At 44.1% G+C, this 72,089-nt stretch overlaps 1 protein-coding gene across 1 annotated transcript; it reads left to right on the top strand.

The window, feature by feature from the left end:
• Window positions 1-14,668: 14,668 nt before the first annotated feature.
• LOC147679999 (uncharacterized) lies at window positions 14,669-67,070 on the top strand. Its single transcript, XM_086942491.1, has 4 exons — window positions 14,669-14,672; window positions 63,948-64,037; window positions 65,567-65,710; window positions 66,663-67,070. Exons 1-4 carry the CDS (start codon window positions 14,669-14,671, stop codon window positions 67,025-67,027), a joined length of 603 nt encoding a protein of 200 aa, XP_086798617.1. The 3' UTR covers window positions 67,028-67,070.
• Window positions 67,071-72,089: the final 5,019 nt, after the last annotated feature.

Below are 72,089 nucleotides of genomic sequence, written 5' to 3'. Positions count from 1 at the left end.
TTGGGGAAGGGATGGTTTTAGTTTTGAGCTTTTTAGGGCTGAGTGGGTCTGCTGTGGGTAATATGGGTGGTGAGTGTTTTTATTTTAAAATAAATATTTTAATTTTATGCATATCAGACTTTAGAGAAGGTCCACTTTAGACAGAGGCCTAGCCCCAAACCTGGTAAATCACAGATAATTAATAAGTCCCATCATTCTCTCTCTAACTTTAACTTGGCATCTCAAAGCCCAGTCTAATCTTACCTGTTTGAGGAAACAAGTTTAAGCTTTGCTTTTCATGTCCATGATGTCCTATTAGTGTCACAGCTGAACATCTAGCAGATTTAGTGTCAAGATGCCCTTGGGCATTAGCGTGCTCTACAAACAATATCAATATCAATATTAACTCTTTCTGCATAAAACCCCTTGCCAAACCACACTTAGGCACCCATTAGGATGGCGGGCGGATCGCCCCACCAGGCTGGCGGTAGCCACCGCCGGCCTGGCAGGGGCGATCCACCCGCCATCCTTTCTCTAAAGACCCAGGGCCGTTTTAGGAAGGCGGGGGGGACTGCGGTGGACGATAAGACCGTCCACCGCTTTCCACCCCGGTCGCAAGGCGACCGGGGCGGAAAAGGTAAATTATAGTGGTGGTGTCTATCAGACACCGTCAGCCATATTATGATGGGCAAATTTCAATGCCTTACCATGGCCACCCCCCCTAGCACTGCTTCACCACGAATTCTTTCAACCCCTACATTGATCAAATACACTTCCTCTCAACTCCGAAATCTTAATCCTCCGGCGAACCTTTCACATTATGTACCACATCTGTTATATATGGACCCCATGGTAGGTCCTCACAAATGCCCTACATGCACCACTCATACCCCCCCCGCTTACCCCCCCTCACAGGTCTTAGCAGCACTCATCGATGTACGTTCCCTCCCTAAACATAAAACTGAAATCTTAGAATTCATTGTGTCACATAATCTCGATCTCTTATTTATTACCGAGACTTGGGGTGACGACTCCTCCGGCCCGGATTTCAAGGCAGCCATCCCCGAAGACTATTGCGTGCACAGACTAGACAGAATTAAAAGAAAAGGGTGGCGGTCTAGCCATCATTTATAGGAATCGCTACATAGTCAAAATTATCGATCTTAAATACAAAGATTGTGAAGCCTTTTCCTTTTCAATCAGCCTCTCTGGCAACCAGTCATTCGCAGGCATGCTACTCTACCGCCCGCCTGGGTCCAGATCTAAATTCCTCAATAACCTTAACAACTTAATCGAGATCACAGCTGGAGCTCCACAATACACCATATTAGGAGACTTCAATTTCCACCTTGAATCCCCATGCGACACTGATACCATCGCTCTAATTAACGATCTATCAGCAGCCGGATTTCAGCAAACTGTCAATCAGCCCACACACGAGGTAGGCCATACCCTAGATGGGATATTCACCAATAACCCTTACATCTTGATTTTGATGTGATCCCTCTTATCTGGACTGACCACTCAGCAGTCTGCTTCTCCATAAAAATCAAATCCCCTCTATCTCCAATCGGATTATCTCCTCCTATCTCCTTTGGAGATTGGAAAAACATCAATACCTCTCATCTTGCCTCTATGCTGATCGAGAGCATCATCCCCACTGAACCTAATCCGTCACTAGCCTCCAGTAACTACCTCAACAGCTTAGACATGGCTTGTTCTAAACTAGCACCTTTAAAAACTTCCCAACGTAATATAAAGTCTCCTTCTGCCCCTTGGTTATCGGAATACCTATGTCTTCAGAGACAACACTGCAGAAATTTGGAAAGACACTGGCGCCGTTATTGCAACCCCACTGACAAAATCTCATATAAAAGTGCCCTCTCCAAATATAAAGACCTCATCACTTCTGAAAAAAACACGTATTACACCTCCCAAATTAATCAGGCAAAAAATTCAGCAAGAAAATTGTTTCAAGTGGTTAATCAACTCTCAAACCCCCCTGCCCCCCGCTCTGATCTATATCTCAATCCCTCTAAACTCCCTTGCTAATTTCTTTAAGGACAAAGTCACCTTTATCCTTTCAGCCTTCACCCATAAATCTCCCTCTACTACTACAACTAATCAACCACCACCCACCAACGCTCCTTCCTTCTCTGTCTTTAAAGCAGTCACCGAGGAACAAGTCCTCCGCTTAATTTCCAGCACTAAATCAGGATCCCCCCTAGATCCATGCCCTTCGGCTATTCTCAACCTTATCCCAGAAGCCATTTCCCCCGCTTTGACAAACATTTGCAACGCTATGTTCACTACTGGCTCATATCCCTCAGTGTGGATAGAGGCTATCATCAAGCCACTTCTGAAAAAACCTACCCTTGATCCCTTTCTCCCATCTAGTTACAGACCCACCGCATGTCTCCCCTTCCCCGCAAAAGTATTTGAAAAAGCTATGGATATATAACTTTCTAAATTCATAGATGAAAACAATCTATTGGACGAAACCCAATTTGGGTTTAGGCAGGGACACGGAACCGAAACTGCTTTAATAAAAGCGGCATATTAAATAAGAATGACATTGGACAAAGAAGGAGCGGCAGTATTAATACTGCTAGATCTTTCTGCAGCCTTCGACACGGTCGATCATGCCACCCTGATCGACCGTGTCTCAGCAATAGGCATTTAGAACAAGGCCAAAGAACTCCTCGCCTCCTTCTTGGCCAACTGCTCACAGGCAGTAAAAATGGGCCCTTTCACCTCCCGTACCTTCTCCCTTCCTTGCGGAGTACCACAGGGGTCCTCGCTAAGTCCGACCCTGTTCAATATATATATCTCGGACTTAGCGAGGGTGATTAAGTCCTACGGCATTGCCCTCATGACCTATGCCGACGATACCCAATTGGTCCTATCCGTACACAATGACGGAGCGACAGTCGCTGCAAACTCTCAAAAAGGAATGCTTGCAATCAGTTCCTGGATGTCATCAAACTGTCTCAAATTAAACTCTGACAAGACAGAGGTGATGACATTCGGGAAATTGGAACCTACCTGCTCCCCTCGATGGTGGCCAACTGAGATGGGACCTCCACCAGAACCTGTCACCAAGGTTCGTAACCTTGGAGTTATTTTTGACAATAGACTGACCTTCCACCATCATGTCAACTCTGTAGTTTCCACTTCCTTCTTCACCCTGAAAAAAATCTGAAAACTTCTTCCCTACCTTTCCATTTCATCTGGTAAAACCCTAATCAGCACTTTGGTTTTCTCCAAAACAGACTACTGTAACACCCTCCTTCTTAATGCCCAGGAAAAAGTTCTTAACAGGCTTCAGTTAGTGCAGAATGCCTCAGCCAGAATACTACTGGGCATTCCTAAGTTCACCTCCAGCTCCCCGTATATTCAACAGCTTCATTGGCTCCCCGTTAGGAGCCGGACAAAATTCAAGGCATTGTGTATTGCCTATAAAGCCATCAACAACTTAGGCCCACAGTTTCTCAAAGACGCCCTCTGCCCACTGGAAAATCTAAGGATGCTTCGTTCCTCCTCAGCTCATCTGCTTAAAGTCCAACGAACTAAAAAGGCCAACTGGGGTGACAGATGCTTCGTGATTTCCACAGCCAAACTTTGGAACGCACTCCCCCTCTCCTTTAAAAGGGCCCCAACGCTCATTAGCTTCAGGAAGACATTGAAAACCTGGCTTTTCCCACATTAAATTCTGCCATAGACATCGTTCTGTTCACTGAGCACCGAGACACCCCAGGGTATTTGTGCGCTATAAAAATTGCCAAAAACATAAACATGGAAAGGCATGCAGAGAATCCCTGCTGGGGCCCGTTGCGGGCCCCCAGGGACTCCAGGGGGGTGGGTGGTGCACATGGGGGGTACCTATGGTACCCCCTGTGTTTCAAAGTGCAACATGGCAGGCACCGCACGTTGCCTGTCATGTTGTGCTTTGAAATGCACAACGTGCATTTTTACCATTGCGGCGGGCGTCGCTTTCAGCACCGCCTGCCGCAATGGTAAAAATACAGGATGCACCCGCCAGTGTGGCGGGTGCATCCTAATGGCCAAGGCGGGACAGCCGCTCCTATGGCGGGCGGTCCGGTTTCGCACAGGGATGGCGGGCGGGCAAAGTCCACCTGCCATCCTAATGGGGGCCTTAATGTCGGCCTCCACCCTCATACTTTATGTGCCAGAAACTGACCATGCCCAACCCATTGCCCTCTTCATGATTTGTCACATAAGGTCCTTTTCATCAGTAATAGCAATGTATTGCCCTACCTTCTGCAGTCACCATAATATAGATTTCTCATTATGCCACCACAAGCCGAGACCAAACCAAGCCATCCTCTTCACCTGAACAGGAATGTCCACTATCTCCCCCTATACTCAGGAGTAGCTCTTGTTGATTCCAGGGTTTTGCCAATGGGACTAACTGATGCTACCTTCAAGAGGATCAAACAAGGAACACTTCACAGCACAGGAGGTTCCTTATTTTGAGTGGCGCGGGCAAACCAGCAAAAGGATTCTGCAACATGAAAGAAGACAAAGTGGAAAATACAAGACAGAGACAAAAATGTGTGTATGCTGCCCAGTGTTAGCAAACCAGTGAAATTTATTTTCAGCAACAGGATGTCCTGAAGACAAGGCAGCATGGATGTTGTGGGTGACTTCTATATTATTTCAACTCAACTGTTTTGCGCTGCTAGGTGGGCAAGGGCATGCACAGATGTGAGTCCCCTGCTTATTGTGCCACATGATCAAAGTTATACCTCACTGCTGAGACTGCTTGTGATCCCTTCTGGAGGGGATGTTCCCTGTCAGTTTGCGATGGACTGTGCCCAAGAGTTGTAGGTTCAGTATTGATATGCGTATGACAGACCTAGAAAGTCTAGATTGACAGAGTGGGTCAAGAAATATGGTTTGAAATTCTACCCTGAGTGATTGACATTGGTTAGACTGTTTGCAAATATTCCTCCCATCACCTTTTGTGTGTATTATTATAATGCCCTAGGTGGACAAGTATGCCCAGAAGTGGGTTCCTTGATGATTGTGCTACATGATCAAAGCTAGATCTTACTGACAAGGCCTAAGTAGGTTGAAACTCATTTGGGGTTGTTTGTGTTCTCTTCTGGAGGGAGCTTCACCTGAAAGTTTAGGTAGTGCTCTTCCCACAAGGAGCAGGGGAAGTACTGATTTGCCTAAGGCTGACCATTATCTAGAGTGGCACAGTTGGTGAAAACAATTTATGGGGATGCTTATTATACCCGTGCGATTGCTATTGGTTAGACGTTTTGCAAGCCATCCTCCCATCACCTTTTTTGTGCATTATGTAACACCCTAAGTGGCCAAGGACATCCCCAGAATGTTGGTCTCTTCCTCACTATGCCACAGTATCCAAGCTAGACCGCACTAACTAAGGGCCATATTATCAAGGACCATTTTAAAACCAAAAAAGCGGCGAAAATTACATTGCCCTATTAACAAGGCAGCGCTAACATGCATTAGCGCATGTTAGCAGACGATTTTCAAACTCCACGCTTTGCCTTGCTAATGAGATGCAAAGTAGGCGTTCCTTTCAGGAAACAACAGGAAAATGATCGCTAACTGTACATTGACGTATTTACAAGCCGTCCCAGAAAAAGCTTAGCGGTGAAAAACTCCACGCTAACCGCTGATATCGCCTTAAGCTAACGTCTGCTAAATTCTCAACTTAGCCATGTACATAATGGGAGGTGGATTGTTTGGTTACATCCACTTCTCCCTATTTACAAAATTTTCTTCAGCGCTGTTCTAACATCGCTGTTTTTCATGCGATATTGATGTCAATCGCTGTATATCGGCAGATTTCACATAGCCTGTGAGCAAATCGTTGCAAATACGCCGCTAACATATCGGTGTGATCCGGATATATACGGCGATAATGTAAAACGTACTAGATGCGTTTAGCGATATTTATCGCTCGTTGTTGATGATATGCACCCAAGTAAGCCGAAACTGGTCTGGGGTTGCTTGTGGTCCATTCTGTAGAGGGTGTGTCTGGCAGTTCGGGAAGGGCTGGTCTCATGAAAGTAGGGTCAGTACTGATTTGCTTGAGGTGGGCATTTGACTAGAGTGGCACAGTGGGTGAAAAATGACGAGTTGGAATGATACCTCAAAGCAATTGCTAGTGGTTTGTCTTTTTGTAAGCATTCCTTTCGTAACAGTTTGTGCATAATTTGTCAAAAGAAAATGGCTAAAGAAAATGGCTATTGTAAGCTCGTGGTTAAAGGAAGTTGTATATGTTGCACTTTTAATTAAAAAAATGAATGTATCTGTCACCCTGGAGAAATTCATTATTTCTTCTTCTTATTGTCAGCTTTGAAAGAAACACCTTCTAAAGAACAATGCTTTGAAATGCCCCCATCAGTAGAACGGCAACCTGATCCAGCACTCGCATACCAAAGGCAGCAGGCAGGAAACCACTAAACAAGCGACAGAGTCACTTAGGAATTTATTCAGTTCTCTCGCTTACAAACAGTCCAATTTAGTGACGTAAATTCGTTTGGAAAAAAAATGCGCATTTCAGACTTGCAAGGTAAAAAAAAGCAGGCCTTTTTGTACATCTGCAATATAAAACGTTTGACCTCCATACATTTGTCAGTAAACTATCTATTCATGCCTTCCTGCTGACAGTGTTTGCTTGAGCGGTTTGTCAATCCCTCCTCCTCGGTCTTCACCTGAGCTCTCAGAACGAATCTTTACTAAATTTCACTTCGGGATTATGGGTAATGTAACAAAAAAAACCTGGACCTTATAGTGGTTCTCGTGCCAAAATATTAACTCTCTATTCCAGATGGAATCTATTGGAGAAAAACTGCTTGGGATGATGGGAAAACCTATGGAAATCACATTGCAGTGACCACTCTCTGAAAGGATAGTTCAAGGGCACGTAGAAGCTCATTGTGACTGATTCACATAGGGATTTGCACAAACAGGAACTTAATTTGCTGATTCATTTTTATTCAGGTAAGTAAGGTACTATTTTTGCTAAATGACAACTATACACTAGGCATGGGAGAAATGTTAATTACGCCGGAATAATCGGCGTAATTTATGCAATTTCGTGTTACTCTTGTGACATCAAAATAGAGAAAATTATAGGACATATTACCAACAACTAGCGATGATTATCGCTATATTAGTTTAGCGGCAATATTAATATCGCCGAGCTCCGCCGATTTTTATCGCTTAGGAGCCTTGCTATTATCAAGGTTTATCTCCTAAGCGATAAAAATCGTCCGAAATGCATGAATATCGCTGTAAAGTCAGCGATATTCATGCATTACCGAGCAAATGCTCTTAGCCGTGTTATCCACCTACCATTGGATAACATGGCTAAGAACAGCTCTGGGCAGGCGTTAACTTTTGGAGATAATCGCGCTTAGTTGGTAATAGGAGATAGAGATGTTAGCGACTGTTTCCAGTCGCTAACATCTTGGCACGCCCACTTTGCATGTCATTAGCGATAATTATCGCTGACATGCAAAGTGGGCACCTAAATGCCCGCTATCTCCTACTAGCTGTCGCTAACTGGTGTTAGCGACAGCTAGGTAATAGGGCGATACAATTATCGCCGCTTTAGCGGGAAACATTTCCGCTAAAGCGGCGATAATGCCCTTGATAATATGCCCCTATGTGATTATGCCAATTCGCGTAATTTGGAGCTACCCAAGAGCACAGGAACAGAAAGTAAAAGGCTGCTGCTGTTCCTCTTCTGTTGTATTCAGAGCTATTTGCTTAGCACAAAATACTTCCTCGAGTTTATTTTAGAGTTGAGTTTTGTGCTAAGAAAATAGTGCTAAATGCCGGGTTAAGTTCCTCACATAATTCAAGATAATATCATGTAATTTTGCTCTAATTATTTTGTGTAATGATGCTACAGCAAATTACGTGAATTTCGCCCACCTCTACATGATCTTACACCTGGGAGTCATACCTTTCAAATGATAAGGTTATAACAAGGTAGAAGGGCAGTTTTCCATAGCTCTGCAGATCTGAGAACAAATGAGGGTTAGGATTCTTTTATTCTTAAAATGTGTTTTATTTTGAATCTACTTTTATTTCCGTCTCCTGTTTTTTTTTTTTTAATTAGTGTCATGTCTAGTTTCGTCGATTCAATCTATAATAGTTTAGGCTATAACAGCTCTCCTTTATCATAACTGGTTACTGTGGGGCATATTCTTAAGGACCTATCGCAGAGTTAGCAGCACTTTATCGCAGCCACAGTCGCGATAAATTTTTCACCCCATTCACAAGCTGGTGCTAACATCCGGTATCATCAGTTTCCCTGCGATTGCAGCCGCAAAAAACATCGCCACAGATGCCACCGGCAAGTATTGCTAATGATATGCAGAGAAGGCGTTCCCGTGCAAAAACCTGCAACAACATCACTACACAACATTCTCAATTACCAGCCAGATCGGTGATAAGATCAAAAAACAGGCGATAAGGTGCGTTTGCAGCAGGGATTTAACACCTGCCCCTACCTGGTGTGAGTCGGACGACAACCTGCACCAGAAAAGGAAGCCAAGCCCAGAGCAATACCTGAAGAACAACAGATGCGATGGAGCCACTGATCATGCAGCTCGGACACCCAAGAGGGCCACAACAACCACTGTCACCACCCCCAGGACCCTCCCCAGGGGCCCTACCCCGGGCATCCATCCCCCACCGCCCCCAGACAAAGATTGTTACATCAACTTTACGAAATCAGGAACAAAACAATTCGCCTGATGTCGCACAATTACAAAACTTAACATGCATGTGTGGTCAGAAAAAGGAGAATCACTCCTTCATCTTTGAATTACCAAACAAAATATTGTATTCAAATAAACTCAAAACAACTATTTTGAAGAGCCATGAAGGGTCTTCTCGGGAAAATCTGTAAGTCACAGCCTGCAAGAAAAAATCTAGATGAGAAGGTGTGTCATGCGGTCATCAAAGGACAGAGAGAGAGAGTGAAAGTGATAGAGAGAGAGCTAGAGAGAGAGACAGACAGAGAGAGAGAGAAAGAGAGGGAGAGAAAGAGAGAGAGAGAGAGAGAGAGAGAGAGAGAGAGAGAGAGAGAGAGAGAAAGAGAGGGAGAGAGAGAGAGAAAGAAGAGGGAGCGAGAGAGAGAAAGAGGGAAAGAGAGGGAGAGAGAAAGAGAGGGAGAGAGAGAAAGAAAGAGGGAAAGAAAGGGAGAGAGAGGGAGAGAGAAAGATAGAGAGATTTAGAGGGAAAGAGAGGGAGAGAGAGAGAGAGAGAAAGAGAGGGTGAGAGAGAGAGAAAGGGAGAGAGAAAAAGAGGGAACGAGAGAGAGAGAGAAAGAGAGAGAGAGATAGAGAGAGAGAAAGAGAAAGAGGGAGAGAAATAGAGGGAGAGAGAGAGAGAGAGAGAGAAAATCAGGAAAAGAGAGGGAAAAAGAGAGGGAGGGAGAGAGCGAGAAAGAGGGAAAGAGAAGGAGAGAGAGCGGGAGAGAGGGAGAGAGAGAGAGAGAAAGAGAGGGCAATAGAGAGAGAAAGAGAAAGAGAAAGTGGGAAAGAGGGAAAGAGAGAATGTGAGAGAGAGAGATAAAGAGGGAGTGAGGGTGAAATAGAGAGAAAGAAAGAGAGGGAGAGATAGAGACAGTGAAAAGAAGAGAGGGAAAGGGGGAGAGAGTGCCGACACTGCGGACCCAGGCCTCACTGCTCACCTACTGCCACCTGTGTGTCTACAACCATGTGCCGTTACACACTGCAATCCACCAGGTCCCTTATCTGAAACAGAAGTCCAGAGTCATGAATGGCAGAGTCCATACAGTTGCTTACGCCATCATCGCTTGTCCTCCCCTGCGCACACAGGCTGCTGCACCTCAGCCCCTACAGGTGCCCAGCAGTGATTTCCCACCCCTGCGCACCCAGGCCTTACTGCTCACCTTCCGCCACCGGCATGTCTACAAGAGGGCCCATCACGTGCTGGTGCAAGCTCTAAGCCCGAGGCTGGCGACCTGGCAGCCTCCACATCATGCAGCCCTGCACCGTGGGCCACCAGGTCACACACTTGATTCTAGGTCTCGATTTATTAATGGCAGAGATCATATCAGTGCACACAGCATCAACGCAGACTGCACACTCGATCAGCTCTTTAGGTGCCACAAACTCTGTGACCCACAAGGCAATGCCATGTGGCGGTAGGCCCGCACTGCCCGCTGGCTCAGGCCTACACTGGGGTCTAGCAGGGTTCACACAAATCCTTACCAGTCCGGACTGCCTGGACGGGGCATCATCACAGGTGCCCCTACCTCAGTTAACCGAAAGACATCGTCCAGTGGCGGTAGGCCCGTGCTGTCCACAGTGTATCCGGGGCCACCAACTCTGTGCAATGCAAGTCATGATTGAGATTTGGGGTCAGACGCCATCATGTCACCTCCAGCAGTAGGGAATGTGATGTGGCAGGGCCCTAGGCCATCATGCATAAATAATAAGCACATGGATACACCCAGATAGAGAGTGGAAATGGATGGGAGTGGTGTGGGTGTAAACCAGCCATGAGGGAGTGGCTGTGGCATGCTGACAACAAGACCTATCATCAGCAGATCACTACAGGGAAGACCTTGGACATGTAGCATTGTCATCCCCCCCTGTGAGCGTAAGCGGAGTGGGCTGGCCTGGCATATGTCAGTCCAGCGTAAGGGTGTGAACAATGACCCCGGGGCTCTGGGCATGGTTCCATCCTGGGCTGGACAAGGAAGTTACTAATCCGTGTGTCTCTGGTGTAGTGTCTGCACCACCCGGACCGCAATTGGAAATGTGTCACCCTGTGACCCAAGTCCCACAACATGAGAAAAATGGACATAAGGGCCCTACATTCATCCATACTTCACCCATACTTCACACTTGAAAGATCATAGACATGACACATCTGTGTGAATATGAATGTTTAATGCACATTCAGTGGAGTGATGTAGCTGGAGCAGTACAGGGCCATGCAAACCCCACTTTACATTGTTGGCCCGTGGAGGGCCAGCCAAAGTCCTTTAGGGAATGACAAGTTCATCAGAAAAGGAAGACTGCAGTCCGCAGTCTGAGTGCTGTGTCATTGGTGACCAAACATAATATGGCAGTCCATGTCGGGGTCCAAGGTGAGTGTCGCAGAGTGTATTGGGGGACAGTGGAAGGTGATGATGCAGAGGGCAGAACTAAGCAAAAACCAGCCATATGGCAGAGATGAATGCTATTGCATCCTTTTTACCATGAAGGCAGATTCATCCGCATCTTTGTCCTCTGCTATTTCATGGGCGTCACATGTGGGTGGTGGGTTTCTGTCTCCACCACTGTGTGGCAGTGGTACCTCAGGGGCTGCAGGTGGAATGTCTGCTGCATTGTGTGGCACTGACACTTCAGGGGCGGAGATGTGGATAGAGTGGTAGCAGTAGCATGCATCAGCACCAGTCCTTGTGGCAGAAATGCCATGGGGAGGGACTTTAGGGTATTGGGGAACCCAGCTACCTCTCGCTGGTGTGCAGCTGTGGCAGCCGCTCTTTCCACCTGTGTCTGCTCCATGTTTTCCATGATCTTCTGCATGTGTCCCAACTCCCAGCTGACATCACTGGAGCCACTCTGACTAGACAGTTGTTCTTGTCTCTGAGTCAGGACTCCGGAAATGTCAGCCATGGATTGCAGAGAGCATGGACCGGACTGTGGGTATCTTTTGGGACTGTAATTGCTCCCTGATGGGATTTAGACACCCACGTGTGGCATCTAGTTTGGCTGCCATGCAGACAAACCCCGCCCGCACCTGTTTAGCCAGCTTCTCCTGGCACCCCAACTAAGCATGGGCGAATTTTGCGGATCTCGCGTTCGCGAATTTTGCGGATTTGCGGATTCGCAATCCGCAAAATCCGCGAATTCCCGCGAATTTGCGGCTTTTTTTTTTTTTGTGTTCGCCCGTGTTTCTGCCAGTTCGCGAGGGTTTTTACAATTTTGCAATTTGCGAACTTACCTGTCGGGTCGCAAGTTTTGCGAACTTGTTGTTTCTACGTGTCCAGCCTGTTTGGGACACTCTTCTTCATCACTGCCACTCTCTGACTACTCATGCCACCCTCTGGCCCACCCATGCCACCCTCTGTTTCATCACCACACCCTCTGGTTGTCCAGTGTACATTATTTTCGGCAAAGCAAAGCACACCTTCCCTGCCTCAAGTGACCTGAATTAATTTGGGGCTGATTAATGTGTCACAGAATATTTTTTTAGCTGGCACCTGCTTCCTTAGTGCGCCCTGATTAGTGATCTTTTGCACTTGCTAAGTGCTTTCATTGTTGCAAAATTAGTTACAACACCTGCCCTGCCCCAACTGACAATAATGAATTAGGGGCTGATTAATGGATTTTAACTTCCAGCCTGGCTCCTGCTTGTCTCCCTTAGCTGTAATTCAGGACCTTTGTGGCATATGTGTAACTATTCTGAGGTTCAGAGCAGGGTCACATAATAGTTTCAACTGGCAACTGAACTCTGGAGGGGCCCCTCAGGAAGCACTACAGGAAATGGCTACTAATGATGAGCCTGAACTTTTGAACCTGGTAAGTAGTTACTTTCAGTTTTGCTAAGATCGTATTTCTGCAATTTTGCACTTATTCGCGGGGCGCGAACTCACGCGAACAGTGCGAGCAGTGCGAGCAAAATCCGCTGCTCGCGGATTTGCGGATTTTGCGGGAGATTCGCAAATCTCGCGGATTGCGAATTTCCCGAAAATCCGCAAAATCCGCGAGCGGAACGGATTTTCCGCCCATGCTTAACCCCAACACATGGCGTTGGAAGGCCATGTGTTCTTCGTGGGGGTCCTGGGAGGCAGCCATGGTGGTGGGTGCTGCCTGTTGTGTGGTCTGTGCAGGGGGTGGGGTCTCATCGATGCAGCTGGGATGCCGTGCTCCTGGAGGTGGCTTGACGTAGCTGTCAATGAACTCTTGGAGGGCATCGGTGTCGTAGGTGTGGTGGGCCTCTTCGTCATCAGAGAAGAGAGGTTCGGTCTGCTGTGCAGGATGATTTGGTTTTCCCTCTGCAATGAGAATGGGAGATGCAGTTTATCATTGTGCTCACATTGTATGTTGACGCATTGTACATGTTAACATACAGACTGCATGACATGGTGCATTGTGACTGTTTGGGAGGAGCTGCTTATTTGATGGGGGACAGTGGACATTTCGACAACATCACGGATGTGTGTTTGTACTTGTACATTGTCAACTCACATTTCCCTGGAATGCCAAATATGATTGGCCAGTTTCTACAAACATGCGGCACCAGTTGTGTCCTCTGTTCTGTTGTGGACGTTTTGCGTTTTGTGCCACATTGTTGTCAATTTTGATGTGCTCTGCATGTTATGTGTGTGTGCTTCATATTGGGAGAATCGCCCCTGCAGCTCTGATTTTGCTGCACCTTATCCCTTTAATGCAGTGTGCCTTTGACTTCTGTGCTTATACAGGGCTGAAATGTTGCATACTTTGGTACATTGGTCTCTTGGTGGGAGTTGGGGGTCTGGGGCATGGTTTGTCCGCAGATATGCTCTATTTAATTGTACATGTGCCATTGTGCCCATTTCCCCCATCCCGCCAGACCCTGGTCGTCCCTCACCCTGGTGCTGTTGTGTCAGGTTATGTTAAGCAGTGTCCGGTCCCCAGACTTCTGCCACCATCTCCCCACTGATGACTGTGGACACCATTTCCTCCATCTCATCCAGCTCCTCCTGTGGCACTGGACTCCCACCTCCAGTATGCATTGCTGCCTTCCGGTTGTTGGCGAGTTTCTGCTTGGTTTTGAGCTTCACATCATTCCAGTGTCTCTTAACCTCTTCCATTGCCCTCTTCAGCACTCCGACTGCATTCACCTTGTCCACGATGGACTGCCATATTCCATTTTTTGTTGCCAATGACACAGTGGTGGTGACGAACAGTAGTTGATGGTGTTCTACCACCTCCGTTATCAGGATCCTGTTTTCCTGCAGACTGAAACACGTCTTCCTCTTCTTCTTGTCCTTGTCCTTCCCTTACACCGAGGTCCCAGGCTGGTCTTCCCGGGGGCTTGTGGGATTCTGGTTGTTCTCAATACTTGCTCCAGCTACCTCCATTGTCCTTCGCTGTTGTTTTGCTTTTGTTTGTTTTTTTCCCCCAATTTTTATAGTGTTTTTTCCCGCCTGACGTGAGTGAATTGCAGGCCTGGTGCAGCTTAGTGTAGGTTTTTTTATCGCGGTTGGGCCCATTGCAACTTTTTTCAAATTGGGGTTTGGATTTTTATTGCCGTCCGGGTAACTTTTTCGCAGACATTTGACGCATTATCGCAAACATATTGCATGTTATCGCCGTTTTGTGAATAGGACGTTAAGACAGAGTTATTTTCCTGCAATATACAGCGATATGAAACATTGCGATAAGCAATTTTGGCGATGATTATCACACGTTCTTGAGGAAATCCCCTTGAGTGTGTAATGATTTACCTCACGTTCCTGGTGAGTTCTCTCGCAGGTATGTTCATCTACAAATATCGAGCCTTCAAATGTACAAAGCACACAGGGAGGGATTGGAGGGATCTGACGGTGTTCTGCTCTCCCACCAAGATAACAGCTACACACACACATCTCTGATGGCTTGAAGAATCTGAATGGACATTCCCCCATAAAGTCTGAGGGTATGCAACAATGGGTAAGTGTAAGAAATTGGGTAATTGTTTAGAGGGGTGGAAGCCCCACTCAAATAGTAAACACACTGCTTATCAGGGTGAACCACAAAAGCCATTAAATTAGCCTGTGCTTAACAGTCTGATAGCTTGGCACTAATTCAGCCAAGCTTAAATTAGAGGCATGGTACAGTTCCTCCCTAGCAATCCTGTCTGTTAGGAAGACTGTCTCCCCTCACACCTAGGCTTCCTTTGTCACTCTGTTTAGAAGCATTACTTGACCAACAACACAAGATCCATTTACAGCCATGTGACCCTGGACACTAGCAGAAAGGCACAGTTGGTTTGAGCAAGAAAATGTCAAATTTAAAAAAGGGGTATTTTTCAAATTGCCTCTGACTTTACCAGTAGAAAGTTTTTCAAGTTACAAATTAATTGAATGTGAACAGCATACCTCTCTCCGCTCACTGAAGTTAGCACATGTTAAATGTAAAAAGGTAACCTAGTGTTAGTCTGTGGGAGAGATAAGCCCTTTAAGAAGTTGTAACTGTTAGGACATTTAAAATGTAAGCACCATATCCTACGTTTTAAAATACCAGGTACCCTGCCATAGGGGCGACTAGGGCCTAACTTAGACGTGGCTTATAAGTATTAAAAAGGCAGGTTTAGGTATGACAAAAGGTTTATTTTGCCAGGTCAACTGCAGTGGAAGGCCTAAGACATGCTTTGCAGTGCTACGTAAGTGGGTGGCACAGTGAGCACCGAGAAATGCAAAAATAACAGTTGATGGACAGAATGCAGAACAATGTCAGACATTCACCCCAGTACAGAGATCTGGGCCTAAATCCATCATTTTTTTGCACTCCACACCAACTCAGTTCAGACATGGCCATATGCAAATCAGCCTTGGCCCTGTGCCTCATGGGAACAGTCCAGCCCGAACTGCCAAGCCATGTCTTTCCTGGACCGGAATCAAGCATCCTAGGCCCGGTTTCTGTCTATCAGCCGTCTTCAGCCAGGATAGCTTGACTCCAGTGATGTGGAGAGCATGGGACTCACGTCTAAGCATACCCATCCCACTTGGGCTGACAAATGCAAAAATAACAGTTGATGGACAGAATGCAGAACAATGTCATACATTCACCCCAGTACAGAGATCTGGGCCTAAATCCATCGTTTTTTTGCACTCCACACCACCCCAGTTCAGACATGGCCATATGCAAATCAGCATTGACCCTGTGCCTCATGGGAACAGTCCAGCCCGAACTGCAAAGCCATGTCTTTCCTGGACTGGAATCAAGCATCCTAGGACGGGTTTCTGGCTATCAGCCGTCTTCAGCCAGGAGAGCTTGACTCCAGTGGTGTGGAGAGCATGGGACTCATGTCTGAGCATACCTATCCCACTCGGGCTGACAAATGCAAAAATAACAGTTGATGGACAGAATGCAGAACTATGTCATACATTCACCCCAGTACAGAGATCTGGGCCTAAATCCATCGTTTTTTTGCACTCCACACCACCCCAGATCAGACATGGCCATATGCAAATCAGCCTTCACCCTGTGCCTCGTGGGAGCAGTCCAGCCCGAACTGCCAAACCATGTCTTTCCTGGACCGGAATCAAGCATCCTAGGACCGGTTTCTGGCTATCGCCGTCTTCAGCCAGGGTAGCTTGACTCCAGTGGTGTGGAGAGCGGATGTATGTCGTGGAGAGCATGGGACGTCTGAGCATACCCATCCCACTCGGGGAAGGGGCCGTGTCTTCACCATGAGGGAGTGATGACGTGAACATTCTAAAGGACCCCAGGTGGAACTGCGTTATTTTAAAACTGGCACTGAGGAAAGCGGAAACGCTGAAACGCGTCTGCCGATAGTTTCACATTTTAAGGACATTGCGCTACAGATTGGTGAAGATTAAAGCAGTGTGGATTTACCTTGGCTGTTTCAGACCCTTTTCTAAGAAGGAAGGGGTATTGGTTCGATGTACCGAACGGCAAGCTGACGCCGTTCTACTGACACCCCCTCCCGGTCTGGTGCCCAGCGTTTGTTCAGCAAAGTTTGGGTGGAGCATGAAAGTGCAAATGTGGAGCCCCCCCTAGCTGCTAAACACCACTGTGTAAATACTGCCTGTGAAGGGGAGGGAGTGTTAAGTATCTCCCAGTAACTCACCGTGTGGATGCCATCAACTTAACCCTGTTTTTTTGTTCAATGTGCTGTGAGCCGGTTTAACCTGTGTTGGGACATCACTGTGTGTCGGGCTTCCCATTCACTGTATTGGCATCCTTGCCGGCACCAGTGCGTTGTCGAGGGGCAGATGCAAGCAGCTCACAAAACAGATGCAATATACCCTTAAGAGGAGTTAAGGGGCCGTGTCTTCACCATGAGGGAGTGATGACGTGAACATTCTAAAGGACCCTAGGTGGAACTGCCTTATTATGAAACTGGCACTGAGGAAAGCGGAAACGCTGAAACGCGTCTGCCAATAGTTTCACATTTTAAGGACATTGCGCTACGGATTGGTGAAGATTAAAGCAGTGTGGATTTACCTTGGCTGTGTCAGACCTTTTTCTAAGAAGGAAGGGGTATTGGTTCGATGTAACGAACGGCAAGCTGACGCCTCCTAGATCACATGTCCATAGACATAGTAGATAAACTCTCTGTTGTATCTACGGTGCCAAGTAAGCTCTTTTTTTAAAAATAAAGTGCATAAATGCAATTTTACTGAAAAAGAAGGAGTGGAAAAACCAACTACTAGGTGCTACAGATTACAGCATATATACCTAATGCTGTCCTTGTAGGAAAAGCAATCTAGCTGCACAAATATCTGTCAGGATAAATCCTTGCTTGCTCACACCATTGTTGTTGAACATTGTACACCACATTCCTCACTCCTTCAAAAGGCAAAAAATAACTTATCAGGGGAATTTATAAATAGTCTAAAGTGCATAAAAACATTTTTTTGTGTATATATGAATATATCAGAAAAATCAATTTTGTATATAAAATTTGAAGTAACTCCTTTACCAACTGTGCAAAAATGGCTGTGCAAATATGAAAGTGATTAAAGTGCCACATGTATGATGCTGAGACATAGCAACTGTGTTAAAATATGGATAACAATATAAAATCTAGGTCCTTGCCTAAATTCATTTTTAAAATCACATAAAAATCACATTCCTTAAAACACCCTAATACATCATAAATTATTTAAAGTGTAAACACCCTATGAAAATAGAAAAAGAGAGCAGGATTTCATAATATTTACAAGGAAATGAAGCTATTCATTAAGGCAACAGGGAGCCTGACTACCTCAAGAGATACTACAAGATACTAGATAAAACATGCCGACGGATGGAACTTTTCCTGTTAATTCCATACTAGGGGACAGGGAACCTGACGACCTGTACTGTTCCGCCTGAATATGACTCAAAGCACGGGGCTAGCCGCGCACAGACAGTTTATACGGCACCGAAACCTAAAGAGTGGAGACAACCAACGATACAGTCCTAGAGGAAGGTGTACATATCCTCTGAGTTGTTCAGACCATTCGGCCATATGCTGTCAAATTCTAAAATCATGGTTGTCTCCAGCTGCCTTAATTTCTGTTCTCTATTCCCGCCCCTGCGCAGTTTCGGAATAGACCCCACTACAAAATAAGACAGGCAAGCTACGTCATTGTTGTGTTTGTTCTTAAAATGACGTGCTACCGGATAGGTGGGGTCACTATGCAGGATGGCTCTAAGGTGCTGTAAAATCCTGATGTGCACCTACAACTTAGTAGTGGCTATATAATTAAGGCCGCAGGTGCACATCAGGACATACACTGCAAATTCAGTTTTGCAGTTAAAACTGCCAGCGATAGGAATCTCTCTCTGTTGAAAAGTCGTTTGGTAGTGTGTTTTATTACTTCCAAATGTACACGCCCTGCAAGTTGAACACTTGCGAAACACTGTGGCAGGTTTTAACCACATACTTTTTCGTCTGGTTTCTGGGCTGCTTTTATCTAACAGAGACCCCATATTTCTTGCCCTTCGAAAGGTGACCAACGGCTTATCAGGTAACTGGAAACCTAATATAGAGTCAGTTAACAGAATTGGCCAGTTCTTTTTAACAATTGTTCTGATCTTATTTTCCTCATTGCTAAAGGACGTTATCAATCTGGGACAGTCATTAGTAACAGCAGTAGGCATTACTTCATCATCTGCCACTACACTGCTTACTGGGATTGACTGAAAAAGACTTTCCATAGGGCGTGTCTCTGCTTTAATTAATGCTTGCTGCAGTATTTTGTCTGAATAGTCCCGTGCCCTGAGTCTGGCATTAATTTCTAGTAAAACACAAACAATTGAAGAAGGGTCTGAGGGAAATTTAAAGACCTGCCCAGTTCGTATCCCCCTGCTGCAAAACTCCTACATAAGTGAGTTAGGCGCTAATAGAGCTATATAAGTCTCTATATCAGAATGTGTGCCAGGACAAACCTGTCAAAGGACCTACTGAGATTGTTGGTAAGACCCGTACAGAGATGTGTTGGATTCCCATCAAATAGGTATGTAGATCAAGTGTTCTCATTTGGTCATACAAAAATGGGGTGGTATGTCTCTTGATCAATGAGACCCATCCATCGCCCTTACTCAATTGGGTCGCACCATCAATCGCTAAGGTACCCATGAACAAATGATAAAGATGGGATCGAGTGCAGTGCAAAAATCAAAAGATGTGCGAGTTAAATGCAAGGGGTAAAAGGATCAATAGGCGAAAAACTCTAATGTAATTTGTCCTTTCCCTCAAACAAACAAGAACAATGCAGAGGAAGCAGTCTAAACATATAACTGCATTTACAAGGCCAACATGTTTCAGCCGGTAGGGACAAGATCCCATGGCTTTCTTCAGGGCCAGAGTTCTAAGCATTTGCTACTGCATACATAAAGTGAACGTAACGACAATCTGTAAAGGATATACATAAATAGTCCAAAATGGTGTTCCTCTGTACCAAACAGTTTCTCTTACATCTGTTAACAAGAAACAAGAAATAAATTCTAGTAAGTCCTATCAAAACAAGAAAGACCTGGCACTGGCTTCTCTAATTAAGCCAATTTATTTTACTAATGTTACTCACCTGAATAGTACAGGGAGTGTACCTCACCTCTCCTGGAACCCAGCTCAGGAAAAAGGAGGCCCCGCTCTGTGAAGGCAAGGAAGGGGTAATGAATGGAAGGGTGGACAGTACTACTCTATCTCTCCCTCCAATACATAATATAGCCCCTATAAAAGTCAAGCTTCACAGAGCCACAAAAAATCCTAAGGGTGGAATAAGTCACAAAGCCCATAAAAGTCCCAGGTTCCCAAGATCCATCACTTAATGTAAAAAGCTTTCCTCTAAATATGAGTGTCCTCAATAGGATGGAGCTAAACTGTAGCAGGTTTAAATCTGGGCTAGCAAAAGTTTGACAGACCAAGCCTGGTCTCATATCCCAGAAACATAGGTGAACCAGTCTATGCCACCCCAAAAGAAAAAAGGCCAAAAATAAATCCTAATGAGCCACTAACCTGTCCGGCGTTGTCTCATTGCAGGACCCGTGCTTCGTGGGAGGCAAAAATGGCTGCCCACAGGAAGCTTATAAAGGTGATAGGGGCGGAGTATCACGTACTCTCGCGGGATTCGATTGAACTAGAGAGTGATGTCACAATCCACTGTGTTGTAGTTCACCCAAGAACAACAAGATGGCATCATTACGGCCATCTTTGTAGTTTGAACTAGTTAAAAAATAAAGGTGCTTTATTTAGCCATAGCGCAAGTGTTTGCAAGCGCGAAACAGTCGACCGAGCTGAAGTCTATTTATAAAGATCCATCAAAGTGGTCTCTGATAATGATCCCCAAATGAACCCAAAAAAAAGGTAGCCAATGGTGGGAAGGGGGGAGGAGGAGGGGGGCTTAATCATCCGCCCCTCACTTCAAAAACTGAAGTGGTAGAGGGCTGTCAAAACAGTACAAGATCGTGCTGTGCCTGCCATATCAGAATAATGATGTTGCTTGTTAGTTCAAACTCACATATAGGCAAACAGTGTGCCAAGGGTACATCTGTAGAGAGCCCTAAAGGACCAAAGTGAAGGTGGGTGACCCTAGACTCAAAGGAAACTGAACCTAATACCTCCCCAGAAGATTCAGTAGTGCAGACTAGAGCAAACAGTGTCCCTAGCGAAAGAACTACCTCCATAAAGTGTAGTCTAAGAGAAAGACCCGCAGCTGGCAGCTGCTCTAAACAGTAAAACACAAACAATTGAAGAAGGGTCTGAGGGAAATTTAAAGACCTGCCCAGTTTGTATCCCCCTAACTGTAATCCTAACAACAAAAGAACCAGGGGTCTATAACGGAGCTTCAAGTACTCCAAACTGCTGCAAAACTCCTACATAAGTGAGTTAGGCGCTAATAGAGCTATATAAGTCTCTATATCAGAATGTGTGCCAGGACAAACCTGTCGAAGAACCTACTGAGATTGTTGTAAGACCCCTACAGAGATGCGTTGGATTCCCATCAAATAGCTATGTAGATCAAGTGTTCTCATTTGGTCATCCAAAAATGGGGTGGTATGTCTCTTGATCAATGAGACCCATCCATCGCCCTAACTCAATTGGGTCGCACCATCAATCGCTAAGGTACCCATGAACAAATGATAAAGATGGGATCGAGTGCAGTGCAAAAATCAAAAGATATGCGAGTTAAAAGCAAGGGGTAAAAGGATCAATAGGCGAAAAACTCTAATGTAATTTGTCCTTTCCCTCAAACAAACAAGAACAATGCAGAGGAAGCAGTCTAAACATATAACTGCATTTACAAGGCCAACATGTTTCATCCGGTAGGAACAAGATCCCATGGCTTTCTTCAGGGCCAGAGTTCTAAGCATTAGCTACTGCATACATAAAGTGAACGTAACGACAATCTGTAAAGGATATACATAAATAGTCCAAAATGGTGTTCCTCTGTACCAAACGGTGTCTCTTACATCTGTTAACAAGAAACAAGAAATAAATTGTAGTAAGTCCTATCAAAACAGGAAAGACCTGGTACTGGCTTCTACTAATTAAGCCAATTTATTTTACTAATGTTACTCACCTGAATAGTACAGGGAGTGTACCTCACCTCTCCTGGAACCCAGCTCAGGAAAAAGGAGGCCCCGCTATGTGAAGTCAAGGAAGGGGTAATGAACGGAAGGGTGGACAGTACTACTCTATCTCTCCCTCCAATACATAATATAGCCCCTATAACAGTCAAGCTTCACAGAGCCATAAAAAATCCTAAGGGTGGAATAAGTCACAGAGCCCATAAAAGTCCAAGGTTCCCAAGATCCATCACTTAATGTAAAAAACTTTCCTCTAAATATGAGTGTCCTCAATAGGATGGAGCTAAACTGTAGCAGGTTTAGATCTGGGCTAGCAAAAGTTTGACAGACCAAGCCTGGTCTCATATCCCAGAAACATAGGTGAACCAGTCTATGCCACCCCAAAAGAAAAAAGGCCAAAAATAAATCCTGATGAGCCACTAACCTGTCCGGTGTTGTCTCATTGCAGGACCCGAGCTTCGTGGGAGGCAAAAATGGCTGCCCACAGGAAGCTTATAAAGGAGATTGGGGCGGAGTATCACGTACTCTTGTGGGATTCGATTGAACTACAGAGTGATGTCACAATCCACTGTGTTGTAGTTCACCCAAGAACTACAAGATGACATCATTACGGCCATCTTTGTAGTTTGAACTTAATTTCTAGTACACATTTGTCAAAATCAGCTGGGGAACTACAAATTTGTTTCAACTGTAAGATCTCACCATACGGAATACTCCTTATAGTGTGTTTGGGATGTAGGCTGGTTGCATGCAAAGTAGTGTTTCCAGCCGTGGGCTTTCTGAAAAGTGTAGTCTCTAATCTATCATTCTTGACATATACCTTCATATCTAGGAACTCTATTTCCTATTTGCTCATTTTTGACGTGAAGTTGAGATTGAGGGAATTGTTATTAATCTCTTTAACAAACATAGATGCTTCGTCCTCATCTCCCTGCCAAATAATGAAAACGTTGTCTATGTAACGTAGATACTTAGCAACTTTTCATTGACCCATACTCGATGTTGGGTGTTCAGGACCTGTTCCTCCCACCAGCCAACGTGTAAACATGCATAGCTGGGGGAGAAACAGGATCCCATTGCTAGACTCCTTCATTGTCTCCAAACATCTTTGCCATACAGAAAAAAGTTAAGATTGAGACACCATTCAATGAGACTAATAATTACCTTATTATGCTCAGAAAATTCTACAGGTCGTTTGCTGAGAAAGTATGCTATAGCTTGAAGACCACTGCTGTGTGAAATACTGGTGTAAAGAGACTCTACATCCAAACTAATCAATAGCATGTCACTGTTCCACTCCAGTTCCCCAATTTTTTGCAAGAAATCACTTGTGTCTTTAACAAAACTGGGCAGCAATTGCACCATATCCTGCAAAAAGAAATCTATGTATTGTCCCACTTGTTTACTGACACTTCTTATAGCCGAAATGATTGGTCTTCCTGGTGTGGGGCTAACACATTTATGAACTTTGGGGATTAGATAAAACACAGGGAGGACAGGGAATTCGTTGTGCATAAATTTGAATTCCTCCAAAGAAATCAAGCCCTCTCTGCACCATTTGTGTAGCAACTTGAGGAGAATCTCTTTTGCCTTATCATACTCTTTGTGACTAGTTTGCTCATAACAATTTGCATCCCGTAGTTATCTGTAGGCTTCGTTGGTGTAGTCTTTTTTAGGCCATATAACGACATTACCACCCTTGTCAGATGTTTTAATCACTATATCAGTGTTCTTACTTAATTTATTCATCAGGGTGGAATACTCTGCTTGATGTCGATTATACTTTTTCTTGGCGTTGTTCCTGGTGGACCTATACAGTTGCTTGATCTCGTTAGACACACAATTGTGAAATGTATCAATTGCATCTTTGGTTGCCATTGGAACAAAACTTGATTTGCTTTTGAACGGGGATAGTCCAGCTCCTTTTTGCAATCTATTTATTTTGTTCAATCTATCTTGAGTTCTACCAAATTGGTGTCCTCCCCTTTAAACTCTTTGTCTTGATATGGCCTGATCCATCCACCGGACCACTAAAAGCGTGTATATTTATATATATATATATATATATATATATATATATATATATATATATATATATATATATATTACCTACTGGCTGTCGCCAGTAGGTATATATAGTTAGGATTTTTTCCCTACGGGATTTTTGAAAATTCTATGTCTAATAACTTTGGCGTTTGTGGACGGAATCGGCTGAAATTTTCAGGAAAATTGTACATTTTGTTTCTGAGCAGCCCTTTGAAATTTGGGGGGGTTTCCTCAAGGGGGGGCCGAGAAAAAAGGGGGGTCCCAAAATGCGTTTTCCCCATGTTAATTTTCATAGGGCGGTTGGCCTCACTTTTAGCTCGAACGGCTGAATGGATTTGCACGAAACTTGGCAAAATTGTAGGGACTGTTAGCCCGATGTGCCTTTGCTAGGTCTCAATATATGTGCTCCTGTGGATTTTGAGAAATTACCGTTCAAAACAAGATATATATCTGTGACAGCGTCCCGGATAGCGCTCCGGTCCGCTTACTTTTCGCGAAACGGAACTTTGCGATGCGAAGCTGATTGGCTCTCCGGTGTCTGTCAACATTCTAAACAGTCCGGAGCGGCCGCCATCTTGTCTCTCGGTAGGATCGAGAGAGAAGAAGAGGTGAAAAACGAAGGGGGAATTTAATGAAAGGGGGCAAGGTAGACCCCTCTTGACCCCCTAGGAATGATGTCGGGGTTATTAAAGGGTCCCGTGGGGAAAATAAAAAAAAAAATGATTTTTCACGGTAGAAGCGCTTCTCGGGCCGCGAACTGGACCGCAAACTGGTAGCGAAACGGGAATTCGCCATTTTGTGTTTCGTTTTAATTAAATTACTAGGTATAAGGGGGTGCGGGAGACGTATCCTGATCCCTTATGTTTTCTGAGGGTGGCTGAGGAGGCTCATATATGTTGATATATGTCTTCCAGCGGCTGTGCGTGCGCCATCTTATCTCTCGGTAGGATCGAGAGAGAAGAAGAGGTGAAAAACGAAGGTGGAATTTAATGAAAGGGGGCAAGGTAGACCCCTCTTGACCCCCTAGGAATGATGTTGGGGTTATTAAAGGGTCCCGTGGGGAAAAAAAAAAAAAAATGATTTTTCACGGTAGAAGTGCTTCTCGGGCCGCGAACTGGGCCGCAAACTGGTAGCGAAACGGGAATTCGCCATTTTGTGTTTCGTTTTAATTAAATTACTAGGTATAAGGGGGTGCGGGAGACGTATCCTGATCCCTTATGTTTTCTGAGGGTGGCTGAGGAGGCTCATATATGTTGATACATGTCTTCCAGCGGCTGTGCGTGAGCGTTTTTTTTTTTGCTGCGTGACGTCTGTTAACGTTCGATTCGATGGAAATCAGGAAGTGTTGACCGCCAATTTGTCACTGCGATAAAATATTTTGTTATAAATGAATCCTTATTGATAAACATTGTATGCGCCATCTTGCCTTTTTTCCAATGGCACAATTTTGTCGTGCACGGCAGCCATTTTAGATGCCTTGACCAGACCCACTCTCTGCACGCCGTCGATTCTCAGCACGGCTCCCCACCCTCGCAAGCATCTCCCCCACGCACTGGTCACCCCCGCTCTCTCTCTCATGCTTGGGCCATAAACTTCCCCGCATCTGCGCTGCTCTTCCCTGAGAATCACACCCTGTGCCCGCCCGACACCTCCCTTTTACCCTATTCACTACCGCACCCTCTGACACTCCTCTTCCTCTGTGTCCGATTGTCCAGGCCAGTCCCAGGCTATCACCTAGCCCTGCGGATGTAGTTTATGGCCCCAGCTGCAGAGAATCCAGACATGCCAACCCTCCCGATTCAGGCGTGAGACTACCGATTTCAGTGCTAGTCTCCCGCCTCCCGATTCCTGCAAGCAAAAACCTGATTCCTCTGGGGTTTCAGCTGACAGGGCTTGGTATTGTGTTACGTGCTAATTCTTCCAGGAAACGTCAGAGGGCCAATGCAGGGGCTCTAGAAGGGGTGATAAACCATTTAAGCCTCATTAACAAGCGCATGGTCTTTTAAAGATATGTGAAGTACTTGGGGCGGCGGTGTGTGTGTGCCCTCTTTCAGGAGCGGGCGGGGGGGTGGCACTGCCAGCAACTTGCCAGGCCAGGCAGTGTTCAACACTTGCATCACCCTTTCTCTGCCTGCTATTGCGCTCCATGCTTCGGAAAGGTAAGAAAAAGAACGTGCATTTGAGTTTGAAATGTCGGATCCTGCAGCAGCACACTTCCAAAGCCCACACATGACAATAACCCGATTCAAGGCCCCATTCACCCGATTTTTTAAAAATATATAGTACTCCAACAAAGTAGGATTATAAAACTTTATTAACTTTATAAATATAACGAACGTAACAAAAACTGTAAATACATTTAAACATTTTTGGGCAAAAAGAAGCAACAATGGTCAGTAGCTGTCTTTTGTGCGAATAGTCCCAAGGCAGCACAACGTGCTGAGTTCTGGACGGCACCCAGGTGATGTCACCTGGGTGCCGCACTGGTTTTTGGTTTCCTACAATGCAGCTCAGAAAAACAGCGTGGGGCGTCCCGGGTGGTGCGGGGGGAGGCCTCGTCAGTAGCGGTCTGTTGTGCGAATAGTCCCAAGGCAGCAGAACGCGCTGAGATGTGTATGGCACCCTGGTGATGTCCAGTAACTTGCCGCACTGGTTTTGGCATCCTACAATGCTGCTCCGAAAAACGGTGTGGGGCGCCCGGGGTGGGCGTGGGGGAGGCGGCGTGAACGGGCCTCCCCAGGTGGAGGCTCGTCTGCTGTACTGGGGCGCCCCTTTACCGTTTCAGTTGCCATTCCGCCCGCTTTTGCTACACTGTGCCTCATCCTCCATTCAGCTGTTTATCGCCCGCTCTTGCGGCTACAGCGTCTCGCTCACCATGTAGTTGAGTTGCGCCCACTCTTGCGGTGCAGCGATAGGCGGCTGCCATTGGATTCTTAAAATGGCGGACGGCTCTTCGGATTTGGGCCTGGTCCACTAAAATGGCCCTGGGACACCTTGGAACTCGGACGCTTGCCTGCTAGGGCTTGGGCTCCATTCTCGAAAGCGTCCCCTCAGCCGTGAAGATTCTACAAAAGTCTTGGGGGCCCTCGACTCCTGCAGGCTTCCGGTGGGGAGCGGCTGCCATGATTGCTCGCGGAATGACCACGACGGAGCCACGAGATGGTGGTGCTCTCATGCTGACGCCAGCTTCAGTCTGAAACATCCAGAAACAAGGTGGGGCTTTCATAGTTTGGGAAAAAAATGTTCTAAACCAATGAAAAGTGTTATTTTTAGGTCATATGACCAAGCCTTCCATCATTAGGAAACCAAAAGTAAAATGAACCAATGAAAAGTTTTATAAACAAGTCACATGACCTGTTATGCGGCATAGGGCTTCAAAAAGCGTAGAAAATCCGCTGGCACGTGAGGCGGCGTCAGTAGCGGACCGATGTGCGAATAGGCCGAAGGCAGCACAACGCGCCGAGATCCGGATGGCACCGAGTTGTTGTCCAGCAAGTTGCTGCACTGGTGTGGCTATCCTACAATGCTGCGCCGAAAGTCGGCGTGGGGCGCCCCGTTGGCCTGTAAGGTCGCGTCAGTCAGTGGGGGCTGTGCGTCTCCCCCAAGATGGAGGCTCCTCGGCTGCAGTGCGGCGCCCCTTAGCATTTCACTCGCCGTCCAACTGAGTTGCGTCCGCACTTGCGGCTACAGTAGGCCGAAGGCAGCACAGCGCGCTGAGATCCGGATGGCACCAAGGTGGTGTCCAGCAAGTTGCCGCACTGGTGTGGCCATCCTACAATGCTGCGCCGAAAGACGGCGTGTCCAGCTGAGTTCCGGTCACTCTTGCGGTACAGTGACTCGAACGCGCCGAGATCCGGATGACACCGAGGTGGTGTCCAGCAAATTGCCGCACTGGTGTGGCCATCCTACAATGCTGCGCCGAAAGTCAGCGTGGGGTGCCCCGTTGGCTTATGAGGTGATGTCAGTAGTGGACCGATGTGTGAATAGGTCGGAACCAGCACAAGGCGCCAAGATCCGAATGGAAAGTCCTGGATGTTGAGTGCCATAGTTGAGAGTTCTGAGCAGTGCTTGTAAGACTGTCTGAAGCTTATTTGCACCTGCTGCAGCTTCACTATTGCCCTGGTGTGGCCAAAGATCGCACATGACATAGGCGGCCGGCTCCTGAGGTCCGGCGGAACTTTTTTCCTTTTCCTTTCTGCTTCTTGTCCCACAATCCGTTTCACCTGAAGACACGACCAGGTCCCTGAATGTGTGCAGGGGGACGTTATTGATTGAATCAAAATGGCGGCTTCACACAAAGCTGACTCAAGCGTTGCTGTTAATGCTATACAGACAAAAATTGGTTTTCAGTTTGTACATTCTTCAGGATTTTTTTTCCATCCAAGGCTGATTGAGAGTTTGTAGAAAAATGGCTTCAGATTTTCCACATACTACTCTTCAACATTCTTCCTAAATGTAACAATGTGAGACTCACTAGGAGAACGGCTGTTTATCTTTCCTTTCAAAATGCTGCCAACAATATTTTCTGAATGGAAGACACCATCTTGTAGCATAAAGGGCCGAAATGGGTTCTGGTCTGGCCAATGGTTGGTGGAGACATTTTGATTATATCTTGCACCTGCCCGGCCTCGCCCAAAATGGCGCCGGTATAAATGGGACTCGTAACTCCTTGTTGTGTACTGGTTGAACAACCTTGATATCACGAGATATGAATGCAGTTTTGATGCTCATGGCGGGCGGGGACGAGAATTGATTGAATATTTTGACATCCCTATTGATATTAAGTTCTGATGTGTTATTGATTACTGTACTATTGAAAGTTCGAATTAACGTCACCCATGGTACTTGCCCGCAAATGTATATCTAGATGATTTTTTTGTAAGTGGCCCTGTCGTAATTTAATTACAAAATGTACGTCCACCGATTCCGCAACTGTTAGACACCTTAGTTCTTGCAACCTAATGGCCCGCTCGTTACGTTCCTCTATAATGTAAATGTCTCCTCATCATATACGATTTCAGTTTGCTCCGTGGCCGGCCCACGTGGTTATAGGCCCGTATTTGTATACTGACATTTTCACAATAAAGGTTTTTAAAACAAAACATGGTAGTAGTATTTACATTGGTAAAGTTTTTACTTTTAGTCACTGTTTTCGAATCAGTAAAAGGCAAGTGAAATAAAGCAGTCCAATTACATGACGGATAAAAGGTATAATACGTAGGAACGCAGTAAAGATAAATGGTCAAGGGCAGTTGTGTTTTCCACTCCTGCAACATAAAGTGATCGATAAGAATCTGATAATCAGGCGTATCGGCGACTAAGACAGCAGGCCGAGTCTCTTTTACTCAACGGCCCCGTCATGGGACGAAGAAACGCCCTTTTTCTCGAAAAAGGAATATATTTTACTTGCAGGACAGTTGTAAATTTTCCGGGAAAGTACATTAGCCTGGAATATTATAACATATATGTTTTTTAAAAAAAAGTTTGAAATCAATAAAAAGCGTATTTTTTAGGTCATAGGACCAAGCTTTTCATTATTAAAATAACAAAAGTAAAATGAACCAATAAAAAGTTTTATTAACAAGTCACATGACCTGTTATACTTACGTTACGCGCTGCGCGCCGCGCCCCGGATCACTTCCGGGTGCGCTAACGCGGCGTGTCATATAACGCATTACGCGACAACGTAGGTCAAGAATATAGTCAAAATGTCTCCACTAACCAGCGTTCGGAACACAACCCCTTTCAGCAGTCCAAAAAGTTCTGTTAAATGACAACAGAGGGGACAGGCAACAAGAACCATCAGTCAAAGAGGGGAGGGCAAGTTCTTCTCTACCGGGTCATGTTGGGGCGCTACCGGAACTGATCGAATTGGTAGTCTACAGTGTTTCTGGATGTTTCAGACTAAAGCTGGCGTCAGCATGAGAGCACTACCATCTCGTAGCTCCGTCGTGGCCATTCCACGAGCAAACATGGCAGCCGCTCCCCACCAGAAGCCTGCGGGAGTCGGGGGCCCCCAAGACTTTTGTAGAATCTTCACGGCTGAGGGGACGCTTTCGAGAATGGGACCCAAGCCCTATCAGGGAAGCGTCCGAGTTCCAAGGTGTCCCAGGGCCATTTTAGTGGACCACGCCCAAATCTGAAGAGCCGGCCGCCATTTTGAGAGTCCTGTGGCAGTCGCTTATCGTTGCATCGCAAGAGCGGGAGCAACTCAACTACATGGTGAGCGAGACGCTGTAGTCGCAAGAGCGGGCGGTAAACAGCTGAATGGCGGAAGAGGCACAGTGTAGCAAAAGCGGGCGGAATGGCAACTAAAACGGTAAAGGGGTGCCCCACTACAGCGTGTCTTCAGGTCAAACGGATTGTGGGACAAGGTCCAGAATAGAAGAGTCATCAAAAGGCAAAAAGTTCCGCCGGACCCCGGGAGCCGGCCGCCTATGTCGGGGGCGATCTCAGGCTAAACCGGTGCTATAAGACTTGGGGAGGGGGTCGGAGCCAAGCGTCTTCTCCGAGTCCGTGCCATCACACCGCCCCTCGGGGGCCTCCGTCAAGCGGTTTAGGGAGGTACCATATCACATTGTTTTCAAATGCAGTCAGGTCCACAAACGACCCTCACTTACTTTGAGAATAGTGAAGCTGCAGTAGGTGGAAATAAGCTTCAGACAGTGTTACAAGCGCTGCTCAGAACTCTGAACTATGGCACCCAACATCCAGAACTTATGCCATTTGAGAATGGCAGTGACATCGAAGCAACTCAGGGACCAAAACCATTAACGTACTTTCACGTATGAAAATCTTACTTGGGGAGGGGGCAGGAGCGAAGCGCCCCCTCCCAGTCCGCGCCACCACACCGTATGTTGAAAATCTGAAGCCATCGTTCTACAAACTCAACCAACCTTGGATGGAAAAATCTAGAAAAATGTACAAACTGAAAACCAGTTTTGGTCTGCATAGCATCAGTAGCAACGCTTGCTATCAGAGTGCATGAGTTTCATGCTCGATCGATTGAGCTAGCCGGATCGGGCAATAAAAAGTATAAAATAGTTATGTAAATAGTTATTTAATAAAATGTTTTACCCTGTTTCTTTGCTGGTGTGTTGTATATATTTTTAATATTTGCATAGGGTTTGTCGTTATTTTGGGCGGGGTGGGTGACGGAGCCGAGCTGTCTTGCAGCCCTCATGGTGTGGAGCTCAGTTCATCTCACTATTTTCGTATTTCTCATGAAGGGTTGTTCCTAATATTTCTATTTTAGCGAGGTCAAAAAGAGATCCAATTAGTGGCCTACTGATTTTGCTCGATTAAATTAATTTTTTTACACGATTTTTCACGATTTTTCACTATCTGCAAAGACTAAACAGAGTATTGCGACTTTGTGCTTGTTTGTAAATAGAGAATGAACCAAAGAGAATCAATTGTAAAACAGTAAATGCTTGGATAACAATCAATCAAATGGAGAGACAAGCAGGCACGACGGATTACAACGGGGGTAAAGGCCTGCGTTAACTACTCTTCACTATCTGCAAAGAGAGAGTACTACTAAGAGAAAAGAGGGGAGGGGGGGGGGCAGCGTTCAAAGCACATCAGCGTGCATAAACACGAAAAAGTTTTTACCTATCACGTACTTGACATTTGACAGCTTTTGATATTTGCTATTAAAAAACCATTGAAATTCACAGAAAAAAACCATAGGTTTTAGGCCATATATAGTTAGGAATTTGCATTTACAAAACCTTGAAAATTCACTGAAAAAACCATTGGTTATAGACCATATATAGTTAGGGATTAGCCTTTTCAAAACCTTATTTTACTCACACAAAACCATTGAAATTTCATATATAGTTAGTTGCACTAACTATATATCGCGCACCCGCAATCCACTGCTGATGATGTCACATATTACATCATTCATGACATGGTTAGTGACATCACTGATGACATCACTGATGACATCTCAAATGACATCACTGATGACATCACTGATGACAACATCCAGTGACTGTATGTTTCTGTAAAGTTAAAATATGTCTTACATATTGAAGAATGAGTGGATGTATAAGTGTCTGGATGAAGGATTTAGTAGGTGCATGACTGACTGTATGAGTGAGTGATTAAATGTGTCTCACTGAGTGCATGGGTTAGTGACTAAACTGTCTTAATGTGTGAATATATATATATATATATATATATATATATATATATATATATATATATATATATATATATATATATATATATATGGTAAACAGTCAAAATATTGAGTTTTTAATTTCGACCTACACTTATATCGAGTTGCTAATATCGATGGGACAGAATATCGATGTCCAGAATATCGATGGCCAGAATATCGACCCTAAGGTAAGTAATATCGAAATTACTAATATCGATAGCATATATATCGATGTAAGTAATTTCGATTTACTAATATGTGTTAGAAATATAAGTTAAGTATTTAAATTAATTGTTATAATATGTGTTTAATATGTTTTTATAATTTAAAAATATATAAGAGTAAATAATATGTTTTACTACCACAGCGGGTTGTGGGTTTATAGGGGAATAGGGTGGGAAGTAATTTATTTGTAATTAAATAATTAATTTTTCAATGATTAATTTATTTTGAAATTAAATATTAATTGGCAATTATTTATTTAAATTGATTAATTGATTAATTAATTGATAATTTATGTATATTTTTAACTAAATTATGTTTTACTACCACAGCGGGTTGTGGGTTTATAGGGGAATAGGGTGGGAAGTAATTTATTTGTAATTAAATAATTATTTTTCAATTATTAATTTATTTTGCAATTAAATATTAATTGGCAATGATTTATTTTAATTGATTAATTGATTAATTAATTGATAATTTATGTGTATTTTTAACTAAATTATATGTTTTACTACTGGAGCGGGTTGTGGGTTTATAGGGGAATAGGGTGGGAAGTAATTTATTTGTAATATTAATTAATTTTGGGTAAAGGGGTATTTTTAGGGTTCAGGGTCAGTTTTCAGTTTTTGGGTAAAGGGGTATTTTTAGGGTTCAGGGTCAGTTTTCAGTTTTTGGGTAAAGGGGTATTTTTAGGGTTCAGGGTCAGTTTTCAGTTTTTGGGTAAAGGGGAATTTTTAGGGTTCAGGGTCAGTTTTTGGGTAAAGGGGTATTTTTAGGGTTCAGGGTCAGTTTTCAGTTTTTGGGTAAAGGGGTATTTTTAGGGTTCAGGGTCAGTTTTCAGTTTTTGGGTAAAGGGGTATTTTTTGGGTTCAGGGTCAGTTTTCAGTTCTTTGGTAAAGGGGTATTTTTAGGGTTCAGGGTCAGTTTTCAGTTCTTTGGTAAAGGGTTATTTTTAGGGTTCAGGGTCAGTTTTCAGTTTATGGGTAAAGGGGTATTTTTAGGGTTCAGGGTCAGTTTTCAGTTTTTGGGTAAAGCGGTATTTTTAGGGTTCAGGGTCAGTTTTCAGTTTTTGGGTAAAGGGGTATTTTTAGGGTTCAGGGTCAGTTTTCAGTTTTTGGGTAAAGGGGTATTTTTAGGGTTCAGGGTCAGTTTTCAGTTTTTGGGTAAAGGGGTATTTTTAGGGTTCAGGGTCAGTTTTCAGTTTTTGGGTAAAGGGGTATTTTTAGGGTTCAGGGTCAGTTTTCAGTTTTTGGGTAAAGGGGTATTTTTAGGGTTCAGGGTCAGTTTTCAGTTTATGGGTAAAGGGGTATTTTTAGGGTTCAGGGTCAGTTTTAGGTTTTTGGGTAAAGGGGTATTTTTAGTGTTCAGGGTCAGTTTTCCCTACTGTTGCACCCACTGGAGTGGGAATAGTAATTATTGTTAAGTAATTATATATTATATATGATTTTTTTTTTTTATTAAATATGTATTATTATTTTTTTTAACAATTATTACATATATTTAAATATGTTTAAGTAATTATTATGTATTATTTACAGTTTTTTTATGTTATTTTAAATGAAAAAAAAATCGATATATTTAACAACGATATTTTTTACATCGATATTAAATTTTCGATATTTTGGTACTTACCATGTTGTACATAGGGCGTCGATATTTTTGCTATCGATATAATTACGCCGATATTTGTGTAGGTCGAAATTCTGTCTGTCGAAATTCTGTCATAGATCCTATATATATATATATATATATATATATATATATATATATATATATATATATATATATATATATATATATATGTGTATATATATATATATACATACATGCATATATATATATATATATATATATATATATATATATATATATATATATATATATATATATATATATATATATATATATATATATGTATATATATATATATATATATATATATGTGTATATATATATATACATACATATATATATATATATATATATATATATATATATATGAGTTTTGCTTGCGCAATACAATTTTTATGTTTCACAACGCCCCTCATCAACACACAAGGGGCATGGCTAAGGGGGCTAGCTTCTTTCCCAGTTATTCCATCCTCCATATGGGGTGGTGGGAGGAGCTGGTCCTACCAAAAAAGCACACATTGTACGTCAAAAACAACTGAAAAGTGTGGTGGAGGTTTATTGATGATCTTTTTCTTGTTTGGCAACGAACAAGGGCAGAGGCAGAGAAGTTCATTGAAGGGCTCATTCTTAACCATTTGAACCTACTTTTCACAGCTTCAATAAGTAGGGAAAGCATCAACTTTCTAGATGTATAGGCTTTTATTAGAAATGGGGAGGTAGAAACGAGACTCCATCGAAAACCAACTATTGGAAATGCGGTGCTGGATGCCGGAAGTTCACATCCCTATCACCTAATTCAGAGCATCCCATATGGGGAGATGCTACGCTTAAAACAAATTTGTAGCTGTGATGATGATCTAAAGGCAGCCCAAACAAGCAGCAAGATTAGATTCATGAAAGGGGCTCACAAAAAGATGTATGGATGCAGCAATAACTTAGTCCCCAGGGAAAACCTTCTCCTAAAAAAGACAAAGGCAGAAAAATCAAGAGGACAGGATATTTATACATTCAGGTTTGTTCTAAAATACAACAAACAAGAGAAAATTATCAGAAATATCATAAAGAGAAATTGGCCTCTAGACCCGGTAATAGGCCACCTACTCCCAAATAGAACAGCAATAACGTATAGCATTGCACCGTCTATGACGGACGCCCTATCCAAAATGATCCAGGTGGCCAAACCAGGGGCACATGGCTCAGTCAAAGAAAGGGATTCCATAAGTGCAAGATGTGCAAGGCTTGCCAATATGGGGCCAGCAAAAACCTCTTACAAAATGCCATTCAGTGCACAAGTCAGGCCCATCAATAAGGCATTGACTTGCAAATCGGATAATGTGGTTTATGTTCTGGAGAGCCCTTGCGGCCTGCGATATATAGGCAGTACAATTCTGCTGGGGCACAAGAGGGTACTCCAGCACATCAGGGCGATCAAAAACAGAGACAAATCTTACCGTGTGGCTCGCCATTTCAGCGAAGTACATGATGGCGATCCCAAAGACCTGAAGTACTTCCTGCTGATAGATTCCATCCTCCACAACAAAAGAGGAGGCAACAGGGAAAAAGCCCTTAGACAATTGGAAATGTGTTACATTTTAAATCGTGATACTAAGCATCCAGAAGGTCTCAACGCAACAGAGGAATTATATACATGCCTGTAGTGCTAAATAGGAAATATTCTAAGGAATAGAAGCCATTAAATCTAGACAAATTGCATATCATCATGAATCAGAATAATAGAAAACATAGTTGTTTTAGTCACAGCCGCCAAAGCAGTGATGTCATTTGAGATGTCATCAGTGAGGTCATCAGTGATGTTACTGACCATGTCATGAGTAATGTAATATGTGACGTCATCAGTAGTGCATTGTGGGGGCGCGAGTTTAGTTAGCTCTACTAACTATAATGGACAAATGTATCTGGTTTCGTACAACAGAAAGGTAAAACTAACTATAGCGGGCCTGAAACCATGTTTTTGTCAGTGATTTTCCAAGGTTTTTTAAATGCTAATTTCTAACTATAACATGACTGAATCCTATGGTTTTTTCAGTGAATTTCAATGTTTTTGTAAATGCTCATTTCTAAGTATAACGTCCCTGAAACCTGTTTTTTTTCAATGAACTTCAAAGGTTTTTTAAATGCTAATTACTACCTATAACATAGAAGTTGCGTTTGCAGAGTGGTGCAGAAAGGTGAGCATGGCCTTTATACACACTTTAGCAATCGCACTGTGTGGGATTTAGCAGAAGTAACAGGAGGGATAGTTAGCCCCCAACGTCAACCTTGAGGGCCAACTACTCCTCTTATTACCTCCAGTAATTCCCACACAGCAGGATTGCTAACTTGTTATATCAGGTCCCACCCCCTCCCTGCAGCACTCTGCAAACACGCCCCCTGGTGCTTTCTAAGTTTGGGGATTAGGCCCCCTTGAATCCTGAGGGTCCCTGGGTTCCATCTAGGCCACCAAGTACCTCCATTAAGCTCTGTGGTGCTGCATTGCAGAGAGGTGTAAAAAGGGACGTGGCCTCCGACCACCTCTCTGTAATGCAGCTCTGTGAGGCTTACTGGAGGTACCTGGTGAGCTAGTTGGCCTCCAGGGACCCTCAGGATTCAAGGGGACTTAATCACTCAATTTATAACATGCCAGGGGCTGTGTTTGTACACTTGACATATCAGGCCTGCCCCCTCCCTGCACCACTGTGCAAACGCACACCCTGGTGCATTCTAAGTTGGGAGATTAAGCCCCCTTGAATCCTGTGGGTCCCTGGGGGCCAACTAGCCCACCAGGTACCTCCGGCAAGCGCCACAGAGCTGTGTTGCAGAGTGGTGTAAAAAGGGGCATGGCCTTGGACCACCTCTCTGCAATGCAGCTCCCTGGTGCATACTGGAGATACTTGGTGGGCTATTTGGGCCCCAGGGACCCTCAGTATTCAAAGGGAATTAATTACCCAACTTACAACAGACCAGGGGGTGCGTTTGCAGAGTGATGCAGGGAGGGGGCGGGGCTCCGGCACAATGAGGGCTTCTTTTTTTTGGTTGTTTTTTTAGAAGGGGGGCTATGTGGCCCCCTTCTTTTCCTATTTTTGGGGCACTTGGGACCCCATTCCCCAGGGCCTGGCCCATTTTTTTTTTTAACCCAAAGGGGGCTGCGTGGCCCACCTCCAGAGGCCAATTATGGCACTGGGGACCGCATCGTCTGGGGCATGGCCAGAATTATTTTTGTTTTATTTGGTGGGGCAGCATGGCCACCCTCCTCAGGCCAATTATGGCCCAGGGACCCCATCCCCTGGGGCCGGTCTTTCCTTTTTCTTTTATATTTGGTAGGGCAACATGGGGCCCCCCTCCCAGGCCACTTCTGGCCCAGGGGACCCCATCCCCCTAGGCCTGGCATCTCCGTTGGGGACCGTGGGTGGAGCCCCAATTCCCCCACGGTTCCCGCCAGCTCCCTGCTTCCTGCGGGAACCGGCTTTGATTTTCCACAAGGTGAGCTGCTAACATGCAGCTCCCTTTGTGGAAAAGCAATCTGGTTTGGATTTTGGAAGTGAGAGCAGGATCCTGCTCTCGCTTCCAAAATCCAAACCAGTGTTTGCTATGACAGGGCGGGAGCGGCACAGCTCCTGCCCTGCCATAGCAAACAGTAGTGTCCTGGGGTGGATACCCCAGGACACCGTAGGAGCTGGCCCTTGGGGGTAGCGGTCCCTAGGGCCATGAAGGGCTCCAGGAGGGGGGACACGTGGCCCCCTCCCTACCATTACAAAGCCCTGGGGGTCCGTAACGGACCCCCACATTTACATATTTAGTGCCCAGGGAGGTGGTGGTCCCCAATGTGTGTGGGGGGGCATCCACACAGGTTTTAATTAAGAAAAGAGCCACGGGGAGGTAGCGGTCCCCAGGGCTGTGCCCCAGAGTTGTTTGTTCAAGCCCTGGAGAGGTGGCGGTCTCAGGCACAGCGAGGGCCCCTGCGGGTCCCTGCTAATAAATTCGCAGTGCCCCCGGGACCTGGCCCACCAGGGGCTTTTTTTAAATGAAGCGCGGAAGCCTTCGCTTACTTTTTTTAAAATAATGCGATTTAGGCCTAAGTTATTACATTACTAAAAAAAAGGCTCTGAGCATGCCTAGGGGGTCAGGGTGTTTCTACCCTACCCCCTTTTCTTGTTTTTTTATATTTTTTTCTACTGTTTTCTTGTGACTCGGTTCTTTCGAGTCACAAGATGGCTGCCAACACTTCCTGGTTTGGAGTGTTGGCAGCCAATTAGAATGAAGCTCGTGGCCGGGAGGGAAGTCACCTCTGCCCAAGATGTCAAACCTTTTTCTCTTTCTAATTTCTCAGGAAATACTAAACAGATTTACACCATTTAACAAAAAGGTCTCTTTCTGAACCAAGACCTACCCTTTTGCCAAATTTGGTGTAATTCCATTCAGCAGTTGAGCTTGTAGCTTTGTCTAAAGTTTTCCATGGATAATAACATTGGGAAAACGCGTTTTGGGACCCCCCCTTTTTTCTCAGCCCCCACTTGACGAATCACCCTCAAGACAGGAGCTGACCTGAGTGGGACACTAGTTTTGAAAATTTTGTGACAACAGACTTACTGATGCACACATTCAGACAGTTTAGTCACTAACCCATGCATTCGTTTTTTTAATAGCTATTTTTTATAGCTATTAATTATTTTAATTTTAATAAAATTATTTTAAAAAGTTTATTTTCTAACATGAATTTTTCAATGTATTTTTTCTGTGTTTTTTTTTATCTTTTTACCCCGGAGCACTCAGGGTACGTGCACCCGTAAATGTACACGTTGCGAGAGCGCTATTCCCGTGTGCGAAAAACATAATTATGTATTTAAAGTAAATAATAATGCAAGACATTCAGTAGCATACTCATAAAAGTAGTATTTTTTATTTTTATTAACCATATTTTGACTTTAAACACACTTCCGAAAATCAAATAAAACGTCATTGTGACGCGCCGCGTAAGCGCCTCCGGAAGCACCTCAAGCCATGTGACCTTAAAACAACACTTTTTATTGGTTCATAACAGTTTTTTTTCCAAATATTGAAAGCCGCCACCCATTTCTGTCACTACTACTTTGATCTTGGAGAGAGCAAGAGGTGTTCCTTGGATCATCTGCAGCATCTTTTCATTTTCAGAACAATGGCTGGAAGACAACCAACCTCCAGTGACTCAGAAGAAGAGTTTTTGCCTGAGGACCCTCCTCGGCACAAAGTTAAAGAACACTTCATTTGGAAATTTTTTATCTTCCCTGAAGGTGAAAAGAAAGTGAATGCAGCGAAGGTGTGCTGCAAAATCTGCGGCACTACCTTGTCACATGGTGGCCCAACAAAGAAATACAGTTTTGGCAACGCCATTTTACTCAGACACGTGGAGAGAAGGCACCCCAATAATTTTGCGAGGGAGAGTGTCAGGGACCTGGCACTCAATCCCCAAAGAGATGACAGCAGCACTTCCACCGGAGGAGCAACACCTTTCAGAAAATCAAAAAGACTAGTTCCTAACGTGCAGCTGGTCTTTGCAGGTTTGAAATTTGTCTGCATGGACTGCGATGAATTTATTTGCTACGGGGAGCAGAGCGTCAAACTTGTTGTTCGCAGAAAGCACCCAACACTAACTTTTCCCCTTTTTTTGCTCCTGTTGAGCAGTTTGGCATTCCGTAGTTTTGTTTTTGTTCTGGAAAAAAAATACAATTTTTAAAAAAAATCTTTTGGAAAAAGTAAAAAAAAAAAAAAAAAAAGAAGAAAAAAAACTGTTCTTTTTAGAACTACCTTCAATTCTCCAAAAAGAGCTATATTCTATACATATTCTCAAGGAGTGAGTGAAGTGGAGTACGGTGAGAGAGGAAAGGAAAATGAGTGAGGGAGCGAAGGAAGGGAAGAGAGGGGAAGGGAAGTGAAGCAGGGGGACTGAAAGAAGGTGATTGTGGGAGGTGAGTGAGGGGAAGGGGACTGAACATGGGGAATGAGGATAAGTGAGGAAAGCGGACTAAGGGAACGGGGGTGAGGAAGGGTAAGAGAAGAGCAGTGAGGTTGAGGGAAGAGTGGTGATAGAGGGTGGATAAAGGCAAGTGAGCTTGGGACAAGGGGAGTGAGGGAGTGAGGAGACAGAGAGAGTGAAGGAAAGAGTGAGAGAAGGGGACTGAGTGAGGGTGCATAGAAAGGTAAGTGAGGGAGTGTGGGTGAGTTAAAGGGAGTAAGCATGAGGGAAGGGGACTAAGAGAGTGAGGGGACAGAGGTAGTGAAGCTAAAAGGAAGGGAGTGAAGGAAGGAGAATGAGGATGTGACAGGACAGAGGGAGTGAGAGAAGGAGTGAGTGAAGTGGAGTAAGATGAGTGAAGGAAGCAGAATGAGTGAGGGAGCGAAGGAAGGAAAAAGAGGGGAAGAAGACTGAAGCATAGGTACTGAGAGAAGGTGAGTGGGGGATGAAAGTAAAGGGAAGGGGAGAAAAGGATGGGGAATAAGGGGTAGTGAGGGAACTGGAGTAAGGCAACGGGGGTGAGGAAGGGTGAGAGAAGGGCAGAGAGCGTGAGTAAAGAGGGGTGAAAGAGGGTGGATAAAAGTGAGTGAGGGTAAGACAAGGGGAGTGAGGGAGTGAGGGGATAGAGAAAATGAAGGAAAGAGTGACAGAAAGAGACTGAGTGAGGGAGCAAAGAAAGGTAAGTGAGGGAGTGTGAGTGAGTTATAGGGAGTGAGCATGACGGAGAGAGTGAGGGGGAAGGGGAGTGAGGATGTGAGAGGTCAGTGGGAGCGAGAGAAGGAGTGAGTGAAGTAGAGTAAGGTGAGTGAGGGAAGGGGAACGAGTGAGGGAGCGAAGGAAGGGAAGTGAGGTGAAGGGAAGTAAAGCAGGGGGTCTGAAAGAAGGTGAGTGTGGGAAGGGAGTGAGGGAAAGGGGAGTGAACATGGGGAATGAGAATAAGTGAGTGAAGCAGAGTAAGGAACGGGGGTGAGGGAGGGTGAGAGAAGAGCAGTGAGGTTGAAGAAAAGAGTGATGAGAAACAAAATTTTGTTTGTCAAACTTACCCTATAAGTAATGTAAACTTAATGACATATTTTTAATAAATGTAATATCTGTGGAAGAGGAAAAAAAATAAGTTATTATTTTTATAATATATATTTCAAAATACAAGAGACAAGACAGGAGATTAAAAGTCATAAAAGGGTACTAAGAGATAAAGTAGGAGTGAAGGACACAGAAAGGGAAACAAAGGAATGGTGAAGGACAGAGAGAGGGAAAAAGAAATAGAGGGAGAGCAAATTACTAAGAGGATAATGAGGCGGATAGATTCTGTGACAGAGAGGAAGAGAGGGAGAGAGAAATGAACTGAAGGTGAGTAAGGTACTAAAGGAATGTGAGTTAGGAAAACTAAAGGAGGAAAGGGGAGTAAGAAAAGGGGAGTGAGTGAGGGTGGATTCACGACAATGAGGGATGGAAGGTGAGTGAGGGTGAGTGAAGGGGCGTGGGAGAGTGAGGGGACAGAGGGAGTGAGGGTAAAAGAGAGGGCGTGAGGGAAGAAGAGTGAGGAAGTGAGAGGACAGAGGGAGTGAGAGAAGGAGTGAGTAAAGTGGAGTAAGTTGAGTAAGGGAAGGAGAATCACTGAGGGAGCAAAGGAAGGAAAGAAGGGAAAGGGGGTGAAGCAGAGGGACTGTGAAAAGGTGACTGCGGGAGGAGCATGAGTGGAAGGGGAGTTAAGGATGGAGAATCAGGATACGTGAGGGAAGTGGAGTAAGCGAACAGGGGTGAGGGAGGGTTAGAGAAGGGGAGTGAGAATGAGGAAAGAGGAGTGATGGAAGGTGGATAAAAGTGAGTGAGCGTAAGATAAGGGGAGTGAGGGAGTGAGGACATAAAGGTAGTGAAGGAAGGAGTGAGATAAGGGAGCTACCCTACCTCTAAACACTCTAAATTCATTATTTAAACTACATTTATTTCTCTGTTTCTCTCCGCGAAAATTAAAAAAAAAAAGTCTATTTGCCCTTTCTGGACCTTCTAGGCCTCAGAAAACCTAGGGGGTCAGGAGGTATCTACCCTGCCCCCTTTGAATCATTTCCCCCTTCTTTTCACCTCTTGTGTCTCGATTCTACCGAGACACAAGATGGCGGACTTTCCGGACTGTTTGGAATGTTGACAGACACCCGAGAGCCAATCAGCTTTCCGCTCGCGCACTTCCGTGGCGCGCCGGGTGTGCTCCCCGGTACGCATACCGGTAAGCGCTCGAAGCGCACATATAGATATATATGTGTTTTTGAATTTACTTTTCATAAAAACCACTGGAGCAATTTTCACCAAATATAGAAAAGGCACTTCTGCGTCCCAGTCCCTACAATTTTACCAAGTTTGCTGTAATTCCGTTCAGCGGTTCATGCTGTAGGCGTGTCTAAACGTTCTATGGAAAATAAATTGGGGAAAACACGTTTTGGGACCCCCTTTTTTCTCGGCCCCCACATGACGAATCCCACCTAAACTTCCAGGGAAGGAGCGGAGCGGAGCTGGCCTAAATTTTGGAACATTTCACATTCATTCCTCAACAGGCGCCAAAGTTATTCCCAATATAATGTTGCGGATTTCCTATGGTAGCTAGGTCCTAACTGTAACTACCTACTGGCAACTGCCAGTAGGTAATATATATATATATATACATTACCTACTGGCGGTCGCCAGTAGGTAGTTATAGTTAGGACCTAGTTTCCATAGGAAATCCACAACATTCTATTGGGAATAACTTTGGCGCCGGATGATGAATCTTCGTGAATTTCTCAAAGAAGATGGCCCGCTCTGCTCCGCTCCTTCACTGAAAGTTTTGGGGGGATTTGTTAAGTGGGGGCTGAGAAAAAAAGGGGGTCCCAAAACATGTTTTCCCCGTGTTATTTTCCATTGGACGATTAGACACGGCTACAGCCCGAACGACTGAACGGAATTACAAGAAATTTGGCAAAATTATAGAGTCTGATTCGCAGATCGCTTTTTGTTTAAATGGTGTAAATCCCTCCAGTAGTTTTTGAGAAAATCAAATGTGAGAACATGTATATATCTGGGCGGAGCCTAACCACACATCTCATCGTGAGATCTGATGGGCTGTCAGCACTTCATCCAAGAAGTATTGGCAGCCATCTTGGGACCAATATACATGATAGCACCACATTAAAAAGCATTGCAGTTAATAGAAGGTTTTAGGACTTTTGTTGCATTATAAATCATTTGTTGATGGTACCATACTCATTTTAGGAATTGTGGTGTGTTATAAGGTGATTTTACCATGTGAAAAAGCCTTCTGCTGGGATGTCATGAATCATGTTTGAAAGAAAACTATTATCTCATGCTTTTCCCACAGTGGTTTGGAAGGGGGTCTATAAGCTAAACTGAAAGCATATTTTCTGTAAATTCACATTATCTTTCTCAGTCATGTGAGAATGAAGTCTGACATTCTCAGTAAAACATGGACATCCAACAAGGACAGAGACTGTCAGTTGATTCCTTTGTGTTCTACTGCAGCTTCCCATGGTGTTCTAAAGAACAACTAGAGCGCTAACAGTCTTACTTATGACAAAAGTAAGGCACAACAGAAGCCATCTTGATTGGAATGAAGTGGTAAGTCTGAAAACATTTAATTTAAAAAGGAACAAAATGAGGGGGTTCATTTTGCCATAGAAATATGATTAGTGCTTCAGAAAGAAAAATTAGGGCACATTTTGAGTGACTTCTCAAATCCTCTTCTATTTCATTAAAAAATTCTGACATGCAGACTGAAACATGCCCTTTCAATACAAGCAGCAGACTTCCCTGGTGAGCAGTAGCTTTACTACAGTGATCTAATAAGCAACTAGCGTGCTAACATTCTGAATTTATGGCAAGTGTGTGTCACATCCGAATGCCTTCTTGATGGAATCAAAGTAGAAAACTGGAAGTATTTCCTACTATGGAGACTGTAGTAAATGAGGAAATTAGGAAACCTCATAACAAATAAGCCTCCCAAGATGGCCACCAGAGACAAAAGAGCCCTAATGTAGCACAAATATCCGCCAGATGTAGTCCAAGTATCGCCCAATGACAGAATGTCCCAGAGTGTTCTAAAGAACAACTAGAGTGCTAACGGTCTGAATTATGACAAAAGAATGGCAACCCTGAAGTCATCTTGATTGGAATAAAGTGGTAACACTTAAAACATTTAATTTGCAAAGGAACAAAATGAGGGGGTTCATTTTGTCATAGAAATGATGATTAGTGCTGAAGAAAGAAAAATTAGGGCACATTTTGACTTCTCAAATCCTCTTCTATTTCATTAAAAAAATTATGACATGCAGACTGAAACATGCACTTTGAATACCAGCAGCAGACTTCCCTGGTGAGCAGTAGCTTTACTACAGTGATCTAATGAGAAACTAGAGTGCTAACATTCAGAATTTATGGTAAATGTGTGACACATCTGAATGCCTTCTTGATGGAACCAAAGTAAACAAGCATTGAAAATGCAATAGATCTCACCCTCGTTTAAGTTAAAGCCATTCTGTTTGTAATGAGGTGGCTTTTTAGCTTTGCTTTTATTAGTGTTTTTCAAACTTTCATGTAAATAACATGCTTATGTATACATATATGTATATGTATGCATGTATTTATATTTGTATTCATATAGATATGCAGATTATATATGTTTATATATGTATATATATATATACATACATATATATATAAATGCATATGCATATACATGCATATATATATATGTGTATATGTGTGCGTGTAGAGAGAGGTAGAGAGGTAGATGTGTAGAGGTAGAGGTGTAGAGGTAGAGAGGTAGAGGTAGAGAGGTAGAGGTATAGACTAGTAGAGAGAGAAGTGGTGATAGAGGGTGGATAAAGGCAAGTGAGCTTGAGACAAGGGGAGTGAGGGAGTGAGGAGACAGAGAGAGTGAAGGAAAGAGTGAGAGAAGGGGACTGAGTGAGGGTGCATAGAAAGGTAAGTGAGGGAGTGTGGGTGAGTTAAAGGGAGTAAGCATGAGGGAAGGGGACTAAGATAGTGAGGGGACAGAGGTAGTGAAGCTAAAAGGAAGGGAGTGAAGGAAGGAGAATGAGGATGTGACAGGACAGAGGGAGTGAGAGAAGGAGTGAGTGAAGTGGAGTAAGATGAGTGAAGGAAGCAGAATGAGTGAGGGAGCGAAGAAAGGAAAGAGAGGAGAAGAAGACTGAAGCATAGGTACTGAGAGAAGGTGAGTGGGGGATGAAAGTAAAGGGAAGGGGAGAAAAGGATGGGGAATAAGGGGTAGTGAGGGAACTGGAGTAAGGCAACGGGGGTGAGGAAGGGTGAGAGAAGGGCAGAGAGCGTGAGTAAAGAGGGGTGAAAGAGGGTGGATAAAAGTGAGTGAGGGTAAGACAAGGGGAGTGAGGGAGTGAGGGGATAGAGAAAATGAAGGAAAGAGTGACAGAAAGAGACTGAGTGAGGGAGCAAAGAAAGGTAAGTGAGGGAGTGTGAGTGAGTTATAGGGAGTGAGCATGACGGAGAGAGTGAGGGGGAAGGGGAGTGAGGATGTGAGAGGTCAGTGGGAGCGAGAGAAGGAGTGAGTGAAGTAGAGTAAGGTGAGTGAGGGAAGGGGAACGAGTGAGGGAGCGAAGGAAGGGAAGTGAGGTGAAGGGAAGTAAAGCAGGGGGTCTGAAAGAAGGTGAGTGTGGGAAGGGAGTGAGGGAAAGGGGAGTGAACATGGGGAATGAGAATAAGTGAGTGAAGCAGAGTAAGGAACAGGGGTGAGGGAGGGTGAGAGAAGAGCAGTGAGGTTGAAGAAAAGAGTGATGAGAAACAAAATTTTGTTTGTCAAACTTACCCTATAAGTAATGTAAACTTAATGACATATTTTTAATAAATGTAATATCTGTGGAAGAGGAAAAAAAATAAGTTATTATTTTTATAATATATATTTCAAAATACAAGAGACAAGACAGGAGATTAAAAGTCATAAAAGGGTACTAAGAGATAAAGTAGGAGTGAAGGGCACAGAAAGGGAAACAAAGGAATGGTGAAGGACAGAGAGAGGGAAAAAGAAATAGAGGGAGAGCAAATTACTAAGAGGATAATGATGCGGATAGATTCTGTGACAGAGAGGAAGAGAGGGAGAGAGAAATGAACTGAAGGTGAGTAAGGTACTAAAGGAATGTGAGTTAGGAAAACTAAAGGAGGAAAGGGGAGTAAGAAAAGGGGAGTGAGTGAGGGTGGATTCACGACAATGAGGGATGGAAGGTGAGTGAGGGTGAGTGAAGGGGCGTGGGAGAGTGAGGGGACAGAGGGAGTGAGGGTAACAGAGAGGGAGTGAGGGAAGAAGAGTGAGGAAGTGAGAGGACAGAGGGAGTGAGAGAAGGAGTGAGTAAAGTGGAGTAAGTTGAGTAAGGGAAGGAGAATCACTGAGGGAGCAAAGGAAGGAAAGAAGGGAAAGGGGGTGAAGCAGAGGGACTGTGAAAAGGTGACTGTGGGAGGAGCGTGAGTGGAAGGGGAGTTAAGGATGGAGAATCAGGATACGTGAGGGAAGTGGAGTAAGGGAACAGGGGTGAGGGAGGGTTAGAGAAGGGGAGTGAGAATGAGGAAAGAGGAGTGATGGAAGGTGGATAAAAGTGAGTGAGCGTAAGATAAGGGGAGTGAGGGAGTGAGGACATAAAGGTAGTGAAGGAAGGAGTGAGATAAGGGAGCTACCCTACCTCTAAACACTCTAAATTCATTATTTAAACTACATTTATTTCTCTGTTTCTCTCCGCGAAAATTAAAAAAAAAAGTCTATTTGCCCTTTCTGGACCTTCTAGGCCTCAGAAAACCTAGGGGGTCAGGGGGTATCTACCCTGCCCCCTTTGAATCATTTCCCCCTTCTTTTCACCTCTTGTGTCTCGATTCTACCGAGACACAAGATGGCGGACTTTCCGGACTGTTTGGAATGTTGACAGACACCCGAGAGCCAATCAGCTTTCCGCTCACGCACTTCCGTGGCGCGCCGGGTGTGCTCCCCGGTACGCATACCGGTAAGCGCTCGAAGCGCACATATAGATATATATGTGTTTTTGAATTTACTTTTCATAAAAACCACTGGAGCAATTTTCACCAAATATAGAAAAGGCACTTCTGCGTACCAGTCCCTACAATTTTACCAAGTTTGCTGTAATTCCGTTCAGCGGTTCATGCTGTAGGCGTGTCTAAACGTTCTATGGAAAATAAATTGGGGAAAACACGTTTTGGGACCCCCTTTTTTCTCGGCCCCCACATGACGAATCCCACCTAAACTTCCAGGGAAGGAGCGGAGCGGAGCTGGCCTAAATTTTGGAACATTTCACATTCATTCCTCAACAGGCGCCAAAGTTATTCCCAATATAATGTTGCGGATTTCCTATGGTAGCTAGGTCCTAACTGTAACTACCTACTGGCAACTGCCAGTAGGTAATATATATATATATACATTACCTACTGGCGGTCGCCAGTAGGTAGTTATAGTTAGGACCTAGTTTCCATAGGAAATCCACAACATTCTATTGGGAATAACTTTGGCGCCGGATGATGAATCTTCGTGAATTTCTCAAAGAAGATGGCCCGCTCTGCTCCGCTCCTTCACTGAAAGTTTTGGGGGGATTTGTTAAGTGGGGGCTGAGAAAAAAAGGGGGTCCCAAAACATGTTTTCCCCGTGTTATTTTCCATAGGACGATTAGACACGGCTACAGCCCGAACGACTGAACTGAATTACAAGAAATTTGGCAAAATTATAGAGTCTGATTCGCAGATCGCCTTTTATTTAAATGGTGTAAATCCCTCCAGTAGTTTTTGAGAAAATCAAATGTGAGAACATGTATATATCTGGGCGGAGCCTAACCACACATCTCATCGTGAGATCTGATGGGCTGTCAGCACTTCATCCAAGAAGTATTGGCAGCCATCTTGGGACCAATATACATGATAGCACCACATTAAAAAGCATTGCAGTTAATAGAAGGTTTTAGGACTTTTGTTGCATTATAAATCATTTGTTGATGGTACCATACTCATTTTAGGAATTGTGGTGTGTTATAAGGTGATTTTACCATGTGAAAAAGCCTTCTGCTGGGATGTCATGAATCATGTTTGAAAGAAAACTATTATCTCATGCTTTTCCCACAGTGGTTTGGAAGGGGGTCTATAAGCTAAACTGAAAGCATATTTTCTGTAAATTCACATTATCTTTCTCAGTCATGTGAGAATGAAGTCTGACATTCTCAGTAAAACATGGACATCCAACAAGGACAGAGACTGTCAGTTGATTCCTTTGTGTTCTACTGCAGCTTCCCATGGTGTTCTAAAGAACAACTAGAGCGCTAACAGTCTTACTTATGACAAAAGTAAGGCACAACAGAAGCCATCTTGATTGGAATGAAGTGGTAAGTCTGAAAACATTTAATTTAAAAAGGAACAAAATGAGGGGGTTCATTTTGCCATAGAAATATGATTAGTGCTTCAGAAAGAAAAATTAGGGCACATTTTGAGTGACTTCTCAAATCCTCTTCTATTTCATTAAAAAATTCTGACATGCAGACTGAAACATGCCCTTTCAATACAAGCAGCAGACTTCCCTGGTGAGCAGTAGCTTTACTACAGTGATCTAATAAGCAACTAGCGTGCTAACATTCTGAATTTATGGCAAATGTGTGTCACATCCGAATGCCTTCTTGATGGAATCAAAGTAGAAAACTGGAAGTATTTCCTACTATGGAGACTGTAGTAAATGAGGAAATTAGGAAACCTCATAACAAATAAGCCTCCCAAGATGGCCACCAGAGACAAAAGAGCCCTAATGTAGCACAAATATCCGCCAGATGTAGTCCAAGTATCGCCCAATGACAGAATGTCCCAGAGTGTTCTAAAGAACAACTAGAGTGCTAACGGTCTGAATTATGACAAAAGAATGGCAACCCTGAAGTCATCTTGATTGGAATAAAGTGGTAACACTTAAAACATTTAATTTGCAAAGGAACAAAATGAGGGGGTTCATTTTGTCATAGAAATGATGATTAGTGCTGAAGAAAGAAAAATTAGGGCACATTTTGACTTCTCAAATCCTCTTCTATTTCATTAAAAAAATTATGACATGCAGACTGAAACATGCACTTTGAATACCAGCAGCAGACTTCCCTGGTGAGCAGTAGCTTTACTACAGTGATCTAATGAGAAACTAGAGTGCTAACATTCAGAATTTATGGTAAATGTGTGACACATCTGAATGCCTTCTTGATGGAACCAAAGTAAACAAGCATTGAAAATGCAATAGATCTCACCCTCGTTTAAGTTAAAGCCATTCTGTTTGTAATGAGGTGGCTTTTTAGCTTTGCTTTTATTAGTGTTTTTCAAACTTTCATGTAAATAACATGCTTATGTATACATATATGTATATGTATGCATGTATTTATATTTGTATTCATATAGATATGCAGATTATATATGTTTATATATGTATATATATATATACATACATATATATATAAATGCATATGCATATACATGCATATATATATATGTGTATATGTGTGCGTGTAGAGAGAGGTAGAGAGGTAGATGTGTAGAGGTAGAGGTGTAGAGGTAGAGAGGTAGAGGTAGAGAGGTAGAGGTATAGACTAGTAGAGAGAGAAGTAGAAAGAGGTAGAGAGTAGAGAGTGAGTAATAGAGAGTACAGAGTGAGTAGTAGAGAGTCGTAGAGAGTAGGAAAGAGAGTAGCAGAGAGTGAGTAGTAAAGAGTTGTAGAGTGAATAGTAGAGTGAGTAGTAGGAAGTAGTAGAGAGTGAGTAGTGGAGAGTGAGTAGTAGAGAGTAGTAGAGATTAAGTAGTTGAGTGAGTAGTAGAGAGCAGTAGAGAGTGAGTAGTAGAGAGTAGTAAAGAGTGAGTAGTAGAGAGTAGTAGAGAGTAGTAGAGAGTGAGTAGTAGGGAGTAGTAGAAAGTGAGTAGTAGAGAGTGAGTAGCAGAGAGATAGAATAGTAGAGAGTAGTAGAGAATGAGTTGTAGAGGGAATAGTAGAGAGTAGTAGAGAGGGAGTAGTAGAGAGTGAGTAGGAGAGAGTAGTAGAGAGTGAGAAGTAGAGAGTGAGTAGTAGAGAGTAGTCGAGCATGAGTAGTAAAGAATGAGTAGTGGAGAGAGAGTAGTAGAGAGTGAGTAGTAGAGAGTAGTAGAGAGTGAGTAGTAGAGAGTAGTAGATAGTGAGTAGTAGCGAGTGAGTAGTAGAGAGAGAGTAGTAGAGTGTAGTAGAGTAGTAGAGAATGAGTAGTAGAGAGTGAGTATTAGAGTATAGTGGAGTAGTAGAGAGTGAGTAGTAGAGAGTAGTGGAGAATATTCCAAAGTTTGGCACAGCACCACTTGCTCAACAAGTCCAATCAAATCATTTCACTTATAATCCTTATTGAAGCGCTAAATCTTGGTGTATATTCAAATGCTTTTATTTTCCTTAAGTTTATGTACCACAGCCAGGCGACGCGTTTTGTTCTGTACAACAGAACTTCTTCAGGGCAATCTTATTTCCTTCAAGTTATGTCGGTATCCTGTTGTCATATAACTAGATATTTCTTCCAAATGTTAGACGAGTCGTAAATACATTCTTATTCAAAGTGACTAGGTATCAATTTTACTGACACAATTCGGGCAGACTTGAGTAATTTATAGTATCCTCAAAGTCAGTCTTTCAAAAATTCCAAAGTATAGGACATGATAATCCAAATCCAAATGTTTCTCAAGAAAAGTCATTTTCAATCGTTCGGAATATCGGCGTTTGGGCAGATATGACCCATGGACATGGTTTATGACTTTTCTTGAGAAACATTTGGATTTGGATTATCATGTCCTATACTTTGGAATTTTTGAAAGACTGACTTTGAGAATACTATAAATTACTCAAGTCCATGGATGATGCTGGGAACGCCCCCAGCAACACCCATTTCACGCCCCTTTAATGCAGGACACTGCGTTAAAGGGACTGATATTTATCAGGCAGGATTACGCCACAAAAGTGGCTTAGTGGCTTATCACTCAGTCTTCTGCGCCACCGGAAAGTCACAAAAAGTGACATTTCGGGAGGCGCAAGGGGCTCGTAAATGAGGCCCCATAGGTTTCACACCGGTTATAGTTAGGAATTAGCATTTAAAATACCTTGGAAATTCACAGAAAAAACCATAGGTTTCACACACGTTATAGTTAGGAATTAGCATTTAAAAAACCTTAGAAATTCACTGAAAAAAACATAGGTTTTACACCAGTTATAGTTAGCTGGACATTTTACTCATACAAAACCATTGAAATTCCCCCGTTATAGTTAGTTGTACTCACTATAACTCGCGCGCCCGCAATCCACTGCTTATGATGCCACATATTACATCATTCATGACATGGTCATTGACATCACTGATGACATCTCAAATGACATCATTGATGACATCACTGATGACATCATCCATGTGACAATGAAATACAACTCATCTCAGACTAGTATAATATTTTTCACTCACTGTAAAATAGATAGTGCCCTATTTCAAACCATTGACACATCAATAGTATTTTCTAAACATCCACTCAGTGAATCATAGATCTATACGCACATCTAATCACTTACCTATAGATTCAGTGTTATATGCAGTGAATAATTAACACCCCCGGGGCATGGTCACATAAATATAATTTTTTATGGAGGGGGGCTGCGTGGCCCCTCTCCTGAGGTGTCTATTGGCCCTGGGGATCCCATCCCCCAGGGCCGGCCTTGATTTAAAAAAAATGTATTTATTTATTTTCGGGAAGGGGGCTGTGTGGCCCCCTCTCGGGACACTTCTAGCCCCGGGGGCTCCATCCCGTGTGGCTGGCCCTCTCCATTGGGGACCGTGGGGGAACCCAAATGCCCCCACGGTCCTGTCCCCTCCCGGCCTACTGCAGGAGCCAACAATGCTTTTTCACATGAGCCCACACATGCACATTTCTCCAAAGGAATGGGCATGCGCTGGTGCTTGCACATGCGCTGATCATCGTGAAACCGAGGAAGAGGAGGACGGCAGTCCGGGGATGCTGCAGTCAAGGTAAGTGTCAATGTATCTTTAATATAATTCTTCCTATGGGGTGGAGGCAGGAGCTGGGCAACTCCGCTCTGCCGCTGATTGTTGAGTTGTGTCTACTCCGCGTTCTCTGTGGAACGCGGAGTGGGCACAACTCCCCATACTCCGCAGGCGGAGTGGAGCTCTCCGCCTACAGTTATTGGTGAGTAGCTACATGAGTGTCTATATGGGTTATTGATTGATTGTCTGAGTATCTGTCTGGTTGGCTGAGTGTCTGTGTGGGTGAGTGGGGGGTGTGTGACTTTGTGCATAGACGTGTGAGTGGGTGATTCACTGGGTGTATGGGTTCAAGAGTGGTCTGTGAAGGGATATATGAGTGGGTGAGTGTGTGTATGGGTGTGTTGGTGAGTGTTTAGATGTCTCATTGGTACATGTGTGAGTAACTACATATGTGACAAGCAGTATATATGAGTGTTGGACTATATAAATAGCAATATGTGAGAGTGAGTGATTGTGAGAGTGGCTGTAAGAGTGTGTGCTTGTGTCAGTGATTGTACAAGAGTGTAAGTATGTGTTAGTATCTATATGAATAAGTGAGGTAGTGTGTGAATAATTGCGTAGGTGAGTAGATGGGAGTGTGATTCATTCTTTGCCTGACTGACTATGTGTGTGAGTAACTCTATGGGTGATTGGCAGTGTTTGAGTGTCTGTATAGGTGTATGAGTGCATATGATAGTGCTGTATTGATGAATGGTTGCATGTATGACTGACTGGGTGAATGAGTAGATGTGTGTGTAGACCTAGGAATCAGTCAGTGGGTATGTAGTAACTGGTATTGGTGGGTCTTTGGTTTTGAAAATGGTAGTCTGTATTTTAGAGTGGGTGTATCAAAGTTTATGTTAGGGTATGAGGAGGTGCATCAGATTACCACGTGGATGATGTCATCAGTGATCTCATTTGAGATGTCATCAGTGATGTCATCAGTGATGTTACTGACCATGTAATTAGTGATGTAATATATGACGTCATCAGCAGTGCATTACAGGGGCGCAAGTTATAGTTACCTCAAATAACTATAACGGCCTAATTTCTCTGGTTTTGTACAACTGAAATGTCCAACTAACTATAACGTCCCTGAAACCTGTGGTTTTTTTCAGTGAATTTCTAAGGTTTATTAAATGCACATTTCTAACTATAATGTCGCTGAAACCTATGGTTTTTCAGTAAAATTTAAAGGTTTTTCAAATGCTGATTTCTAACTATAACGTCCCTGAAACCTGTGTTTTTGTTCCGTGAATTTCTAGGGTTTTTTAAATGTTAATTTCTAAATATAACGTCCCTAAATTTCTAACTATGCCTACATAGGTAAGACATGTGCAGAAAGAGGAAGAAAGGTGCAGAAAGAAGTTAGAAAAAAGCAGAAAGAGGCAATAGAAGCCCAGAATGATGAAGAAAGGTACAGAAAGAAGCAAGGGATATGCTGACAGAACCAACAACGGTACACAAAGAGCCCTTGTTGTAAAGTCATCCTTTGCCCCATCTTTCTGCTGACTGATACTGGTGGTAACTGACTCTGATTAGCCAGGCCCTGAGCCAGTGCTATGCAGAAAGAATACATTGAAAACACCCTACATACACTAGGGTACACTAAGGGTTGGGGTAAGCTTGTGATTAGAATGACCTCCCCTGTAACGCCCCAGTACGTAATAGGGCAGGGGGTTAAAGCTACCTCTAAGTCATAAGTGCAGAAAGAAGAAAGAGTAGTGCAGAAAGAACCAACAGAGGTACAGAAAGAGGCAAGAGGGTGCAGAAAGAAGCAATAGTAGTGCAGAAAGAAGCAAGAGAGGTAGAGAAATAGAGAAGAGGGGTACAGAAAGAGTGATGAGGGATGCACACATTTACAAAAAAGGTGCAGAAAGAATCAAGGGCAGTGTAGAAAGAACGAACAGATGTGTAAAAAGAGGCAAGAGGGGTGCAGAAAGAGGTAGGAGAGGTACACAAAGAGGCAAGCGAGATGCAGAAAGAGATAGGAGGGGTGCAGAAAGAAGAAACGTGCAAAAAGAATAAACAGAGGTACAGAAAGGCAATAGAGGTGCAGAAAGAGGCAAGAGAGGTGCAGAGAGAGGGGAGAGGGGTGCAGAAAGAAGCATGAGAGGTGCAGAAAGAAGCAAGTGAAGTACAGAGAAAGGAAACAGAGGTAAAGAAAGACGCAAGAGAGGTGCGGAAACAAACAAGGAAAGAGCAGAAAGACACACGTGAATTACTGAAAGAAGCAACAGAAATGTAGAAAGAAGCAATTGAAGTGCAGAAAGAGACAAATGAGGTGCAGAAGAAAGCAAGAGCAGTGCAAAAAGAACAACAGAGGTATAAATAGAGGCAAGAGGGCTGCAGAAAGAGGTAGGACAGGTACAAAAAGAGGCAAGAGAGGTACAGGAAGAGGCTGGAAGGGTACACAAAGAAGGAAAAGAAGTGCAGAAAGAGGCAAGAGAAGTGCTGCAAGAATCACAGAGGTATAGAAAGAAGCAAGAGAAGTGGAAAAAGAGGCATGTGAGGTGCAGAAAGAAGCAAGAGCAGTGCAGAAAGAACCAACAGAGGTGTGCAGAAAAAGGTAGGAAAGGTGGAGAAACAGGCAAGAGAGGTACAGAAAGAGGTAGGAGGGGTGCAGAAAGTAGCAACAGAGGGGCTGAAAGAGGCTTGAAGGGTGGAAAAAGAGGCAATAAAAGTGCGGAAAGAAGAAACAGACATACAGAGAGGCAAAAGAGGTGCAGTAAAAGGCAGGACATATGCAGTAAGAGTGAACAGAGGTACAGAAAGAGGCAATAGAGGTGCAGAAAAAGGGGAGAGGGGTGCACAAAGAGGAAACAGAGGTGCCGAAAGACGCAAGAGAGGTGCAGAAACAAACAAGGAAAGAGAAGAAAGATGGAAGTGAATTGCTGAAAGAAGCAACAGAAGTGTAGAAAGAAGCAAATGAACTACAGAAAGAGGCAAGTGAGGTGCAGAAAGAAGCATGAACAGTGCAGAAAGAACCAACAGAGGTGCAAAAAGAGGCAAGATGGCTGCAGAAAGAGGTAGGACTGGTGCAAAAAGAGGCAAGAGAGATAAAGAAAGAGATAAAGTAAGAAGCAGGAGGGATGCACAAAGAAGGAAGGGATGTGCAGAAAGAGGCAAGAGAATTGCTGAAAGAAGCAACAGAGATATAGAAAGAAGCAAGAGAAGTGCAGAAAGAGGCATGTGAGGTGCAGAAAGAAGTAAGAGCAGTGCAGAAAGAACCAACAGAGGTGCAAAAAGAGGCAAGAGGGGTGCGGAAAAAGGTAGGAAAGGTGGAGTTAGAGGCAAGAGAGGTACAGAAAGAGGTAGGAGGCATACAGAAAGAAGAAAGAGAAGTACAGAAAGAAGCAACAGAGGTGTAGAAGAGGGCGCAAAGGGTGCAGAAAGAGAAAGAGAAGTGCAGAAAGAAGCAGCAGAGGTACAGAAAGAGGTAATAGAGTTGCAGAAACAGGCAGGAAAGGTGCAGATAGAGGCAAGAGGGATACAGAAATTTGCAAAAGAGGTGCAGAAAGAAGCAAGACCAGTGCAGAAAGAACCAACAGAGGTGCAGAAAAAGGCAAGAGGGGTACAGAAAGAGGTAAGAGAAATGCAGAAAGATGCAAAAGAGATGCAGAAAGAGGAAAGAGAACTGCAGAAAATGTCAAGAAAAGTGAAGAAAGAGGAAGGAGAGGTGCTGAAAGAGACAAGAGGGTTATAGAAAGAAGCAAAGGGGGTACAGAGGTAAGCAAGATAAGTGTAGAAAGAAGGAACAGAGATGCGGAAAGAGCAAAAGGAATGCAGAAAGAGGCAAGAGAGGTACAGAAAGTGGTAGGAATGGTGCAGAAAGATGGAAGAGAAGTACCGAAAGAAGCAACAGAGTTGCTCAAAGAGGTGCAAAGGGTGCAGAAAGAGAAAGCTAAGTGCAGAACTATCCAACAGAGGTACAGAAAGATGCAATAGAGGAGCAGAAACATGCAGGAAAGGTGCAGAAAGAGGGGACATGGGTGCAGAAAGAGGCAAGAGGGATACATAACTTTACAAAAGAGGTACAACAAGAAGCAAGAGCAGTGCAGAAAAAACCAACAGAGGTGCAAAAAGAGGCAAGAGGGGTGCAGAAAAAGATAGGAAAACTGCAGAAACAGGCAAGATAGGTACAGAAAGATGTAGGAAGGGTGCAGAAAGAAGCAAGAGAAGTACAGAAAAAATCAAAAAAGGTGCTGAAAGAGGCATGAAGTGTAAAGAAAGAGCCAGGAGAAGTGCAGAAAGAAGAAACAAAGGTGCAGAGAGGCAAGGGATGTGCAGAAAAAGGCAGGAAATGTGCAGTAAGATTGAACAGAGTGCAGAAAGAAGCAAGAGAGGGGCAGAAAGAGGTGTGCAAAAAGAGGAAACAGAGGTGCAGAAAGACGCAGGAGAGGTACAGAAACAAACAAAGAAAGAGCAGGAAGACGCAAGTTAATTGCTGAAAGAAGCAAAAGAAGTGTAGAAAGAAGCAATTGAAGTACAGAAAGAGGAAAGTGAGGTGCAGTAAGAAGCAAGAGCAGTGCAGAAAGAACCAACAGAGGTACAAAAAGAAGCAAGAGGGCTGCAGAAAGAGGTAGGACAGGTGCACAAAGAGGCAAGAGAGGTACAGAAAGAGGTAGGAGGGGCACAGAAATAAGAAAGAGAAGTACAGAAAGAAGCAACAGAGGTGCTGAAAGAGGCGCAAAGGGTGCAGAAAGAGAAAGTGAAATGCAGAAAGAAGCAACAGACGTACAGAAAGAGGCAATATCGTTGCAGAAACAGGCTGGAAAGGTGCAAAAAGAGGCAAGAGGGATACAGAAATTTGCAAAAGAGCTGCAGAAAGAAGCAAGTGCAGCGCAGAAAGAACCAACAGAGGTGCAGATAAAGGCAAGAGGGGTGCAGAATCAAACAAGGAAAGAGCAGAAAGACACACGTGAATTGCTGAAAGAAGCAACAGAAGTGTAGAAAGAAGCAATTGAAGTACAGAAAGAGACTAGTGAGGTGCAGAAGAAAGCAAGAGCAGTGCAGAAAGAACAACAGAGGTATAAAAAGAGGCAAAAGGGCTGCAGAAAGAGGTAGGACAGGTAAAAAAAGAGGCAAGAGAGGTACAGGAAGAGGCTGGAAGGGTACACAAAGAAGGAAAAGAAGTGCAGAAAGAGGCAAGAGAAGTGCTGCAAGAATCACAGAGGTATAGAAAGAAGCAAGAGAAGTGGAAAAAGAGGCATGTGAGGTGCAGAAAGAAGCAAGAGCAGTGCAGAAAGAACTAACAGAGGTGTGCAGAAAAAAGTAGGAAAGGTGGAGAAACAGGCAAGAGAGGTACAGAAAGAGGTAAGAGGGGTACAGAAAGTAGCAACAGAGGGGCTGAAAGAGGCGTGAAGGGTGGAGAAAGAGGCAAGTAAAGTGCATAAAGAAGCAACAGACGTACAGAGAGGCAAAAGAGGTGCAGAAAAAGGCAGGACATATGCAGTAAGAGTGAACAGGGGTACAGAAAGAGGCAAGAGGGGTGCAGAAAAAGTCGAGAGGGGTGCACAAAGAGGAAACAGAGGTGCTGACAGACGCAAGAGAGGTGCAGAAACAAACAAGGAAAGAGAAGAAAGATGTAAGTGAATTGCTGAAAGAGGCAACAGAAGTGTAGAAAGAAGCAAATGAACTACAGAAAGAGGCAAGTGAGGTGCAGAAAGAAGGAAGAGCAGTGCAGAAAGAACCAACAGAGGTGCAAAAAGAGGCAAGATGGCTGCAGAAAGAGGTAGGACTGGTGCAAAAAGAGGCAAGAGAGATAAAGAAAGAGATAAAGAAAGAGGCAGGAGGGGTGCACAAAGAAGGAAGGGAGTTGCAGAAAGAGCCAAGAGAATTGCTGAAAGAAGCAACAGAGATATAGGAAGAAGCAAGAGAAGTGCAGAAAGAGGCGTGTGAGGTGCAGAAAGAAGTAAGAGCAGTGCAGAAAGAACCAACAGAGGTGCAAAAAGAGGCAAGAGGGGTGCGGAAAAAGGTAGGAAAGGTGTAGTAAAGAAGCAAGAGAGGTACAGAAAGAGGTAGGAGGCATACAGAAAGAAGAAAGAGAAGTACAGAAAGAAGCAACAGAGGTGTAGAAGAGGGCGCAAAGGGTGCAGAAAGAGAACGAGAAGTGCAGAAAGAAGCAGCAGAGGTACAGAAAGAGGTAATAGAGTTGCAGAAAGAGGCAGGAAAGGTGCAGAAAGAGGCAAGAGGGATACAGAAATTTGCAAAAGAGGTGCAGAAAGAAGCAAGACCAGTGCAGAAAGAACCAACAGAGGTGCAGAAAAAGGCAAGAGGGGTACAGAAAGAGGTAAGAGAAATGCAGAGAGATGCAAATGAGATGCAGAAAGAGGAAAGAGAACTGCAGAAAATGTCAAGAAAGGTGAAGAAAGAGGAAGGAGAGGTGCTGAAAGAAACAAGAGGGTTATAGAAAGAAGCAAAAGGGGTGCGGAGGTAAGCAAGATAAGTGTAGAGAGAAGGAACAGAGATGCGGAAAGAGCAAAAGGAATGCAGAAAGAGGCAAGAGAGGTACAGAAAGTTGTAGGAATGGTGCAGAAAGAAGGAAGAGAAGTACATAAAGAAGCAACAGAGTTGCTGAAAGAGGTGCAAAGGGTGCAGAAAGAGAAAGATAAGTGCAGAACTATCCAACAGAGGTACAGAAAGATGCAATAGAGGAGCAGAAACAGGCAGGAAAGGTGCAGAAAGAGGTGACATGGGTGCAGAAAAAGGCAAGAGGGATAAAGAAATTTACAAAAGAGGTACAGAAAAAAGCAAGAGCAGTGCAGAAAAAACCAACAGAGGTGCAAAAAGATGCAAGAGGGGTGCTGAAAAAGATAGGAAAACTGCAGAAACATGCAAGATAGGTACAGAAAGATGTAGGAAGGGTGCAGAAAGAAGCAAGAGAAGTACAGAAAAAATCAAAAAAGGTGCTGAAAGAGGCATGAAGCGTAAATAAAGAGCCGGGAGAAGTGCTGAAAGAAGAAACAAAGGTGCAGAGAGGCAAGGGATGTGCAGAAAAAAGCAGGAAATGTGCAGTAAGAGTGCACAGAGGGCAGAAAGTATCAAGAGAGGTGCAGAAAGAGGTGTGCAAAAAGAGGAAACAGATGTGCAGAAAGACGCAGGAGAGGTACAGAAACAAACAAAAAAAGAGCAGGAAGACGCAAGTTAATTGCTGAAAGAAGCAACAGAAGTGTAGAAAGAAGCAATTGAAGTACAGAAAGAGGAACGTGAGGTGCAGTAAGAAGCAAGAGCAGTGCAGTAAGAACCAACAGAGGTGCAAAAAGAAGCAAGAGGGCTGCAGAAAGAGGTAGGACAGGTGCACAAAGAGGCAAGAGAGGTACAGAAAGAGGTAGGAGGGGTACAGAAAGAAGAAAGAGAAGTACAGAAAGAAGCAACAGAGGTGCTGAAAGAGGCACAAACGGTGCAGAAAGAGAAAGAGAAATGCAGAAAGAAGCAACAGACGTACAGAAAGAGGCAATATCGTTGCAGAAACAGGCAGGAAAGGTGCAAAAAAAGGCAAGAGGGATACAGAAATTAGCAAAAGAGCTGCAGAAAGAAGCAAGAGCAGCGCAGAAAGAACCAACAGAGGTGCAGAAAAAGGCAAGAGGGGTACAGAAAGAGGCAAGAGAAGTGCAGAAAGATGCAAAAGAGGTGCAGAAAGAGGCAAGAGAACTGCAGAAAAAGCAAGAAAGGGGGAGAAAGAGGAAGGGGAGGTGCCGAGAGAGGCAAGAGGGGTGTAGAAATAGGCAACAGGGGTGCAGAGGTAAGCAAGAGAAGTGTAGAAAGAAGCAAACGAGGTGCGTTCATAGGGAAGAGGGGTGCAGAAAGAGGCAAGAGAGGTACAGAAAGAGGTAGGAGGGATGCAGAAAGAAGGAGGAGAAGTACATAAAGAAGCAACAGAGGTGCTGAAAGAGGTGCAAAGGGTGCAGAAATAGAGAAGTGCAGAAAGATGCAACAGAGGTACAGAAAGAGGCGCAAAGGGTGCAGAAAGAGAAAGAGAAGTGCAGAAAGAAGCAACAGAGGTACAGAAAGAGGCAATAGAGTTGCAGAAAAAGGCAGGAAAGGTGCAGAAAGAGGCAAGAGGGATACAGAAATTAGCAAAAGAGCTGCAGAAAGAAGCAAGAGCAGCGCAGAAAGAACCAACAGAGGTGCAGAAAAAGGCAAGAGGGGTACAGAAAGAGGCAAGAGAAGTGCAGAAATATGCAAAAGAGGTGCAGAAAGAGGCAAGAGAACTGCAGAAAAAGCAAGAAAGGGGGAGAAAGAGGAAGGGGAGGTGCCGAGAGAGGCAAGAGGGGTGTAGAAATAGGCAACAGGGGTGCAGAGGTAAGCAAGAGAAGTGTAGAAAGAAGCAAACGAGGTGCGTTCATAGGCAAGAGGGGTGCAGAAAGAGGCAAGAGAGGTACAGAAAGAGGAAGGAGGGATGCAGAAAGAAGGAGGAGAAGTACATAAAGAAGCAACAGAGGTGCTGAAAGAGGTGCTAAGGGTGCAGAAATAGAGAAGTGCAGAAAGATGCAACAGAGGTACAGAAAGAGGCGCAAAGGGTGCAGAAAAAGAAAGAGAAGTGCAGAAAGAAGCAACAGAGGTACAGAAAGAGGCAATAGAGTTGCAGAAACAGGCAGGAAAGGTGCAGAAAGAGGCAAGAGGGATACAGAAATTTGCCAAGGAGCTGCAAAAAGAAGCAAGAGCAGTGCAGAAAGTACCATCAGAGGTGCAGAAAGAGGCAAGAGAAGTACAGAAAGATACAAAAGAGGTGCAAAAGGAGGCAAGAGAACTGCAGAAAAAGGTAAGAAAGGTGGATAAAGAGGAAGGAGAGGTGCTGAAAGAGGCAAGAGGGGTATAGAAAGAGGCAAAAGAAGTACAGGAAGACACAACAGAGGTGCATAACGAGGCAAAAGAGGTGCAAAAACAGGCAGAACGTGTGCAGATAGAGGCAAGAGGGATACAGAAATTTGCAAAAGAGGTGCAGAAAGAGCAGTGTAGAAAGAACCAACAGAGGTAGAGAAAGAGGCAAGAGGCAAGAGGAGAGCGGAAAAAGGCAGGTGAGGTACAGAAAGAAGAAAGAGAAGTGCAAAAAGAAGCAACAGATGTGCCAAAAGAGCCAAGAGGGGCACAGAGAGAGGCAAGAGGAGTGCAGAAAGAAGCAACAGAGTTGCAGAAAGAGGCAACCGAGGCACAGAAACAGGCAGGAAAGGTGCAGGAAGAGGGAATTGGGGTGCAGAAAGAGGCAAGAGGGATACAGAAATTTGCAAAAGAAGTACAGAAAGAGGCATGACCTCTGCAGAAAGAAAACAACAGTGGTGCAGAAAGTGGCAAGAGGGGTGCAGACAGAGGTAGGAGAGGTGCACAAAAAGGCACGAGAGTTACATAAAGAGGTGCAGAAAAAGGAAGAAGTGAACAAAGAGGCAAGAGGGGTAAAGAAAGAAGTAGTAGGGGTGCAGGAGGAAGCCACAGAAGGGCAGAAAGAAGCAACATAGTTTCTGAAAGAGGCATGAGGGGTGGAGAAAGAGGCACAAGAAGTTCAGAAAGAAGCAACAGGGGTGCAGAAAGAGGCAAGAGGGATACAGAAATATGTCAAAGAGGTGCAGAAAGAAGCAAGCACAGTGCAGAAAGAACCAACAAAGGTGCAGAAAGAGGCAAGAGGGGTGCAGAAAGAGGTAGGAGAGGTGTACACAGAGGCAAGAGGGATACGAAAAGAGGCAAGATGGGTGTAGAAAGAAGGATGAGAAGTGCAGAAAGAAGCAACAGAGGTGCTGAATGAGACAAGAAGGGTGCAGAAAGAGGCAAGAAAATGCATAAAGAAGCAACAGAGGTGCAGAAACAGGCAGGAAAGACGGAACAGGGATGCAGAAAGAGGGAAGAGGGATACAGAAATTTGCAAAAGAGGTACAGAATTAACCCTGGGCGTAGTTCGCGGAGTCGCACTCCACGGAGCTACGCGAAGACGCACTTGCACTCCGCGACCTACGGATAGCTCCGCAGCCATGCGTAGTTGCTTGCTAGACCCGTTCGCGTGCCGTTTTTCGTCTTCGGGAGTGCGGTGCGCGTGTTCGGGGCATTGCCTGCATGCTCGGGATGACTAGCGCGCTAAGTTACCCAAGAGGTTTGTCCCGCCCGCTTGCGTTCCCTTATTTCCTGTTCCGGGTCACCAGTAAAGTGTTCGGGTTGTGCAAGACATGTTCGGGAACTCATCTTCTCGTTCGCACTACAAAAGTGCGTGATCGCGCTAAATATCACGCGAACCTACCCACGCGGTCGCGATGGGCGCAGCCATCTTGGATCACACACTCTGGCTATGGTTTTGGGCCTACTTTAGCATCTAGCTCATATCTCTTCAATCCTGGTCTTTTTACCCACTTTTTCAAACTTTCTTTAGTTATTACCTATCTCTCTCTGTGCCTAGGTTTATATTTTTCATTTTATTTCTAATTTTACAACTTTTCTATTGTTTTATTTTACTTCCTTCTTTTACCTTGCTTCTTCTTTCCCCTACCTTTTTGTCCTGAACTTTTCTTTTCCCCTCCACCCAGAACCATGGTCAAGGGCGCCAGCGGCTCAAAGGGCAAGGCGCCTGTGCCCCAAAAAACCCGGCTGCCTTGCGGCAGAATGCGCCCCCTAGGGGTGAGGGCCCGCCAACTTTTTGGGGAGGAGGAGGTGGCTGCCCTGGTCTTTTTTATCCAGCGCCACCTCTCCTTGATCTTGGCAGCAGGCGGCAGGCCCGGCTCCGGCTACCACCAGATTGAAGAGCGTCTCCGGCGGTGCGCGGGCAGTCTTCCGCTGCTCCGGTATCCGGCGTACCCACCATCAGCTGACCCACCGCTGGGCAGACATTTTAGACCGGGAGCAGGACCTGTTGGACCTGCTTGGTGTCGAGGTCGTGGGTCTTGGTGAGTGGCTACCCAAAAAAAAAAAGTGTGTGTATATATATCTATAGTAGTATAAGTATTGTTATTGTATCTTTCTAAATCTTGGCTAAATAAGTAACGCGATGACTGGTGCTCCTAGTTACATTCCCGATGTATTCCGTTATATCTACTGTAATTGTATGACACTGGTCTGTGCTGCGCTTCTTCACTGACTCTTGCGTGTTCAATTTGGCGCTAGCTTTTGCTGTTTATTGATGTGAGATTTTCTTTATTGTAGAGAACTGAAGTTAGTTAATGCTATTAATAGAGTCTTGTCCTTCCTTTGTCCGTTAGTGAAATAGCGGTTGATGGATAATTGTACGTAGTTTGCATATTGTATTATTTTTTTTTCACGGCCTTCTCTTCTGCATGAATCCTCCTCTGGCTATGAATGCTAAAGTTACTTTGTTCTTCTTACCTCAGCCAAAGCCGGCTTTAGGCATGTGCAAGCTGTGCAACTGCACAGGGCCACCAAACGCCAGGGGCCACCACACCAATATATATGCTTAATTTAATAATCCTCTGAGGATGGATACATATTTGCGTGGCGGCCCCTGGCAGGGATTTGGTGCCTCCGGCTCTGTTCCACTTCCAAACACCCTGACTCCCCCCTCTTCACTGGCCTCCATGCTCCGCCCGACCTCCTCTTCCGGCCCCCTACCTACGCTCCCTGCCCAGGACCACCATGAGCCTAGAGCCGCCCCTGCCTCAGCCCTCCATGGAACTGATGTAGTTTGTTTAGTGAGTGGGTAGGCTTAGCAGCAGTAGCATTCAGTCAGTAGCAGAACAAAATATGATGCAACGAACGTACAATTTCGTGTTAGTATGCACAAAGTTAAGCATGTCTCCTCCTTGTGATCTATGCATTTTGCTGGCAAAAATAAAAAAGAAATGCCTACTTACAGATAATTGATTACCCATTCTTGAATCGGTGGTGTTGTTCAGGTGTTACTGCCTCTGTGTTACTTAGTAATCTGCAATCAGAATGTTTATGGAACATTTGATTTGTTTTCTCCAAGTATATACAGTCAGTGAATCATGCAAGGCAGTAGTCATTTGGTAGATCAATGTTTGTTTCTTTTAATGTTCTAGCAGTGGTTTTTGAAATGATGTCTATGTTTCACAGCACTCAATGTTTTTCTCTTTCTTTATTATTTCTTACATGAACCACAGAACCCAGGGGCAAGCAGAAGGCTGGGACCGAGTCGGCGGGTGAACCACAGGCACAGAGCTCCTCTACTGAGGATCCTGCTGCTGTCCCCAGTAAGTCCAACAGTGCTTTCTTTTGGAACTATAATATTTCCCTAACTTTCTAACAGAGCTTTTTTTTCCAACCGATTAATGACATTTCATTCCTAAATAAATTTTGACAAATGCTTTTTTGATTTTGATTATGTTTTCAAAATGTTGGGTATTTGTCTCTGCCTTTCTGTTCCTTCAAAGAGCCTCTGCTATGACTCTCTGTGCTACTACTAGACTGTCTGTAGGTAAGCTTGCCCTGTTGCCCACTCTTTAGTTAAGGTATTAATCTTTTCAAAAAATCTGTGATAGAATAGCTGTAGGCACAGGGTCCACTCCTGTCTTATGCTTTTTCCTCTGTAATGTCTCTTCTTTGCCAATTGACACCAACCAAGTATGCATCCAGATGTTGGTCTAGTATTTTGTAAACGTTAGTATACCACTACTACTCTTGCGGGTATTCTTCTATGCAGTCACATACATAACTATGTATGCACCAGAAAATTGGATGTTGGTGATAGGCAGGTTGGACCTTACTTACTTACACCTCAGTCACCGAACTCTGAGGAACCCACAATTCACTGATTGACAACCTGTATGGGCTCAGTCATTGGTCAATTATTCAATTATCCCACTCCTGAACCCCAATACCAAGATGCCCAATGCTTTTATTACACAATCCATAACCTAAGTAACCCCCTTTTGCTCACTCACTCGTGTAAGTCTACAAGACAACAGACACTGAAAATATACTTCCGAGTCAATGTGGTACTTCAAAAGCTTTATTTTGTTAGAAGTAACTAAGTAAGTAACATCAATGTTTTTAAGTTGTTCCGTGAAATACGTCAAGGCCCACCAGAAAAAATCCAGAGTAAAAAAAGGCTGAATAAAGTAATCTACATTTGTACAGCTACCAGTGCACGATAGGGAAATGTGGGAAATGTCGGAGACCCCTCACCATTGAACGTGTACTGGTTACATATGCCTCTTTTTGGTAAGCTCTGGAAATCTCTGCTTCGTAGAAGGAAATCGTCTCATCTGCCGAAAAATAATGACAAAAGTGGTGCACGTTAGACAGTATGAAAATAAATACATTTATGCAAGTTTTTAGCAGTCATGCTAAAAAAAGGTGTAACCTGAGGCTGTAAGCAAACTCAATTCCACAATCCACATTCAAAAAGTAAATACGGGCCTTTTTATTTTCCAAACTCTTCAGGTGTATGCTTTGAACAATCATGTGGCCTCAAAGGCGTCTCCTCGTACTGCGCAACAAGCTGCGAGGTAGCATGCGCAAAACTGTAGACATTGATGTACAAACTGGTTACATGGTTCAGTCTAAATTTCCAAGGACTAGAGTAGCAGTAGAGATGAGATGAGCTTGGGTACCATACCATAACAAATGAATGCTAATATGTGTAGTGACTCTGCTGTACTAGGCAATGTGGACTACTACTGATTACGTTGTACTTAACTGTTTTGCAGAACTCCATTCTTTGTGAACAAGTACAATGGGGGCTGTGCATCCATCTAAAAAGGTGTACTTAATTTTATAGGTGCAGAACCGGTACCATCCACCAGTGCCGACGGGGACAGCGGCGCAGCATCAGCAGAGGCGATCCCGGAGGGGACAGGAGGACCAGAGGCATCTACACCAGCACCAGCAGCAGTGGGGGAGGAGACAACAACAGTGGGCGATGGTAAGTTACATTCAATAGTGATCCGCATTACTTGGTGGGTGGGGAAAACTTCCTCACTGTACTCTGATATTTATAATGAACTTGAAGTTCTACTGGACAATATATGACGCCACCTTTATTTGTCATTACCAAGCTTAGCATTACCACCGGCGAGAATTGATAAAATAACAGGCCTCTTCTATCTGACTACAACTCAGCTGTGAAAGGTTGGTGGCAGAATAAAAGTCTTATCCACAACATTACATGACCGCGATGGATTAACACTAAGGAGATCGATTTTAAGTATGATGAAAGGAGCAAGGAAAAAGCACCAATCATCTAATATAGAAGGATACTTTGGAATCAGCAATGCAGGTGGCTGATAGCAGTCGGATGCATGGGTTGTTGTGGAAGCATGGAAAGGGGAAAACACAGCTGCCTGCGTGGGTGGGAGATACACCCAATATCGGTGGGTAGTGGATAGTCTCAGCAGCGGTGTTTTGGTCAAACCCAAAGGCAAGGGAAGGAGGGGACGACTGGATGCATTCCGGGTCGTTTCTGGCGAAACACAAACCACCTAAGGCTTGTTGAGCGATATAAAGAATGATCGTCTCTACTAGACATTTACTAGTACTAGCTGGCCCCTGTTAATTAATGTTAGTTTGAGACTGTCACTGTTCCCGGAAGCACAGAGTATATGATATAAAATGAGATATGAAAAAGACAGGTGTTCGTATGTGTGTGACCGTTGAAGTACACCCATGCTATGCTACTAGGGCAGGCATAATGCTGTGCCAAAAAGTCCAACAAATTAATTATATAGGCCGTAGAATGTTCAAGATAGATACAACACCATTTTTTGTACTCAGATTGCTTGCTAGTGCTACTGTACTGTGTCACTATGTGTTGAATACATTTTGTGTTCTTGATTTGCTGGGATTTTGGATTACAACAATTCTGTCTTTCTTTATAGTTACTCCTTCAAAACCAACAAGAAAGGAGTTGGCAGTCCGGGCCCAGCAGCGGAAACTGCAGGCCATCGTTGAGGCCTACCGCTGGCTGGTGGCTCAGGCCGAGGAGGAGGAGGAGGCGGCGGCAGCAGCTGCTGCCTCTTCCAATGCCCCGGCCCCCAAGCCTGCAGGAGTACGTCGCCGTGGTCAGGCAGCCGCCCGCCGCCAGATTTTTTCAGCATCGGCCACCCCCCCACAACATGCATGCCAATGTAGGTGCCGTCAATTCCAAACAAAGATTCTCCTCCGGGTAGCGAGGCTTGAGGATGAAATAGAGGAGCGGGTGAAGCTCATTGTGGACAAACACTTGAAAGCCCGCCGGCTTTGAGATGGACCCTGTTTGTTTGCCCCTTTTTCAATCCTTTTGTTGGTGGGTGGGAATTGGGTGTTGGGGTTTACATTACATTGAACGCGGAAATTTGGTTGGGGTTAGGGGAGGGTAGGGACAGCTGTGGGGTAAGATTTAATATATATTTTATTTTTGTATCATCTTTATTTATATTATGTTAAAATAAATGAGAAACAAAGTTATGTTCAAAAGAAAACATTTGAAGTTCATTTGTGTTTGTTGGGGGGGTGGAGGGGGGACTGTTTCACTAAATAATGTACGTTGTGCAACATCGCAAGGTTTAATTGGCCATGCAGGTCAGCGGACAGTGCTTTCAAATAAAAAAATATATTGGCCACATCTTTAACATGCAGACAGATAGATGCGGTAAACCCTCACTGAGTTATATTTGTAGTATTAGAAGAAGTACCAGTCTGTCTTGTGTTATACCTCACAGCAAACTTATCTTACCTGTGATTGCTGATGATGATTGATGATGAAGTGTGGCACTGCAAGGGCTGCATTTGTTTCCCAAGACAATGGAGAATAATCTGTGGTTCTGAACTTCTGTGATAGTACTAGTAGTAGACAGACCCTGCCAGTAGCATTTTGAGACAAAAAGAAAGAGGCAGTCATTTGCGTGACAGACAATGTGGGGGTAGTATAAGTATTAAGTACAGTACATTACACGACTGACCCAAAAACAATATTGCAACTGCTAAACTGAAACAAAACAATGGTTTTGGGGACTGGAAACTAAGTGCAAGAGAAGATAAGAAGTTCAACTGTAGTTGTAGTACTCACAGCAACTTCAAACTTTTCTAAATCATAATGCTTTAAACTTAAACCCAAACAATGACACCAATTCATTAGATGTATTCGTTGTTTGATGGTAATGGTAAATTATTTGGCATTATACACAGAGCTTGAGTTGGGAAGCCAAAGAAGATCCTGGCCATGCCTTGTTGAAATTTCACTATTGTTGCTTTCACCACATCTGCCCCAGCAAGCACGTGATCAAATTGTTGGTGTGTATATTTAATGTAACAAACATCACACCTCAATGAAACCACGCAGCCCGGGGGAAGAGGGTTAAGGTTTGTTGAATGGATGGCTACAGGGGTTTTGGGAAAGGTTTGAGAAAGAAAAACAGTACGCATGGAGACAACAAAAGCAAAACAATGAAGACGATGATTTATGATGTTGATCCACTAGCCAATGAATGTAAGGAATAAACGTAGGAAAAGGACACGCTGAATATCATTCTTGGTTTCCCGCCATCCAATTGCTTGATGATGAGGATTAGTGGTAAGGGTGAGTTGATGCTCATAGTATAATAGCAGTGGGTGAAAAACATCCAGCCTGAAAAAGAAAAGGCAAATACAAAAGAATGTGAATGACCAAAACAAATTGTAATACAGTGAAGATCAAAAAAATAATACAAGAGGAGTAGTCGTAAGAGAGGACTTTCAGACTGAGGCGGCTTCGATACAATATGTATAAGTCTACTAGTTGCACATCATTATTAATCTAGAAGTACAAGAAAAGACAGGAGCCAGCACAGAACAGGCCCACGACACAGGGTCGCCCGTAACACAAACTGCATTTCCCTAAAAATTTCACTGAGCCACAGACAGGGGCATAAAAAAGCAACCTAGCATTTACAAAATTAATCAACAAAATCAATGCGTCATTCTCAGTCATCAATCATACCACTATTGTACTCTACCACTACACAGTGCATACACATGTAGTAGCCTGGGTCTACTGTGCTGTGCCTCTTATTTGTATTTATTACCTTGTATTCCACTCCAAGAAACATCGTACATCAATCAGCTCAGATCCAACTGCCTGACAGCATACAAAGATATGGTGGTCACCATCATTATCAGGTGTGGCACGTCTAGTCCAACAGCAACAGCAACTCAGTCTGTAGTGAGTGACTACAATAAATTAAGTCCTGACTGCACCTGTAGTAGTAGGAACACAAGTGCGTAAATAATTTATATTATTAAATAACATGGAAAAATTGGCTATCACGTGAGTCTGAAGTTACTAGTATACTTCAACTCCATGCACATTTGCTCAGAGTCAGCAAAACATCCAATGCAATGCATGGCATCATTCATTTAATATACCTGTCTTGCTCTTCTCTTTCACTGTCAGATGATTGATCACAGATGCTGCCGAGCCTTTTAAAAGTAATGACGAGTCACAACAAGTTGACTTCAGTTGTGGATGCCTGCTCAAGTTTTGATCCTGAAGAGTCATCTATGAATGCCTGCAGACAGAGGTGGTAGCCTTAAGAGTAAGACAGTGATGAGTTGGAGATTTCAAATGAAATAGAGGATGGCTGTAGTCATGTACGGTTCACTTGTTATGGATGGACTGTTAGAGGCTACATTATTGTACTATACTCCATCTACAACATCCAATGTATGGCTGGCAAGATGGAATTGTATTGACTTTAGTGGGAGTCAAGAAGATGGAGCAAGACTCTGAGGAGTGCAGTCAACATGGAACATAAATGCAAAGGCGTGCAACTCCAGGAGGTAAATAAAAAGATACAGTGAAAATAAATGCACAGGCGTGCAACTCCAGTAGGTACATAAAAAGAATCAGTGGTGGGGATGGATTTGGTTGTGGTTTTTATTAGCAGTTTTGCACCTGAAAGCCATTGTTAATAAGAAAATAAATAACACAAATAAAGGAAGGGAGAAAGTAACAATTTAAAAGCCTAGTTGTCAGGGAAGAGGAGCTCGTCCTCAAACTCTGGGGGTTCGGACAGAAGTAGGTCATGTAACACAGTAGTGATGATGTCTTAGGACTCGCTTTCTTCATCCTGCTCTGATTCACGTACTTTATAGTCTGGTGGTATGAAGTGTTGATTCATTTTTATCATTGTAAGCCTCTCCACGCTTTTGGGGGAGAGACTGGTCCTTTTCGATGTCACAATGGCACCAGCAGCACTGAAAACCCGCTCAGAAGGGACACTGGCTACAGGACAAGCCAGATACTTTATCACCAGCCTGCTCAGCACTGGCCACTGTCTCCTTCTTTCATACCAATAGACCAATGGGCTTTGCTCCATGAACACCTCTGTTGTGTCATCCAGATAGGCCTGAACCATCCGCTCAGTGTTCATTGGTGCTCGGCTTAGCTGGTCCTCTTTCCCTTTGCAACAGCAACGGACTTACCCATCCCTTTCTGTAGAAAAAAGCAGTTATGCTTTTGGTTGTGTTTGCTGAATCAGATCGTGTAGGTGCTGCTTTTGGTACTGTTGGTGCCTGCTGGGAAGCAGACGCAATGCTCTCATGCTCTGAAGAACTTGCCTCAGGAGGATGGCCTGGAGTACTTTGACTGTCGGCTGGCACTGGCAGGCCTTTAAGTAACAGCCGTTCAGTTTCTAAATCATTAGCTTCCACAGCTATGGAAGTTTTGTAATTGGCAACATCCCCATCTGAAAAAGGAATTACTGCGCTACTGCTGACAAATAATTTGTACCGTGGATCCAACATTGTTGCAGTTATGTAATGTTGATCTGACACAATCATTTGAAGCCTTGCATTTAGAGATAAGCAGTTGGCTAAGGCTTTGGCCAAGGTATATGCATCAACTTTTTCTTCGTCACCTTCGTATGTTTCATAGACCTCCTTCAGCTGTTGCTCAAGCATGTACAACAATGGGATGGCTTGGCCCATAGTACAGTCCTCCCTGCTAACTGCACGTGTGAAGACCTCAAAAGGTAGTAGCATCTCTGTCAAGCATTTAATGATGTCCCACTGCCACATCTCAATGGTCAGGGTTTTAAGATTAACAGTAGGATCCCCTAATCTTCTTGACATGAAATAAGCATTCAGTGGTATGTACTGCTCAAAGAGACGCTCAAGCATGAAATAAGTAGAGTTCCAACGTGTTGAGACCTCCTGGATCAGTGCTTTGACTGGCAATTTATGCTCACACTGAATGACCCGTAGCAGCTTCCGTGCTTTAAAAGAATGGTTAAAATGCGTGCATATTCTTCTGCAGATGGCCAGTATGTTGCTGATTTTGGCTTCAGTTTTCAGAAAGTCTTGCACGACTAAGTTAATGCAGTGTGCCAAACATGGTACCCTGAAATAATGTCCTTCTCTCATTGCCTTCACTACATTACTGCCATTGTCGGTGGCAACAAAACCAATCTTAAGGCCTCTTGGTTGCAGCCATTCAAAGACCTTGCTGTTAAACTCAGACAAAATGTTTTCAGCAGTATGAGTTTTCTCCATACCAAACATGGCTACAGTTGCATGTCTGCGAGTATCATTAAAAATCCCAGCAACGTCAAGGCCTGAAGTTAACTTGTCTTTAACACCTGCAAAAGAGATCCAGTGTGCGGTGATGCACATGTAATCTGTGGCTTCGCAACTGCTCCACATGTCTGTTGTCAGGTGGATACAATGGACGGACAACACTCTGTTGTAAGGCTTTCCCAATCAATTCCAGCACGTCGTGGTGTAGTGCTGGAATAGCAACTCTTGCAAAATAGTAGCGACTGGGAACGTTCCATTTTGGGCAGAGTGTTGCCGCTAATTCCCGAAATCCCACTGCCTCAACAAATGAAAATGGGAGAAGGTCGAGTGCCAACATATTTGCAAGTTTCGCATTATACAAACGTGCTATTGGGTGGTTCCGCTTGTACTTTCCCTCCTGCCTAAACATGCTAGTATTGGTACGCTGCTTGGTATTTCTTTCAGTTATGCTAGACGGACCACCTTGCATCGCAGACTTTGCACTCCTTGGTGTCTCCGGCTGACTCTGGTGCCACTGAGAAGTTGCTGATGCGGAGGATGTGGACTGTACCACTCCAGTGCTGGCGACAGGGCTCATTTGTATACCACTCCCAGATAGAAGGTCATCGTCTCCCTCTTCTTCCTCCTGGTCAACCATGAGTGGACCTTGTAGTACTGTATCCCCACCAACACCAGTGCTTACATTTTTTAAGCTTGCAAGGTGGTTCTCCCACGTGATTAAGTGTGTTTTTTTCAAATGGGTCGTTTGGCCTCCAGTACCATAGTTTGTACCA

This window comes from Lissotriton vulgaris, chromosome 11, assembly GCF_964263255.1.
Source record: "Lissotriton vulgaris chromosome 11, aLisVul1.2, whole genome shotgun sequence".
In the NCBI taxonomy this organism is placed as follows: Eukaryota; Metazoa; Chordata; class Amphibia; order Caudata; family Salamandridae; genus Lissotriton; species Lissotriton vulgaris.
This window is presented reverse-complemented; position numbering and strand designations above follow the sequence as displayed.

Coding starts and splice junctions, on each gene's coding strand:
- LOC147679999 (XM_086942491.1), top strand. Junction 64,038..65,566: donor GGATCCTGCTGCTGTCCCCA/GTAAGTCCAACA, acceptor TTAATTTTATAG/GTGCAGAACCGGTACCATCC. Junction 65,711..66,662: donor GACAACAACAGTGGGCGATG/GTAAGTTACATT, acceptor CTTTCTTTATAG/TTACTCCTTCAAAACCAACA.